Source organism: Vipera berus (assembly GCF_964194415.1).
Source record: "Vipera berus genome assembly, chromosome: 1".
Lineage (NCBI taxonomy): Eukaryota > Metazoa > Chordata > Lepidosauria > Squamata > Viperidae > Vipera > Vipera berus.
The window spans coordinates 119,562,841-119,623,788 of record NC_138202.1 but is presented as its reverse complement, the minus strand read 5'-3'; the positions used below and the strand labels follow the sequence as shown (position 1 = coordinate 119,623,788).

General features: G+C 42.8%; 2 protein-coding genes across 4 annotated transcripts; both read right to left on the bottom strand.

Moving 5' to 3' along the window:
* Positions 1 to 504: 504 nt before the first annotated feature.
* SSH3 (slingshot protein phosphatase 3) lies at positions 505 to 25,887 on the bottom strand. Of its 3 annotated transcripts, none has more exons than XM_081336584.1 (14): positions 25,321 to 25,865; positions 21,710 to 21,747; positions 18,917 to 19,106; positions 14,490 to 14,608; positions 12,510 to 12,581; positions 9,545 to 9,610; positions 8,931 to 9,125; positions 8,416 to 8,509; positions 8,033 to 8,161; positions 5,274 to 5,320; positions 4,841 to 4,987; positions 3,997 to 4,197; positions 3,106 to 3,538; positions 505 to 1,567 (listed from the first exon to the last, which is right to left on the bottom strand). In XM_081336584.1, the coding sequence occupies exons 1-14, from the start codon at positions 25,384 to 25,386 to the stop codon at positions 1,118 to 1,120; spliced, it is 2,247 nt and encodes a 748-aa protein (XP_081192710.1). In that variant the 5' UTR covers positions 25,387 to 25,865; the 3' UTR covers positions 505 to 1,117. The 3 variants fall into 3 exon arrangements, with proteins under 3 accessions (XP_081192710.1, XP_081192711.1, XP_081192712.1); XM_081336585.1 differs by having other exon boundaries at positions 505 to 1,564; positions 25,321 to 25,821; XM_081336586.1 differs by lacking the exon at positions 3,997 to 4,197 and having other exon boundaries at positions 25,321 to 25,887.
* A 719-nt stretch (positions 25,888 to 26,606) lies between these two features.
* ANKRD13D (ankyrin repeat domain 13D) lies at positions 26,607 to 56,249 on the bottom strand. The gene is made up of 15 exons (XM_081315123.1): positions 55,919 to 56,249; positions 52,695 to 52,830; positions 51,488 to 51,612; positions 48,581 to 48,626; positions 47,725 to 47,868; positions 47,320 to 47,509; positions 45,660 to 45,726; positions 45,478 to 45,559; positions 42,833 to 42,894; positions 42,484 to 42,614; positions 42,138 to 42,295; positions 41,537 to 41,695; positions 39,652 to 39,815; positions 36,883 to 36,962; positions 26,607 to 30,133 (listed from the first exon to the last, which is right to left on the bottom strand). The coding sequence occupies exons 1-15, from the start codon at positions 56,006 to 56,008 to the stop codon at positions 29,857 to 29,859; spliced, it is 1,911 nt and encodes a 636-aa protein (XP_081171249.1). The 5' UTR covers positions 56,009 to 56,249; the 3' UTR covers positions 26,607 to 29,856.
* Positions 56,250 to 60,948: the final 4,699 nt, after the last annotated feature.

Genomic DNA, 60,948 nt, shown 5'->3' with positions numbered 1-60,948 from the left:
ATTAACAGGTCCAGTTATTGTTAACTTGGATCACATAGCAAACCAGGCCTGAACAACTTTGCTTCACTAATAAGCCTGGGCAAACTTAATCTCATTAACTGTTGTGAAGAACCCAATACTTGCTTCGTGGTTTGTTAGTTGTGGGTTGCTTTTGTTGCTGTTTGTCCCATGGGTTGTGTTTTCACTTACAGGCTGAATTCTTGTAACATGCTCACCTATGGTTTGTTATAACCATGTTTTCTTGAACAAACCTACATTGTGAGATTGGAGATCACATATCAGGTGAAGCCAAACTAGACAAAGCATGGTCTAGCATGAAGTACGAACACAGCCCCAGCAGAAAAAAATGAGAGCAACCCAGCTAGTTTTTGTCAATTCGCAAAGCCTCAGGAGTGGATAGCATTAACTTGAGGAAGAAAAGTTATTCTCTTTCCCTGTTACTTTGGTTAGGATTAGGAACAGAGATATGCTCCAAAAGAAGACATACAACCTGAGATTACCAAGTGGAAAATGACTGAATTTTATTTTCAGGCTGTGTGAAGTTGGCAATGGCACAGTAACTGTAAGTACACAAAAGTAAAAAGAGTAGTTCATTCCCCACTTGGATCACAGTGAGAGGATTCAGTCTTAAACCTTCTCTGCAAAACAACTTTGGCCCATTTGGAGGCCTCATATCTGACTACAATTTCCACTATTGTGCTGGGTGAGGATGACCAGAATTCCAGTCCGTAAATCTGAAAAATATCAGATTGGAGAAGAACAGAATATGAAGGCAGTCAAAGCAAATTAAAGGACCAAACAGCCCTGCCATTTGAAACTTAAAACCGAGACACCTTCAGGGCTCTTAGAACCTCTGTAACACCTAAAAATGGAGTAAACCCAAAAGCAACACTGGTGGTCTCCACACCGATGCTACCATTTCCTATAGAAAGGAGAAGAAATGCACTTGGAAAGCAGCTGTGGTCTCTTGAAGAGTAGAGAACTTCTCTCCCCTTAGGCAGTGTACAAAAAACGTATTTCCTCAGGCCGAATATCACAAATGTATCTTCAATCCTGGGATTCCATGAAAACCTTTGCTTACTGAGAGTAGAAAGGGGGAAAGGCAGAGAAAAGGTCTTCAGACTGAACTGGGGTCCATGTCAACACTGGCCTGGCGCACCACCTGTCGAGACCTGGAACATGGCAAGGAAGATGGCAACTGGAGCTTCTTGGAAATTTCAGGATTCATCTGTCCCTCAAACTCCTTGGTCCGACTCACCACCAGGGCAGCATCAGCCAGCTGAGCCACTGAGAGGCGGTGCTGCAAGGGGGGCCTGCGCCCACATGAGCCAGACCCTTCCATGTGCCGAACAGCTTTATGCACCTTGCCTGGTGCCGGGTGGTATGAGAGCTGTTTGCAAGGCTGAGCGTGGACTTTGGAGCCTCTGCTACGGCCCCTTCGCCCTGGCCTCTGTCCATGTGCCCGCTGGTCCCCTGGCAGAGACAATTTTGCTGTTACTGGCTTTTCATTTTCCTTACTTTGGGATGATGGATCACAGATCTTCCTTTCAGCATGAAGAAACACCTGCTGAGAGAGGAAGAGATCAACAATCGGCACATTGGATTCTCTTTTATTTACCTTGGCTTTACTTTGGCCATGTCAGGCATGCAAATTCACTGGAAAAGTCAATGCTAGGAATGGTTAGTGGATCAAGAAGAAGGGGCAAGCAAAGAACTCACTGGCTTGATACCATCAAAGCTGATACAAAGATGAACATCCAACAACTGAAAGAAGCTGTGCTTGACAGGATAGGATGGAGAGGACTTCCCTATGAAGTCACCAAGAGTAGGACACGATTGAATGGTTAAAACTGCTACTTCCTCCATCACATAACTTCCACTTTCCATTGTGCTTGCTTAACATATCTATGTAACTAGATTGGAAGAGTTATATTTTAGGGACAAAACATTGGGCAGCCACAGCTAAGGCTTGCATGCTTTTATTCTGTCTTAAAAGCATCTAGCTAAATAATTTTACACTTAAGCTTTTTTAAGTCTGGCTGCCCCATCTCCATTCCTTTTGCTCTAATCCTTTTCCTGACCTGCCTTATTAGACTAATGCAGGGGTAGGCAACCTCGGCTCTTTTATGACTCATGGACTTCAACTCCCAGAATTCCTGAGTCAGCTTCTGGGAGTTGAAGTCCATGAGTCATAAAAGAGCCGAGGTTGCCTACTCCTGGACTGATGCAACTCTCTGCCCCAGAAATGTCACCTACCTTCATTTATGCAATGATTTGGGACTTTCAGGAATCTGGCATAGCAAATTATCATACACAACCCTTAGTAAGAGAGGGTCTTTCATTAACTTAATTCTAGTTCTGACAGTCCAATCTGTAGCAGAACCTAGGTCCTGTATTTCAGATTTTGGAAGATGAATTTAAATTTAATTCCTGACAAGGTGCTTGCTCAGCTGAGGTCATAGTCAGGTTTGCTTTGAATTATGTCTCCCATCTTAGTACAAAAGATATTATACATTCCCCTTTTAGGAGGACATTACCCTTGAAAAAAAATGGACCCAGAAGATTTATATTTTAATATCAGTATCAACATTACAAGAAGTCCCTGGTTAATGATAATAATTAGGAATGGAAAGTTAGTTGCCATGGTTGTTAGGCACAAGGTCATGTGATTGCCATTTGAAATCTCCAGCCAGCTTCCCCATTAACTTTTGTTTGTTGGAAGCCAGCAGCGAAGGTTGTAAATCGCAATCACAGGATTGTAGGGATGCTGTGATGGCCACAACTTTGAGGATCAGCTGTAAGTCTCCTGATTCAGTGTTGTAACTTAAAAATGGTTGCTGAACCATCGGTCATTAACTGAGGACCACCTGTCGTGAACATCATCTTCTTAATAGTATGTTTTCATTTATTGTTTTACCCTGTTTTTCAATGTAATTGTACTTCCTATTGTGAAGCACTTCAAAGATTTCTTTTATTGGAAACCATTGTTTTAAATAAATAAATATCCAAAGTCAGTTTTACTCCTTTCTTGTATTCTAGGTTGTAAACAGTCTCTTTTCTGCTCTCCATTCACTCCTGCTCAGGTACCTTTTCACGATTCCATACCTCTTCCTCAGGCGTGCCTTCTGTCACAGAGGTGTGTTCTGGGCTATCCATCTCACTGATGCTGCGCATAATTGCATAAAGGTTAATGCGTTCCCGTCGGAGTATGGCTGGCTTCTCAGGTACTTTCATGGAAGCCAGGTGTCTCCGTACCTCCTCAGCTCCTGAATCATCTGATGCCCCAGGTTCTTCTATTGCCTGAGGAATGAGCTGGGGGCTGACTGTGGGGGGCAGGGGCTGACTGGGATTCTGAGAAGGCTCATGCAAAGGACGAAAATAATACTGGGGAGTTGTTACTGGCACTTCTGGTTCTTCATCTGAGCTCAGAGTCTCGTACTCGAGGCTTCCAGAATGATCACTGCTGGCATCGCTTATATCAGAAGAACCTTCTGAGGGGGTATCTCCTGCCTTTTGTTCCCACAGGCTGCTGTGACGGCTGCATAGAGACATAAGAGGGGTATGACATTCTGGGATGTAAAGAGTAACAGGGTTCCTTCTTGTGTGTAGCAGATTGACAATGGCAGGTGTCCCTTACTATCTTTCATAAGGAGCTAAATAACATATCAACCTATAATGAAATCACAGAAGATAACTGTAAAATAAATTTGCCACTGCTTAATTGCTCCTTCCAAAAGTACCTTTTTTTAGCTGCTCCCCACTGAAATTTCCACAAAATCCATACAAATGGGTGGGAACAGAATAACTAGCACCCTATTTGTAAAGTCCTATTCAGGCAAATTTTTCATTTCCAAAGGCCATCATTATGCAGATTTGCCTTTAAAATGGTACAAGACAAGAGAACTGATTTTACTAGAAAGACTGGATCAGGCAACTGGATATCGTTCCACATCCTTTGTCCTTTACATCAATAATGTCCTCTTCCCTTCCAATTACCTGGCATCCAGCATGCCCTGGTAAAGTTCCAGCTGTCTCATGAAGCCTGGATTGGGGTGAACAATTGGTCGACGTTCTCGCACATGAGCAAGAGCCCGTTCCAATGACCAACCATATTCCTTCATGGCATAGGCAACCACAGTGGAGCCAGACCGGCTCACTCCCATTTTGCAATGCACCAATACTCGAGAGCCTTGGGTCCTGTGAAGGAGAGTCATGACCATAAGCAGAGCTGCCACAACATCCAGAACAGAAAAGGACTTTCAGGATCTTGGTTGACTCCCTTAGGCACAGATAATTATATTATGATAATGACCTCAGAAATAAGTAATGCTTAGTATAGCTTTGGAAAGAAATCTGGTTATTCCAGAGATTGTTCCCACCAAGGATGGTGATCCTGAGTCAGGAATCCTTCTTGGTTTTTTTTAAACTAGTGGCTCTGGCAAATTAGGCAAGTATTATCTATCTCTTGATCTCATACATAATTCTTTGTGGTTTGTGTCAAAAACTATTTCTTTGCCCATGTCAGTTCTGAATAAAACACGATGTGCTCAGCCTCTGTCAAAGGGAAGAGTGAATAAAGAGGCAAAAGGAGAAATTCTTTCCAGTTTTGCAGATCCTCTTAAATAGTTACTGAAATGCAATATATGCATACATAGCATTTCACAGGAGATGATGTTTCTTATGAAACTCTTTCTTAATTGAATCATTCCATACAAACACTAAAGCCTGCTTCTGTGTACGGAGTGATATTAACTGGATTAGGACAAAATCAAACTCTTTACAATACATGCTAGTTCAATCATGTTTGTGTATGACAATTATCTTGATGCTCAATTCTCACCGAACATCTGAAATGAAACTGTGGGTCTCCTTCCAGTAGGGCAGTAGTTGTGAGGCCTCTTCATCATAGATACGCACATTCATGTAAGTGAAATGCTCTGGGAAGAAGTTGTCAATCTCACGAGTCACATTGAGGATATGGCTGACTCTAAAGATAGGCAAGAAATCAAGTGAGTTTTCCCAATCCACTCTCATAAAGAGACTGTTAATTCTACCTAATTTTTTTTGCAGTGTTTTCTATCCCAATTTACCCAGCCTTATCCTGTGTCCTAAATTTTCCTCCATCCTGGTGCCTCAGGATGGAACTTAAACCAAGAGTTGAAAGTACTTCCAACAAGTCTGACCTGAGAGGCATGGTAAATAGCTATCTCTCAAAGTCCATGGATGAACTTCTAGCATTGTTCTCTGAGCAACAACTTAAAAAGATTACAAACCTGTTTTTTTGGAGTTCCTCAAGGTTGGCTGCATTCCATTCAGAGCCCTGGAGGAACAATACAAGGCACACAACTCACTCTCATTTTCTGTAAACTGTTAACAAATTTATGTGCATTATGGACTTCTTGTAGCAGTACATTCAGAACCTAACTATACATTAAGTCAGTGGTACAAGCCTTCCTGCTCTGTACATTTCAGGATAGAAGTACACTTTTTCATGCTATTCTATATGAGAAAATATAGGTTAAAAAGGATCACAAAGTTCTATTTAAATGTGCAGCAAGTAATTTGCTAACCAGTATAAACACTGTATTTTGGAGATCACTTATTCACCAATCATCCACCTAAAATGTATGAATGCCATTTGCAATTGCCATTTTGTTGTGTGTGTGTGTGCACATATATGTGTGTGCACATTTGAAAATGATTCAGAAAGCACCTTTTTAAAACAGAGGTATCTTTTTTCAGATTCCATACAAGCCTGAAAACTTATTTCTTTAAAAAACACACCCTAAAGGTGCAGTTGTTTTAATGCATCAATTTTTACATGTATTTTGCATTTCTTTCAGATTAATGTAGAAATCTGAAAGACACAACTGCTTTAAAATGATTATGCGCTCTACTCCCACATGTTCCAAAGTAACTCTACTGGTCATTTCTGAAGCATGCACAGGCCTCATCCATATGTTATGTGACTTCTTGAAATAATTATAGCATCTACCAAAGCAATTCTAAGTATATATTCTCAGAAGAGAGTCCCATTAAGTTCATTGGGGTATATACCCTGGGTATACAGAGTAAGGTAATCATACCCAGGTTTTTCCTAAATGAAGCAGTTTCCAATTTCCCTAGAGGCAACTCCATTGTAGATCAAACAGGTCCCAATTTTTCCCTTTTCCTGTCAAACCTTTGGCAGCCCACTCAACAGAATACAGTATTATATCTGAGCTTCATTTAATGACATTAAAGAGAATAGGACATAGTGTCAGAAATGGGATATCTTTCATTTTTAGAACCCAGCTAATCCCTCAGCTAATTAAGGTAGAGATCTCTTCAGACTTTTGTTAAGTCTGTGTGGATTTGTTGAGGACACTATTCGGGGGCGAGGATCTGAATCTCCTTCAAGATCAGAATCTAACATAACATTCTCATTATTAAAGAAACTGTATTATCCTATTTCCCTACTTATTAGTCTTCAGTTCTGCTACAGCGAATAGCAGAGGACAGATCATGTAGAATTCAGCTGCTCATGTTGGGGGCAGAGGGAAGCTTGTTATTTCAAGGCTCAGGGCAGACATAAGATTTGCTTCAATTTCACCCCCAAAGGACACTAATCTTCAGCAGGAAGAAACTGTGCCATTTATACTATCGTAAATGTCTACATAGCCACTGGACTAAATGTTAGTAATAGCAAGTACTGACTTTCCCCCAAAATAAGCCCTATCCCAAAAATAAGCCCTAGCTTTTTACAAGTGTGCCTAATATAAGCCCTTCCCCCACAATAAGCCCTAGTAAGACCCCCGCCCACTCCATCCCACTGTCTGGTTGCATGAGCTGAGGCGAGGCAGGTGGGGAAGGGGATGGAGCTGCTCCATGTGCCCCCGCCTGCTTATCTCAGGGTGCCCGCAATCAGGCCTCCCACACCCTGACACCTGCCTCAACTCTTAGAAATCCAGGCCTAAACAGTACAGAGATAGAGGGACAGATGGGGCAAAGGTGTTTCAACAGATTTATTTTTTTAAAAAAAGCCAGGCAGTAATTCCCTTTCTTCCACACAGGAAATCGCAGAGTTGCGGCCCAGGTTTCGTCAGCGGGCTGAGTGTGGTGCTCCAGCCCTTTCTATAGAGACTACACCCACAGGCAGCCTCCTGAAGTGGCCCCTGCTTCTTCCCACTTTATAGCCGGCGACTGGGTGGGTTTTCCTCCATCCTTCTTGCTGGCTTGGGTGAAGGAGGGGCAGCTTCAGGAGGCTGCCTGTGAGTGTGGTTTGAAAACCGGCTGGGTTTTTTTTCCTTCCTTCGCATTTTTTATGTGACAAACTCTCCAATGAGGCCCATTCCAAAATTACTAGATTTTCACTTTCAGAATTCCAAATCAAACATTAGCCATGTTAACTGGAGTTCTGGGAACTGGAATTCAGTTAGGATGGCTGATTTCTATGATACTACTTCTAACAGAGGCCTGTGGGATAGAACAGGGGTCCCCAACTCCCAGGCCGCTGACTGGCACTGCCCTGTGGTGTGCCAGAAACTGGGCCATGCAAATGGGCAAAGCCCTATAACCACGCACCCTCTAGTCCGTAGAAAACCTCTCTCCATGGAACCAGTCCCTGGAGCAAAAAAGGTTGGGGGCCACTAGAAGATACTACTTCCTTGGGGAGTAAGGCTTTTAGGTGGCAGTAAGATACCTATCAGTCCTGTATGGTAGAACAGAGTAAGAAACCAATGTCATATATGTCTAAGACTACTTTTATTGGAATAGCTATAGAATCTTGAAAGTCTGAATGTGTTCCTGTCCTCCCTCACTTTATCTTCATGTAAATTAGAGAGGGGCCTGAGACATTTACTTAGATTAGTTTCTCAGAATGGAGTTAATCTGTGCTTGTCTGGTCATTACCCTGGTAGCTGATTTTTCTCCAGTCCTTCAAGGCTGTTCCTTATGCCCTATACATCACCAATCGAGAGGCCCCAATTGTAATCCTTGGGATCCTTGACCACTGGAAGGCTGACAACAGGGTACCCCTCTCGTATTTTCTTACCAAATAGAGGTAGTCAAAGATCTTAGAAGGCCAATCCATCTGTGCCATGATAAGTAACATTTCGTTGTCAATAAACTCCTTGTAATTTTTCAGACTACAGCCAAACCGCTGCTCCAGTTCTGTACGAATCTGTGGAAGAAGGTGACTGATGTTATCTTCCACTTGTGCTTTTTCCTAATCACATCCCCCTACTCACTATCCTGTCATACAGACTCTGACTTCCCAGATGCTCCCCAATCCTCCCCAATCCTTTTTCTTCCTATTAAACATTGTCATGTTTCTTGTGCTTATAGTCCCATCTATTCACATACTTTTGTCATTCCTGTTTTCCCCCACACCCCCATCACCTCCTATTCCAAGGTCCTCTGGTCCCAACATCCCACCTCCTTGGAGGTGATGCTCTCCAGGTCAGTGGTGCCCATCACCTCACGCAGCTTGGCCCGGATCATCCGCTCTGTCACGTCCTGTGCTGTCGGCCTGAGGCACAGAGATGGAGGGTCGGCAAAGCTCTCGGCCCACCAGACTCTGTTCCCAACACCATCACCTCAGGTTTCCCACACAGATACCTGTTCCCCCACCTCTCGGCTGCAGGGGTATAAGTCTAATATTTCCTTATAGCAATTTATTCCTTTAGGCCTAAAAAAAATGCCACAGGATTTATAATGGGATTTGAATAACATCTCCCACCCCCATTGGAATCTTCCAGTCTAGGTTATTGGGCTGGACTTCAGAGGCAAGACTCAAGAATGGGGCATGGTATGCACTAGGCCGACTAGGATGGTTGTCCAAAAATTGCCTGGGCTTGGGATTAGTGTACTGTGTAAAATCCTTCTAGGAACCCTCACAAGTCCACTGAAAGCCTACAATTAGCTCCAGGGGGAAAGGGGGCATCACTGACTGGTCTGAGAAGATGGAGGGAGACGTGGGCCGCACAGATTCCAGGTCAGACATGGCTAGCCACTCATTAATGCAGCTCTGGTCAGAATTCACAGCCTTCTGATACCACTCGGTCCAGTTCAATGCACCCCCTCCAGGAAAATAGTTGTTGGAGACTGCTTCGCTGCATGCTTTGTGCAGCACTTGCAGTGCTGACCTGAGAGCAGAGAGAGCAATTAGACCCTGAGAATATTAAGTCATATTTAAAAGTGTTCAGAGAAGGAGAGATCACATCCAAGAGCTACCATAACTTGTAGCAGTTAGCCCCATCCTTTCATTTTTCAGATACAGTTATTGACTATAGGGCAACTGAATATATTTGCAATACTGTATAAGCACCATAAAATAACCTTAATTTTTTAAAATTTAAATAAATACGATTGACAGCTAATAGATCTCCTAATTTTGCTTTCACATTTTAAACCCCTTGGCAGCTACTGCTGCCATTAGAAAAATGCAACAGATTTTTGTTTTCTTCACAGCAGCAATAATAGTTTCAGTATCTTTCCCGATATTCATTTATTGCCTTCTATGAATATCTTAAACATTATTCATCCAATCAAGAGCCTTGCTCACCACATTGTCTGGACAGAGATAGGCTTAAAGATCCGTGTTTGTCCCCCAGATGTCACGCTGAAGCCCCTAAGAAAGAATGGGAGAGTCAACTTTTAAGTAACTTTGTACTCCAGGAAGAAGGCAGATATCTGGAATGTGGTAAAGAAGAATGCAAGAGTTTGGACAGTTGCGTAACTGGCTTGAACTATCCCACAATATTAGACTCCATTTTTAGCTGGGGAAAAATGGACATTCTCCCCAACACAAGAGAAAATTATACTGGGCTGTGTCTGCCTTTTGGAATGGCAACAGTATTAATCCATGATTTCTAAAAATAGATTCTACCTATTAAAGTTATTATGTCTCTCCTACCTCCCCTGCTCTCTAAATTGCATAGTTGTTCTATAGGCCAGTCTGGAAAATCTGGTTTTGAAGAGTGGCACATGAATGCTAAGGATAAAGGTTCCCCCACACATGCGTGCTAGTCGTTTCCGACTCTAGGGGCCGGTGCTCATCTCTGTTTCAAAGCCGAAGAGCCAGCGCTTGTCCGAGGACGTCTCCGTGGTCATGTGGCCGGCATGACTAGACGCCAAAGGCACACGGAACGCTGTTACCTTCCCACCGTAGTGGTCCCTATTTTTCTACTTGCATTTCTACGTGCTTTCGAACTGCTAGGTTGACAGAAGCTGGGACGAGTAACAGGCGCTCACTCTGTTACGTGGCACTCGGGATTTGACCCGCCAAATCTGATCGACAAGCTCAGCGTCCTAACCCACTGAGCCACCGCATCCCTTTCATGCTAAGGATAACTAACTCAATAATAATCCTAGAGAATCTTGGTTTATATATATAAAATCATTTTAACTATAAAGGATTTTATAGAAGCAAGCAACCAAGATTAAATTAATGGAATTATATTGGCAAGAAGAGGTGAGCACACAACTTTGTATTGGGGCACAAAATGCACATTCACAAAGCAACTCCAATGGGGGAGGAAAATATTGAAAGCACTGTCTCCACGAGGTTCCTTTACTGTGTCTTAGCAGTAAGGCTGCTTCCTGGACACAGCTGAATGTGGGAAAGTTTTAGGAAAGCAACTGATGGGTTCCCTGCTGTTCTGTTCTCTCCCCCTTCTTTGCATTGCCACCAATCACTTCTCTGAATGTGAGAGAGAGGGATGGCTTTCTAAAGAGTTCTGAACAGATCGATATTTCTGGACCTAGAATTTTGAAAAGGACATTCTATGATTTCAAGCTCTCCTACCTATTGCATGAGTGGTGGGACCATTTCTCCCAGTAGTATCAACTTGTCCCATTAGATCTGGCAAGAGAAGTATGCCCCATCCATTAGACAGTGCTATCTAGCTGGACCCTGGAAGTGTAATAGTATGAGGGATTGACCTTGGGAGACAGGAGAGACAGCAACCAGCATGTAAAAGATATCTCAGTTCACAGGAGAAGAGGAAGGGCCAGAGGAAACCTTTGATGAGGGACCCTCCCTAGTTTTCTGGAGAGTAAAAGAAAAGGAGGAAATACTTTCAGTTTTGCAAGCTTCTATTAAACCTTACAATGAAGCTAGAGTTAGTAGTACTGATGGTATTTCTTGTCTGGACTGCCTTGCAAGACTTATAGAACAAGAGCCTTTTCTGTAGTGGGGCCTGACTGCTAGAACAACATCCCCCCAGAAATCAGACTCACACAATCCTGCTAGCCTTTTGCAAGGATGTAAAGCAGGGCTCTTCAAACTTGGCCCTTTTTATGACTTGTGGACTTCAACTCCCAGAATTCCTCAGCCAGGCACGCTGGCTGAAGAATTCTGGGAGTTGAAGTCCACAAGTCATAAAAAGGCCAACAAGTTTGAAGACCCCCCTGGCTTAAAGGCTTGATTTTGTCATTGAACCTGGAACCCTGACAGTGGGTAAGTCATTTCTTGGTTGTGTTAACTATTATAATTAGTGCTGGTGTGGGTTGTTGCTTTTTTTCTTGATTGCTCTTTATGTTATTTCATTATATCATTTTTATTGGTTTAGATATTGTTAGCTGCCCAGAATCATGCATTTGAGATGAGTGGCCATGTAAAACAATTAAAGAAATCTGCTGCTTTTAATCCCGCCACACACATGTTCTTCCTCCATTTATGCTTATTGTGGTTGATATATTCTCATGGCTACTACAGTATTAAATTTTAAGCTGTAAATCTATTTGGGCAGGAGCTTTTTTAAATTTTATTTTTTAAAAGGGCCATGCATAATGATTGTGATATGTTGCCGTTTTGAGAATGGTAACAAATGTAATAAAATGCAGGTACAGCAGAAGTAGCTTCTGGAAAGATACAGTTGGGGGGCAGAGAAAATGAGATAACTGGCTCTGTAATATTAAAATACAAGCTAGTTAACTTTTATACTTGCTTCCGGTGGTTCATGATGTAAGAACAAAAGGCCATTGCATTATAACATCACATTTCATCAGTTTTTTGGGAGGGGATGTTATAGTGACTTGCAGCAGAAGGGAAGGATCTTTAAAAAAGGAGCAGATAGAAGAGAATACAGTACAGAAAAGGTTAGTTCCATAAGATAAAAAGTGAAGGATCTAACCTAGAAACAAATGAAATCTCCTAGTGGTTTAGAATATACTTTATGCCACTTCTATTTGTAAAAGTAGAGAGGACATCACCTGTTTATTCCATGTGAACACTTGTGACATAAAAATAAAACCAGACACATTTATTATGATTTTTCATTATACTAATCTATTTATGTATGCAAAGCAAGCTCCTGACAGGACAGGGATGTCAAACTTGCAAGGTCACATGACGTGTCACGACGCATCGCGGGTTTTTCCCCATTGCCGGAGCTGGGGTGGGCGCGGTTTCGGCATGACCCATCCGGCCCAGAGGCCGGCAGTTTGACACCCCTGTGATAGAATCTTAAAATAAACCAAAAACTGCAAAGATATGGAACAGTAAAAAGGAATATGAGTGATCTTACCCATCGCCATCAAGGAAAACCTGTGTGTCACTCCAAAGTGGAAGCACCATACCCAGTGTGCAGGTAGCCAAGCTGATTGAGAAAGAGAGAAAGAAGGAATTAGACAGCCTCTAAAACAGGGGTGTCAAACGTGCAACGTCACATGATGTGTCGTGACGTATCACGACTTTTTCCCCATTGCCGATAATGGGGTGGGTGCGGTTTCGGCATGACGCATCTGCCCTGCAGGTCGGCAGTTTGACACCCCTTCTCTAAACAAGCATTATAGGGCATGTTTGCTTTGGAGACTAGTTTCTTTGGCCCTTATCTGTGTCCTTTCCTAAACTTGCAATCATTTGATAAATACTGTAAAAATAAATATATTATCAACAATTTTTCAGTCAAACAGATGTTTCATAGCAGAGAGACTACTATATTTTATTATGCAGGCAGGAAATATTTGTGGTGGCTAAGAAGGAAACACAAAACATTTTTATTTTGCTTCTTGATTTTAAATTCTGCTGTGGCAAACTTTGCTTGCTTCCAGCTGAACTCATAAATGAAAGTTCTGGGAGAACTCACTTTGGAAAAACAGTAGAGAGAAAGAGAGAGAGAGAGAGAGAGAAATCTCTACGAACTGCCAAACTGGTTTGACCAGGGAATGATATATATATAGCTGGCTACAAATGCATGAGGTAAGGAACAACTGCAAAACTTAAGATAGTTTTAATGAAGGTTTTTACTTTTATGAAGACAACAAGGGGCTTATGAACAGGACCACAGATGCATTTGTTTACTTCTAATAATAGCACCAAATTCCAAGAATGACTCCTAGCTATTTACCCAAAATAATAAAATACAAGCTCAATAAAAGAATTAAACTGCATTACAATAATTGCCCTCTGGCACACCTTCACAATGGTGATAATTACAATGACCTATTCAAGTCTCTGTGGAATGATAATGTTCCTAAATTACACCAGGTGGCTGCCAATTGAACCTCCCCCGGGAGGGTACTGAAGAAAATAGGGTCTGCAACAGAGAAACTTTACCTCCAGCTTTCCCCTCAACAACCTCCTGTACTTAGAGGGTTTTGTATATCCATCCTTGGAATGTGCAGTCAGGCTAGATTGTAGACTGAAGACCTGATTCTAGAGATATCTAGAAGTTATGTAGTCCTTTAGAAAAATACCATGGTGTTCAATGGCTACAATGGTTTCACTTCCCAGCATACAGGCCACTGCATTTTATATCAATTGCATTTTGTTTCTGCATAGGTTTCAGAGGCAGCCCAAGCAAAGTACTTTGCAGCCATTTAGTTTAGGTTCCATTTATCAATCCACATCGTTAAATTTGGCTTTTGAATATGATTTAAAGTAAACCACTCAAGAACTAATACTCTCTCTTCTTCCATTTTTCCACAAATTTAATTTTAATTTAATTTAATAATATTTCTATACCGCCCTTCTCCCTGAGGACTCAGGGCGGTTCACAGGGCAAGAATAAAATACAATAAAAATCATTATTCAGAAAGTGGTACTATGTGGCATGACAGGATGACAGGCTAAATTGGAATCAATGGGTTGATTGGAAGTAGACAGGCAAGAACATCCGACTCCCAGTTAATTTGCAGGGTAGTTTAGGTATGCAGGTATGGTTAATAGGGTCAAATACATTTTGCTTTCCAGAACATTTTCTGTCATTACCAATCATTACTGAAAAATTGATAAAGAGGACCTCAGATTAGTGAGAGCTCAGCCAATGGATTCCCAGGGCAGATAAAACTGCAGCCTCAGTTGTAGGTGGAGCTGAGTTAATCCATTGCATTAGCCAAATTTCACTGAGAAAACCAGAATTAAGGTTTATAAATCATGGTTTATCCACATGCTGAGACGAAACTAAAGTATGGTGTGTGTTATTGGGATGTGTGAACCTAGCCATTCTATTTCTCAGTACAATCCCTCATATTTTCCTGGTACCACCACACCCTTGCCACCTCACCTTTCATCAGGGAAGTCCACCCCTAAAAGCACCATCTCGTTCTTGCTCTCCCTCTCCGTTGCTGAGACCACCAACAAGTATCGGATTCTATGAACTCGCGCTGACTCCAGTCTCACAGCCTGCAAGGAAGAAAACACACTAGTCTTGCATGTTTACCTTCTGGTGTCACTTACATACGTACATCAATATAATCTCCACCATGAAAATATGTGGTGCTGCCCATAGATCCAGGAGAAGGATTTTGTTCAGAAGCAAATGGAAGCTACTAGGAGCCCTGAGTCTTGACCACACTTCATGTTAACGCTTACAACTAATGTGGTTTATGCTAAATCATAGTTAGCAACACATACGTACTGAATCTAGCTAGTCCTAGAAGAAAAGAAGAACCTCACTCTCTCTTGACAGCTATTGGCTCAATTTCCAGTCAGAAAAGAAGCAGTTGTTTTGAGAACTTAAAAAAAATATCTAAAAGAGAAGCATGTTTGCAAGTAACCTGAAGTGAGCTTTGTATTGCATTTGGTGTTTATAAACTCATTTCCAAAAAGTATAAGTCTTACCTGTAAAATCATACTATATCAAGATTTAAATTTAAAAAGTCAGATTATGGTACAGAACTGAATTTTGCAATTGACCTCTGCTGGCCGGCCTTCTGACTCTCAGCCACTCACCCTGTGTGAACACCAAGTGAGAGCTGTATTGAAGGCTGTGAATCCCAGCAAAGCCGCAGGTCCAGATGGGGTGCTGGGGATAGTGGTCAGGAATTGTGCCAACCAATTAGCAGGGGTCCTGACAAGGATTTTTAACATCTCCTTGCAAGCCGACCAATTAGCAGGGGTCCTGACAAGGATTTTTAACATCTCCTTGCAAACGGCATGTGTACCATCGTGGTTGAAAGCAGCTACCATTGTCCCAGTCCCCAAGAAAACTGCAGTTGAGTGCCTGAATGACTACAGACCTATTGCATTAACGTCTGTAGTCATGAAATGCTTCGAAAGATTGGTTCTCCAACATCTTAGGACATGCCTCCCACTGGACTTTGATAAACATCAATTTGCTTACAGGGGAAATAGGTTGACAGACGATGCCATAGCTACTGCTTTACACTCTGTAGCAAGTCATCTCGAGAAACCTGGAAGTTATGTCAGGATGCTTTTTGTTGACTACAGCTCGGCTTTCAACACCATTTTGCCGAGCATTCTCATCGAGAAGCTGACTGACTTGAAATTCTCCCTCGCCATCTGCGATTGGATTCAAGACTTTCTTAGGGACTGGTTACAAACAGTGAGGGTTGGGTCTGCTTTGTCCACCTCCCTGAAGCTTTGCACCGGCACGCCACAGGGCTGTGTGCTTAGCCCCTACCTGTACTCTTTATACACATATGATTGTGTATCATCTGACTGTCATAATCAAGTTCGCAGATGATACAACTGTGGTGGACCTTATTACAGGTGGGGATGAGACAGCATACAGGGCAGAGGTACAAAAACTATCCATATGGTGTAGTAACAACAACTTGCACCTAAACATTGGCAAGACGAAAGAGATGGTTAGACTTCCGGAGAAAAAAGGAGGAACCTGCCCCACTTTACATCGGGGAGGACTGTGTGGAGAGAGTTTCCTCCTTTAAATTTCTGGGAGTCTACCTCTGTGAAGATCTGACCTGGAAAGTTAACACAACCCAGGTGGCTAGAAAGGCCCAACAGAGGCTTCACTTTCTTAGGGTCTTGCGGAAGAACAGGGTAGAGCAACGGCTAATGACCCTCTTTTACCGGTCTACTATAGAGAGCGTCCTCTCGTATGGTATTGTGGTTTGGTATGCTGGTCTGACAGCCGTGGACAGGAAAGTATTACAGAGGGTAGTGAGCACAGCACAAGACATTGTGGACTGTCCCCTGACACCACTGGATGACATTGCCAGGGCTCACTGCCATGGAAGAGTGAGGAAAATTCTCAGGGACGACTCACACCCTGGACGGTATCTCTTTACTCTCCTACCATCGGGTAGGAGATATAGGAGTATAGCCAGCCGTACCAACAGGCTGAAAAACAGCTTTTATCCGTGGGCTGTTAGGCTTTTGAATGGGATATAATCTCTGTGAACTTATGCAGAATTGACTTGGGAGGCTGGTGTGTGGTGTAGTTGGTTCACATGGTGTGGTAGGATGGAGGGTTTGTTGTCACTGTGTTGGGGGGAGGGAGCACGGGGAGAGGCTCAGCTAATCTCAATGTACACATGTTGTACTTTGACAATAAAGGTTGTTTATTATTATTATTATTATTATTATTATTATTATTATTATTATTATTTATTCATCCTAAGAAATTTTGTTTCTTTTTTAAGTTAAGAGGCTTCGAATTTTAAAGTACATTCACACAATACATTATTTATTTATTAGTTAGTTTATACTGATTAATGTGTGTGAACAAGCTAGTTTTAACATTTTACCCCCATTTTGAGTGATTCCTTAATAGCCTTCTGTGGCTAATCTTCTAAAATGCTGAATATCTGCAAGACATTTAATATGATTAGTATGGTAATGGCTTGTTTTAATTATTAATCTCATACAGACAAGGAAAGGTGAATTCTATCAATTCCTTAGAAATATTATTTAACTTTTAAATAATATTTACTACTGTATTTTATATTTTTCTCTCCAGTCTGGCTATTGATATCTTGTGCGAATATTGATAATCAGGTGACAATCACACTCTGCAGTTGCTCCTAGTCACACATCAAAAATGGATAGTGCCAAGGTCTATTTGGGGATAGTGTCAGAAATCTTAGAGGGTGAAATGGGCCCCTTAAATATCTGCATCTTCAGAAAGCAAATACGAAATTAATGTTTTTAAGTCTCCTTTGAGGAATCAGTATCAAGTTAGTATGGAGTGTGATTCCAGCCTAGATTTTACAAACCCTTTGGTCACAGGGTCCACACTATCAGATGACATGGGAAACCAGCAGCTTGGCAAAGATTCTTAAGCTAGATGTGGAAGCACTGGACAAAAGCCTTGGAGCTCTTGAACTGAGAGGACCCCCAACAGATGTTCGTTCATTCATATTTTGACTCATTTTTCACTTGGCAAGAGGAAATCCACAATACAGAATCAACCGATGTTCAGAGTAATGTGTCCACTATAACTTTTTTTCTAACTGAACAACCCCTAGTAAGCTTCCAAAAGGAGTCGGGGTCTATCAGAACACAACTTGATAGCCATTGCCTGAAATTGTTCCTGATGCTTGGAGGCTGCTATGACTCACTCTCTAAGAAGAAGGAAAAAAAAGGAAAACAAAAGTTATTTAAACCCATCTGGAAATCTCCCAGCAGAGGCCTCAGAGACAAAACTTGGATCAGGCTCAGCAGAGACGCCAGGTCTGGCTGCCCGCCCGAGAGACGAGACGAAGAGCCCCACAGGCCATAAATGGGGAAGTGGCTGAGCTCCTGGCTGAATGTCTGAAATCTAAATTCCTAAAGGGGAGGAATTCTTCCGCACCCCACCCAAAGGACAATGAGGGCCCGAAGAGAGAGTCCCAGAAGGTGGACAGGGCTGAGTTCATTTCTCACAAGACTGCCAAGCAGCATCAGTTCTGGTTTTGTATCACAACAGGAGATAGGAAAAAGCAGGCTATTTCAGGTCATGAACAAGTAGTAATATGAAGGAAGCAACTTGGAAAATCTGAATCAGCCTGGGAAACAATCTGGATTCTCCAGAATTTCTCTTGAGGGAATAAACTTGTGTGTCCTGCAATTTGCAGGAGGCAACTTGCATGATTGAATGTGTGGGGGGGGGAGGGGGGGGAGAGCAAAACAGAACATGAGGACAAAATTCTTCTGCATTTTTCAAAATGGAGTTAATTCCCTGGAGGTGCATTTAGGTACACTATATGAAATCTCACCTGCAATTTGAGTGATATGGTTCAGACGCAGGTTTTATTGCATTACGGAAAAGCAGACCAGTGGTAAACCACTAGTCTTTTATAAAAAACAAAAAATGCTTCTGCAGAACAAAGCCGCTTCTTCCATTACTAATTGCTATATTAGCTATCATGTTAAAAATCGGGGAAATGTTCCTTGCTATGTCACAGAGAAAAGCTGAGCATCCTGGGTATTGAAGGATGCTCAGCAGGGAAAAAAACCCTCTTTGTTCCTTAAACAAGATAGGTCAGGGAAGACCTTATTGGCTTTCTAGTTTAGACTGATTGGCAAAGTGATCTGGTCTGACAGGAATGCCAGATCTTTACTAATCAGACAGCAAAATGCAGAATTGGAATCAGAAATGTCGCTGGAGTATGAAGTCGTAGAAAGAAATGTGGGGAGACATTACTGCCTAGACTTCTGGCTTCTTGAGACTCAAGTAGCAATGCCTTTCCTGTCTCTACCTTTTGTCTAGTTGTTTGTATCCCTTCTTCCAGTTATTAGCAATCTTACCAGCTGGATAGTGTCTTCTGGCCGCAGCAGCCCCACCATTTGCTGTAAGTGCAGTTCTTGCTGCCCAGGTATAGCATCTTCACTTTTAGGTGTTTGGTCTAGAGGGGTTGCTGGACCCTCCTGGACCGCCTCCAATTTGTCTTCTTCTGGCAGGAGTAGAGCAGCTCCCTTGACCATGACAAAGCTGTGGCTGAAGAAGAAAAGGTGGGAAAAAAGAGACTCATGTTGAAAGACCTGCTTAGGCCGTGCCCTAGTTGGAGAATGGGGAGAGTGGGGCTTTCAGGGAGAAGGGAAGTTTAGAACTCTGAAAAATAAGTAAGTAAGTAAGTAAGGCAGGCAGGCCTGGCACAGCCAATAGCATATCACAAAGGACCAAGCTGAACATGTCTTGTCAGCAGGGGGACAAACAAAATAGTGAAGGTTGGCTGGCATGGCAGAGTGCAGGGCAGTGAGGGCGGCTGAACTGGGGCTTTCTGAGACTTCCGGGGGGGGGGGGGGCAGCTGCCTCGTACCATCTTATTAGAACTTCTTGGGTGTTTGTGCTCCCCTGGCATAGTACCATTTTGCTGCACTGTGGAGGCTTCCCAGGCATTTGGTGCTGGAGTGGGTGGGAGGCTGCTTCTCAGGTGTTTAACACTTCCTGGGGTGTGGCACCTTTTCACTATCCTGCTGGGCCAGGCTGCAGCAGCTAAGGCTCCCAGGGGTGGCTGTGGTTTCTTTCCCTGTCTTCCCTGCACTTGCACCATGGCACAGCACCCCCAATTCATGCTTGACCTCCCCGAGACACCCTGGCACTCCTTGCCTTGGACTCCATCTGCTTAACAACCTGCCATCCTCACTTAACAATGGCTGCCAGGAATGCCAGGATTTTGGTCACCAAGCAGTTACTTGATGCCTCATTTAATGGCTGCTTCATTTAGCAACCAAAATGCTTGTGCCAATTGTAATCATGAGTCAAAGGCTGCCTGTAATCAGTCAGCTATTTTGTACAGAAAAAAATGAATGTACAGAGGAAAATGAATAAAAACTCTGCTGGCTTGAAGCATTAACCTCCATGACTGAGAATTTAAAACAACACTTGGTTTTGACATTAAAATAAAGCCAAAACAAAAACAGTTTTCCCTCTAAGGAATATATTAAAAAGTCCAAACATAATGAAGACTGAAGGAGCCATATTAAATACCTATGTATTGTTTAGTTTTAGATGGTATTGTTTGACATTTCTTAAAGTTATCCAAGGGGTTATGGTACAAACCACCCTCACTTTTTGAGCATTTATATTTCTATAAAAGTGTGTGGGGAAAGACAAATAAGGGAAAAAGATTAAAGGGCTTTCTACAGTGACACACAGGAACGTGGGCAACTATACCTCTACATCGTTTTAAAAGCACAGCTATATGGAAATGTCGATTTAAAATAAAGAAGCAACATTAGTCTAAATGGTTCATTTTTTCACTGATCAACTCCTACAAGAAAAATAGTCTATCTGAAAAATAGTAAATATTGCTTCAGAGGGGGAGGGATAATTTCATTCTATTTTCATAAGGGACCTTTCTCTGACACTGTTAGAAATTGAATATAAATATATTTCCATATATATAAATTGGGAGGATATTTTATCCTATTTTCTATACTTGTCTCTAAGAGTTTTTTTTCATAGTATATGTTTTAGTAATCAATATGCAACTATCACACTTCTGCAGCACAAAATGAAGTATTTTCCCTATGAGAGAAATCTTCAGCATGGATCTTATGAGAAACAACCTTCCTATAAAACCCTTTCTTCACCACACCTTGTATAAAAATCTTTTAAAACCTATTTAAAACCTATTACAAAGAAGAAAGGCAAGGGAGCAAGCATACTACATTCAAGGCATTAGTCTCCAGCATTATTTTTATATCCAAAAGCTTCTTGGCTTCATAAATATTTTAGAAAAAATGTGGGTGATTGGTACTGAGTCTCTCTTTGGCAGTGTGTTATCTACCTTGAAAAAGAGATACAGCTAGCGTGGGAAGGTACATAGTATTAGAGGAGTAAGAAGTAGAGATGCCCGATAGAGTTCTGATAAATGAGTATTTTGTACATTTAATCAACCAACCAACTAATAGATACCTGGTTATGTACTCCATGGCAGCCATTTAATGAATAGGCAAGCATGTCCCTAGCAACCATTTTGTCACAGTGTCCATTATATGCTCTCAAATATACAACTGATCATCAGTCCAAAAAAGAATGGGGAGGCCTGTTATAATGTTGCATTCCTGATTAGAAAAAATATGATTCTGGCTCCAATATGCTTATGATCAGAATTTGGACTTTTAATTCCATGAATGGTATTTGTCTTTAGCAAATTGGATATACCCTTTCCACAACAATTTGAAACAATCTGTTCTATTTTTAAAAAAATCTCAGATGGTTGCACATTCTTCCAATCTTTCTTTTTTTAGTGCTGGTTTACTCCTGACAAAGAATAGCAAATTACTCAGCTCCTAAACAAGCATTTCAGGAACATTCATACAGTATATGGTTATTTCTCCATTTCTTCACCATACAGTTAACAACTGAAACCATTTCTTTAAAGTTTCAAAAAGAACCTGTCTAGGAGTATGTGTGTGTTTTGTTTTTTTCTAGTATGTTCAACTGTTGCACGTGGAGGCAGCAGTTAAATTTGTATGATTAAAAAAAGTGTGAAAATTTTCAAGGGCAGGGCCTGGAAGACCTACAGTTAATCTATAACCTTTTAAAAAAATGATTATATAAAGAATATTAGGAACAATGACTACAGTACTTACCGTCGCTGCAATTGTCTTCTCCTGGGAACATCTTCATCCTGCAAGGGATTTCCATGTTGATTAGTATTTCTCTCCAGATTACAATGCTTGCTGTTAAAAGAAGTGCTGGCTTTTCACATCTAACATCAATAGCCTTCGCTTGGTCCCTTCTCCCAAAACTTTTCAGAAGCTGTGGCAGATCCTCCCATTTAAACAGAAGCTCTGAATTCTAATTCAATAACCACAGGAAGCACAAGAAGTTGCCTTTCACTTAAATCTTTAATAAGTCTCTTGATCTAGAATGCGGGACATGACAAAATCCTAACATAAACTAACATATAAACAGACATGGCTCATTAAATGATTAACTATGTCAGGGGTCAGCAACCTGAAACAGTGAAAGAGCCACTCGGAACCGGTTCCCTCACAAAAGGAAAAACTGGGAGCCGCAAAAAAATGTGTGCGCATGCGCGTACATGTGTGCATGTGCAGAACAGGGTTTGACTGAAGAGTGGAGCCAAGGCGAGATATGCACCTACCCTGCATATTTGAATTGATTGGTTGAACTTTTGTAGTCCCACTTTTTTTTTTTTTTGGACTGCACATGGCAGAGGACTGGGAGCCGCAGGAGACGGCTGAAAGAGCCGCATGTGGCTCTGGAGCCGCGGGTTGCACACCTGTGAACTATGTAATCTCATAACTTAAACAAGCCATTCCTTGTACATAATTGGAATGGTAAGCTCACATTTGCTACCATCAAAGGCTATTTAACACCATTGTTAGGTGCTTAAATGAAGGGTCAACCCTGAATAGCCCATGACTGATAGGACCCATCCCTAGTAGTGATCTGAGAGAATTTCCTTTGTACTAAGAAAACAATGTCCAAGCCAAATATGTGGAGTCATCAAGCAACTATTTCTGCCATTGGCTTTGGCATGGGAAAACTTGGCATGACATAATGTTTCAATTCCTAATACCTCTGTGGTCGAAGCAGATATTTTTGGGGACTTCGTTGTAGAATCCTGAACATTCACAGGACTTCCATTACAGAACTCTGGTCCCCCAATCTATGGCCTGTCTCTAAGATCATTTGTTCTGCTTGTTCAGCTAGACATGAGGAAAGGAGGGAGGGAGGAAAGCATGTTGGCAGTGGCAGCAACAAATGCCACCCTTTGGGAAATCTTGCTAAGCATTTCTCTCTATTATTTCACAGTAAAACTAGTATGTTCCCAATTTATGCTGACATGAAAAGAGTTTGAAACTTACTTTAAAAAAGAACAAACCTCAAACGCAAATGTCTCTCTTTCCAATCAGTTCTACACTTTCATGATAAAGGTCCATGGAATATTTCCAAGCTTTCTTAATTAAAGAAATATTGAGCATTAGAAGTAGCTATTTGTATATGGGATGCTTCAAATCCAGATCATTTTATGGTGAATCAATATGGAAAAACAACTATGCATCGGAAGTAAGAAACCATTTCTTTGAAGGACAGCACACATTTTTAACTAAATATAATAAGACATTTCAAAAGATTGTTTTCCTATCTTGAAACTCTGTCTCCATCATTAAAAGGAAGTAAGGAGGATGATTAAATTTCAGTTCAGAGCACAAAACTGCTATATTAATTTTTGCTTTGGGTCCAAATAAGGGTTCGTTTTACAGAAAAGATAATGTCTTATAATTGTGGCTTTCATAGCTTTGCTAATTCTTAATCTATCAATGGCTGGAACACACGCTCTTTCATAAAACTGCAGGCCAAGGTGCCCCCATTCCAGTAATGAGACCTATTTGTTAAGTTGCATGATGTAACAGATAGAAGTTATTCTTTAGAATTCTAGTAAAACTTTCTTTAAATCGAGACTATTGCATATGTATTATTTTTGCAATGTCTACAACAGCCCTATATACGACTATTGCACATAGTGAGGCTGAGGCTGAATAGCTTGCCCAAGGCTAGGCAATAAGATTCCAGTTATGTGACATTACTCTTACAAAAAAACTTTCTGGCTCATGCTCCTAGATACTATACTATTCTAGTTCTCATTATTCTCTACCAACCAAATATGTTATTGCTCCTGTGAAGTCAAATGCTTCCAATTAGACAATGTTAGACTAGCATTTAACAACCTTCCTGGTTTTGTAAGTAGCAAAAGCAAATCAAGCACCAGGTAACCTCCAATATCTGGCTAATGCCCCAAGTTGTATACTCTTTCTTTCTGTGCCATAGCTTCACAACAGCAGAGATTCTTCCGAAGGTTTGGAAATAGATAGGCAGAGATGAGTTGGGCAGTCTTCTCTTATCTCTCATTTCCTTTTCAGGATGCCTAGATTGGCCTTGAATTCGAGCTCTTGCATAATCTTATCTATGTGCTTCCCATTTGGTTGGCAATTTCCTGTGATATTTCTAAGCATCAAGGAAAAACAGCAAACAAACAGCATTTGTGCCACTTCTTAATTGCCAGTTCTTTGCACAATGTCTAATTACACTTGAAACTCAAGATCATCCCACAGACTGCCAGGCTTGAGATGTAAGCTTAGGCACAGATGCTCTGGTGCAAGAAGCCTAAGGCTCTATCCCACTGGTATAATGGACTGGAAAGTCTTTCTCTTTGAGGCCATTATGCAAGAGATAATTCTGCAGTACTCCTTGGTCTCATGAGTTGCAGTCTGCCAGGAGCTGACAGGAAGTAGTATGTTGTGAAACTTACTGACAAGCAACTCTTAGTGCCTACTTCTCCCACAGAAACTTGGGCTGTTGAAAACTGATTAGAGAGAATAGTATATTAATGGCAATGAGAGGAAAGAATGGCCACAATTTGACAGGTTTCCTAAACTGCTTCCATACAAGGGGAGGATAGAAATGCAGCAGTCTAGGAAGAAGAGAAGGGAAGCACCTTTCAACAAACCACTACAATCTATTGGAAAAGAGATCTATGGACATGTTATAAATTGTACTGTTGCAGCTAAATCACTTCCTTGTTTTTGTTTTTTTAAAAAAACCCACCCTCTTGCCACTTTTTGGCTATTGTAAAGCAAAATGGATGCTAGTACAGCAATGCTGTTAAGGGGATGATTGCATCTACCTTCCATACTGCAAGTGGGAGAGTGGATCCATGGGGAGCCGGGAGGAAAGACTTTGCCTAGAGTGTGGCAAAGCTCCCCCTCTCCCAGATCCACTAGTGCGCTTCTCTACATGCACGGTATGGGGGGGGGGGGAAGAGAGGCCTGCTAAAATCGGATAATCTCTCCCCTGACTCTTTCCCTTCGGATTTTGTTTTCCCTGCCCTTCTTCCGAGAACTACCCTTAAGGGAACTTCAAGTACACGTTTTATTTTTTTCACGAGCAAGATGGTGAACTCCGAGGCCACTCTCTGCAAAACCCTGCTCACAGTTTGCAGTGATCTATAAGACAGATGGAAGCCAAATACATTCGGGGAAGGGGCCCAGGTAGGACAGGCGCCCAAACATCCTCGGTCGCCCAACCCAGAAAGGAGGGACGGGGACAAGTCCTCAGAGGAAAGCGTGTCTGAAAGGAGGGTCGGCCGCAGGATCGGAACAGAATGCAGGACTGTACCATCTTCAAGAGTCCTGTCCAGCGTGAAAGGCACGGGTCGTTTGGGGGGGCTCACCTTGCAGCCGGTGGGGGTCGAGTGGCCACTCCCCGATGGGGATCGACATACAGTAACCAGCGCCATGCGCGGACGAACTCCTGCGCCTTTCCTCCGCTCCGGGGGAGACTGAGACGGTGCCACTCGGAGCCAGCGCAACGCCGCCGCAAGCCGTCTGCAGGGGGCGGGAGTAGCGGGGGCCACTCATTCACTCATCCCGGGGTGGGAGCCTGCCAACCGTAAACTTTCTGCTCCTTCGTCCAGCCACTCCGACGAACGGGCGCACGGATATCGTCTGCAAAGCGATACCGAGTACGTCCTTTCGGGGGCGGCTCTTAAAGGAACAGGCCCGAGTGGCGAAAGACCAGCGGCGGGGGAGGAGGAGGAGGAGGAGGAGGTGCCAACCCGTGGCAACTACGGGAACTCCCTTCCCAAGGCAATCCTCTCTCTCCGCCGTCCCGTTCTCCTAATCTTGGGCCAGGGCTCAGCCTCGCCACGTTTACAGAAAGCCGAACTCTACATACTCTTAACTGAAAGGGGAGGATCTTTCAGGCTGCCCTGTGCCTGGAATAGGGGTCTTCAAACTTGGCCCTTCGATGACTTGTGGACTTCAACTCCCAGAATTCCTCAGCCAGCTTGCCTGGCTGAGGAATTCTGGGAGTTGAAGTCCACAAGTCATCGAAGGGCCAAGTTTGAAGACCCCTGGCCTGGAATATCTAACGATTACCTTTCCCCTATATACCTGGCGTTAGCCACAGGGCTCACTTGACGCGATCTCCCGCGGGTGGGTGGGTGGCTTTTTTTTTTCTTATAAGCTCACCAGAACCACTACAGTATTAGCAAAAATTTGCAGCTGAAAAGGAGCAATCTTGTAACAGGCTCTAGCTGTTACCGGGCTGTCTTTCAGGGGAGTTCTCCCTCCCCCTCCCTCCGCCGCGGAATTACTAAGGCTTATCTAACCCGATACCGAGGAAGAAACTATACTGTTCCTTTAATATGAAAAAAGGAAAAGTTCCCTATCTAAACTTGAAGTGGTGGTGGTGTGAGCATTTATCCTGCTCCTGGATTTTGAAATTTTACTACTGGCACATATCCCAGACTTAAAATAGAGAAATCTCTGGAGTCTGGCTTGTTATAACTATAGCCATCTATGTCTTGCTGCATTGTTCGTTACTACTACAGTGATTCAGCAGGTAATTTTTTTTTAAAAAGTCTGAGAAGTACCGGTAGTTTGGGAAAAAAAACACAGCATAAATCTCTTTTTTTCCAGCCAGCAAGACCACTGAATTCAGCTGCTGAAATTCAGCAGAAAGGCTCAAACTTTCTCACAAGATCCTAGTGAGCTGTAAAGAATGATGCCATGAAGCAGAACTCAGAGCATCAGGAAAATTTAAGTAAAAGCATCTTCAAAGGCAGTAGGGCTGGTTTACCAAATTGATATAAAAGAGCGTAAATTATTATTAAGAGACTTCCTCTATATGATATGATGAGAGTTGAAAATCATCTAATTGCATCATTGACCACAAACACCAGTGAGACGCCAGCAAATACTGTGATCAAAGAACAAGTCAAATGCTGGAATTCACAAGCCTCTTGGCAGTCTTCTTGTCTGTCCCTTTACAACAGGCCCACGTTTCATTCTACAATATTTACCACAACAAATAATTTTAAGGCTCCAAGAGTTAGTTTATTGTGATAAGCATATCACGAGCTGATCATCACATCTCATTATTGGGAGTACAGTATTGGGTGTTTTTTTTGTATAATGTAACGCATCGATTCTTGAACATTTTGAAATAACTTGGCTTGCATTCTGACTTGATTTGGGCATTCGGGGCAAATACTGTACCTGATGATAATGCCTAGCCAACCATAGCTGATCTCAAAAACTAAAGAAGGTTGAACTTGATTACTACTACTCGGACAAAAATGTAGCTAAAATGCTGGAAATTGAAAAACATCCCAGAAGATGGAAGTAGGAAAGTCCCTTTATATTGTGGCCCAAAAACCTACATAATCCATAGAATTATTGGGAATTGAGTTTACTTGAAGGACACTGTAACAATATTGCATTTTCTCTATTTCTCTGGACATAGCTTACTTGAACATGTGGGGAATGAGGGCAGAAAGTTTCATACAGTGCATGACATACTAGCTGCATCTGCAAACGGTTTTCAGTCAAAACAGATAGGATCTCCAAGTTCAGGTAAGTCTTAATGTTGGAACTCTGTTCAGAATCATTCCTTGGTCCTCCAATCCAGTCAGTTATAAACAGTGACAACACACCTCACAACACAGTATTAACTTCCTAAAATTACTGAGGCAAAATAAAGCTACCTTCCATTTAATGTACCAAGTGAGCATTATGACTAGCATTAGTGTTCTAATGTTTCAGAGAAGAACTTGGATTGTCCGGGGATTGTCCAAAATATGCACTTCACATATCTGAACAAAATCAGATGCCGTGGAACCTCTTCCAAACCTTCCTAAATGAAGGAATATTAAGTAGAAAGGCTATACAAAATGAACACAATTAATGGTTATTGCAATTTCAGTAATATTAGAAGTATTTTAAAAACTATTTGACAGGCTTTTATCACACGGCCTCATAATAGCCACCAAGGTTTTGTCACACAAATTACGTTTTTGTGAATGACCACTAGGGGGGACATGTAAGGCAGGAAATTAGAATAACAATCTTGTTCTGTATTACTATAGTAGTAATGATGCCGAGAGTTGACCACTGGTCAGATAAAAAGATTTCAGAATTCCAATTATTCACAGAACGAAGTAATTTGAACAAACTTCAAATTCTGTGGGTCAATAAATCATACATGCCAGCCAAGAAGAGGATAGGGGAAAGGCTTCAGGAAATACAGAAGCAGACCAAGACAAGAGCAAAGAAGCAAAAAAGAAAAATGCAGAGTAAGCAAATATCCAGAGAAAGAGGAACCTGACAAAAGAATTACGGGGGATGGAGGTTTAAGAGGGAGAAAACACGGGGAATTAAGGCAAAGAAATGTTTAACCCAAATATGAACCATATTCTAGGGCAGCCTTCAACCTATTGCTCCCTAAATGTGACTACTGTCCTTCAGTGAAGGCAGAGCACAATTGTGGCAGTCTGAATTAAGGGGACAGGGAAACAAAAATGCAAGGAAGCTGCTCAATAAACAGCGTGGCTAAAGTAAATGTAATAAACTAAGGTGTGTCCTGAAAAGCAACGTCCCAAGATAAGTGACTGCTTAAATGGAAGAAAATGCAATTTTGGGGGGGGAGGAGTTTGGTAAAACTCCTTTCAATCTCAGTGGTGTGTTGCTAATCCTTGATCAGGAAATTCTGCTATTTATTGCTTCTACTATCACCATAGCCTTGTAAGTAAAAGGAAGATGGGAAACTAAGAAGGCACATATGCTAAGCATTTTATAATAAATTAAAATAAATATATTATTGACTGCAAGTTTTGATTCTATAGGAAATAGGATCATTTCCTGTTGAGCTCATAAAAATGAAAGGTTATCAAACATGCGGAATCTAGCATTTGGCTTGCTAGAAATGTTGCACAGACCTTAATTCTTTGTGAACAATCTACTAATTCCTTCTTAAGACATGCTACCACACAGCATGATCATTCAAACCACAAAAAGGGGTTTTTTGAGCAAACAAATCAGCTTGTTCAGTAATCACAAGTACCAAGAATGGAGCCTCACTTTGCCTTTGTATGAGAGCCACACAAACTGTGTCCAAGATAGTTGAAACTGAAGAACGCTACCAAAAGCAGATGCTGGTTTCATGTTTTTTATTTAGTATTCCTGCTGCCCAGAGCTCCCTGTGCCTGGTCCCCAGACAGCAGGAGAAAACTGCTCAAGAGTGGACCCAGCTCTTCCCTTTAGACCCACTGGGTTCAGATTTTAAAAAAGCACACACCTCCGCTCCCTTTCTGGTATATATCTTCAAAGATATAAATTAAATAAATTAAACACAGGAGGAGGGGAGAGCAGCAGCTCATGATGAGGAAGGGGGGGGGGGGAAAGAAAGGAATGAATATTATTCATCAAGCTGCAGCCTAATTTCAATCTTACTGCAGATATCAATGCATTGAGCTCCTGGTTCCCACCCTCTCCATTGCCCGAATCCCCAAGAGGCCAAAACCATGCAAAGACAGAAGCTGCAACAGCACACTTCTAGCAACCTCAGTAAAACCTACAAGCTCATCTGAAAAAGAGAAACATCTTCTTTGATTATTTTCCATTCTTTTCCTATCAGTTGCTGCCCCTTTTGTCTTACTCTCCTTCTCTGTGCTGTAGAAAACAATTCCTCCATGAAGGATAAAGCGATTAAAAAAATTATAAGAAATAATATTAAAGGACGGAACCAGGTGAACCACAGGAAATGCAGAAGGTTCTGTCTTCTCATCTCCAGCCTGACCCCAACAGGAAAGGGGGCAAAGCATGGAAACCCAACCCAACCCAAAATACAGTGGCAGCAAGGAGAATTAGGCTGGGTGGGTGTGAGGCTTGAGCAAGGCTGAGGGACCCCTTGCTAGCAGGCTGGGATGCTACTTCTCTGTCAGAGAGAGCTGGAGGATGCGTTGCAGCTCCTCATCTTCTTCACGGCGTTGGCGCTCCCGTTCTTCCTGCTCCCTGGATGACAGCTCCATGGCCAAACGCAGCTGCTCATCAAAGCTGGGGTAAGGTGGAGGCAAGGCTGAGGAACCGCTTCCATTGGTGCTGAGTGCTGGGTTGCCCTCAGGAGCAGGCACATCATTGCCACCTCCAGACTCCATAGGGCCTAGGCCTGGCCCTGACTGAAGGAACATGCTTTCTTGGATGGCCCTAAGAAGGAAGAGAGAATTTGTTGCAAGAAGAGAGAGAGAGAGAGAGAGAGAGAGAGAGAGAGAGAGAGAGAGAGAGAGAGAGAGAGAGAGAGAGAGAGAGAGAGAGAGAGAGAGAGAGAGAGAGAGAGAGAGAGAGAGAGAGAGAGAGAGATCAGTTACTCTTCTGCTTGTTCAACAGGTGTACTTCAGCCCCCCTTACTTAAAGGCCTTCAAACATATATTTGTCCATATTCTCGTCTTAGCCTTCTGATTGTCTGGCCCAATCTAGAGTTTCTCCTTGCTCATACAACAATTACAAAAGAGCCTCTGGCTGCCAGTACAAACAAAGCAGTAGGTCAGCTTTTGGTTCAAGCTGTTTGCACCGATAATATACTCTCTATGCTGACAACAACCTTCTGAATTTCCTATATTTCCTAGGTAATGGTGGAGCAACATTTTTGTCCGTGTAATAAAGTTGTGTTCACACTATGGATCACTGCCTGAGGACAGATACTCTTTATTGCCTCCCATTACACAAGGCTCTTATTCCACTACTTCCAAATCAGAATGTGATTCATTTAATCAAGCACTTAAAACACAATAGTTAATGGGACATGTCACACTGAATTGGTTCTGTTGAATCACAGAAAACGGAAGAAGAAGCAGCAGAGTGCAAAAGTTGGCTTAAAACTTAACATTAAGAAAACCAAGATCATGGCATCCGGCCCTCTCAATTCCTGGCAAATAGATGGGGAAGAAATGGAGGTAGTGACAGATTTTATTTTCCTGGGCTCCAAGATCACCGCAGATGGGAACTGCAGCCAAGAAATTAAAAGACACTTGCTCCTGGGGAGGAAAGCCATGGCAAATCTAGACAGCAGACTAAAAAGCAGAGACATCACACCGCCAACAAAAGTGTGTATAGTCAAGGCTATGGTCTTCCCAGTTGCAATGTATGCCAGTGAAAGCTGGACCATAAAAAAGGCTGAGTGCCAAAGAATGGAGGCTTTTGAACTATGGTGCTGGAGAAGACTCCTGCGAGTCCCTTGGACTGCAAGGCGATCAAACCGGTCAGTCCTAGAGGAGATCAACCCTGACTGCTCCTTAGAAGGCCAGATCCTCAAGTTGAAACTCAAATATTTGGCCACCTAATGAGAAGGAAGGACTCATTGGAGAAGAGCCTAATGCTGGGAAAGGTTGAGGGCAAGAGAAGAAGGGGACGACAGAGAATGAGGTGGCTGGATGGAATCACTGAAGCAGTAGGTGTGAGCTTAAATGGACTCCAGAAGATGGTAGAGGACAGAAAGGCCTGGAGGAACGTTGTCTGTAGGGTCGCGATGGGTCGGACACAACTTCACAACTAACAACAATCACAGAATAGTTGTAACTTAAACAGTCATAGCAACATCTGGATATACAGAGACAGCTGTGGACTGGGAAGTAGTTTATTATCTGTCTGCATTTGCTTATCTGTATTATCTATTCAGATACTAATGTTGAGACTGCAGCTGCTTTCTCAAATATCTTGCTTTGCAAATATGTTGCAACTACATTTTTCAGAATTCTTATCTTAGGTGAAAGACAGTAGACGAAATACTGTACAGATAGTCCTCAACTTACAACAGTCCATTTAGTAACCATTCAGTTACAACAGCACTGAAAAGTGACTCATGACTGTTTTTTACACTTAAGACCATTGCACCATCCCCATGATCAGGCAATCAAAATTCAGATGCTTGGCAACTGACTCATATTTATGACAGTTGCAGTGTCCTGGGGTCGTGATCACCTTTTGCAACCTTCTGACAAGCAAAGTCAATGGGGCAGCCAGATTTACTTAACAACTGTGTTAGTAACTTAACAACTGCAGCTATTCTCACTTAACAACTGTGGCAAGAAAGGTCGTAAAATGGAGCAAACGTCACTTAACTGTCTCCCTTAGCAACAGAAATTTTGGGCTCAACTGTGGGCATTAGTCAAGCACTTCCTATATAGGAGCAAAAGAAGTGGGACTTGTAAAATAACTTGTGGACATTAACAATTTTGTACAAAGGCTTTTTTATAAAATATACTATTTGTTTCCATGTGTGGATCAAAACACATGAAACCTGGAAGTTTCAGTTCAAGCACAGGCTACTCCAAATTAGTGGAACTGTTGTTGCACAGAATTTTTGTGCAACACCAGAAAGGAGCAGCTGATAAAAATAGAGATAATATAGCGCAATAAAAATAAACATTCTGAGGAAATTAAAAATTCTCTGGCCTTGAAACGACACAAACTAATTCAATATGTAAATCTTCCAGGGAGATCTGATGGCACCATCATTACCAACAAGGCTTTTCCCCAGGTACTACCCACCTTATTTTGGATGGTATAGCAACCAGAAAATGGCTTTAATCCACGGGCACGCCCATGCTAGAACAGGCACAAAAGCTTTACAGATCTTTGCTTTATGTTCAGAAATAAACTGGAAGCCACTGAAGTTTTTAATCATTGACACAATATATGCCAGAACCTGGGTCCATTCTGCAGCTGAGCAGGCATTATTTGGAAAGAATGGCAGTTTGTGAAGCCATGCCTTGTGTAATACATAAAGTACTTATGTTTTACCCCCCCTAGGTTGGGGAATTTCCATAAATATACAATGGAAACCATATAGGCCTCCCACAACAGTCTGAACTATAGGGGCAATTGCAAATTGAATAATTTGATTCGAAATACCGTATTTTCCGGCGTATAAGACGACTTTTTAACCCATGAAAATCATCTCAAAAGTTGGGGGGTCATCTTATACGCCCAGTCGTCTTATACGCCGGAAAATACGGTAGGCTAAATACTATCTCTGGGCATATAAAAGTAGATGTATCTGTAGTAGATGAGATAAAGTGGAGCATTTAAATCATCAAATAGCTTTTCATGGGGTTGCTGCAAAACTGTAAGATTCACAGCTCTTGGGCTTGCCTAAATTGCTATTTACTGCATTTTTTCCAAAGCACTCCTGATGCCTTTGGGAGTGTTCATGTCTATTTTCTTAAGCTGCAGTAGTTTGCTGAAGTAATTCCCAGCTTTTTCTTTGCCATAAACTTTCATCAGTCATTTAGAGGTCACTGAATGGCATGCAATAATGGTAGAGAAAGCCTACCATTTCCTATTAAGTGCACTTAAACTCAAACAATTTGGAAGACAACAATAGGCTTGTGACACTGCTGTGCCGAAACTGCTGCAAAATGAATACTGGACACATCCAGGGTAGATATGCATTTTTTCCCCACAAGTAAAATGATGAACTAGCAAACCAACTGGACTAATGCAAATACTTTTTTATTAACAAACCATCTGTTTTGCATTTAAATTCACTGTGTCAAATCTGCTGATGAATTTACAAGTCAGTGATCTCATACAAGATTCTTTTAAATTGGCTTGCTGAAAAATGGTAAAGATCTCTTAGCTTAACGAGTGGGCTATGCAGTGCATTAAAGCACAGTTTAAGTTATGATTTACTGAACAAATCGTAACTGTGTCATTTGTAAATTAAGCTAAACACTAAACGAAACCAGAACTTATTCAAAAGTTAATCAGTGGCCTATAACAAGCACCTGCTGTTTATATTTGTTATTTTTTGAAATATTTGTGTTTTATAATCTTTGATTATATTGTGATGTATTTTATTAATCTTTTTGTAATTTACCTCAGCTACTTTAAGAATAGAAGGTGCAAGCAATGGCTCAGTTGTTAAAAGATGCTGAACTTATCAGCTGGGGTGCTGACAGATCAGGTTCAAGACCTGAGCGCCACACAAGGGGGTGAGCTCCTGTTCTGGCCCCAGTTCCTGCCCACCAAGCAGTTCGAAAGCATTATTTATTTTATTTTATTACATTTATATAAAATCAAATAAATAATTTTTTTTTATTTTTTTTTATTACATTTATATACCGCCCTTTCCCGAAGGACTCATGCGAGTAGATTAATAGGTGCTGTTTCAGTGGGAAGGTAACAGCATTTCTGTGTGCCTTTGGCGTATAGCCATGCTGGCCACGTGACCAAGAAATCGTCTTCGGACAACGCTGGGTCCCTTGGCAAAAAAAATGGAGATGAGCACTGTGCTCTATAGTTGGAGGGAAATCTTTTCCCTTACTTTAAGAATAAGCATATTCTTAAAATTCATATAATTTTGATTATATTTTAATGTATTTTATTATTGTTATAATTTACTTCACTAGCTTAGTTAAGAACATGCATGGGGAAACCTACAGTACTCATGAATGAAAGAGCACAATTTTCTGGGTGTATTTTACCACATGAAATTCTTAGCTTATCCGCACATATTCTGAATATAGTAAATGAGCCACAAATTCAACAAATTAAAAACAATGCAAATCAGAAAAATCAGAAGCGGACATTCAGTCAATGGAGTCCTTTGTTGGTAACTACAACAGGACCCCACTGTCACCTCTTACTGTATTTGCTTTCAATAAAATGAGACAAATTTTAAGGGTTAAATAAAGGGGAGACCTTCTAAGACCATGATCAGTTCTGCAGTACATAAACATAATTTTAAGAAGTATTCCAGGGAAAAAGCAAGCTCTTCTCCTGTAGAATATTTCTGTACTAACCACAAAAAAGATACAGTAGAAGATTTCATTCTCAACAGACAAGATGACATACCTCCTTGTTTAAATCTGCCAGAAACAGGTGTAAAATACTAAAATAATGATTAGATTCACACATTCCAATATATTATATTATTATTTATTAAATTTGTTTACTGCCCATCTCATTGCAAGTTGGCTTAGTTGTAATTTTATGGGAACCCAATTATTACAGTGTGATCTGTAGTTTATAAACATAGAAGCCAGAAATATGTTTCAAAATGATATTAATATTGAAGATTTTAAAAAGTTGAGGGTATCCTGTGTTAAAAATACAAAACTTTTTAAGTTTTTTTTTAAAAAAAACCTGAAACAATGTTTCTTATCTCTTTTTCCTAACAGCGTTTATTCTCTTTCCATTGCCATTTTGCAATTGCTTCTCTATCTACAAAATTTCAAGCCTGTGACGCCAGGTTAAATGTTACCTAAATGTCGGAAATACAGCTTGATGGTGATATAGTAAAAGAATGAAGCAACCTTTACTGTTTCTTGGATCTAAATGTCAACCCATGTACAGCAGTTTCTTAAAAAAGAAAAAAAACTATAAGGCTATAAGAATTTGGTTATATACACATGATTGTAATATAACCTTTTCTAATTTAAAATATACTGTTTATTCATGTCATGAATTCAGGCTGCATTGGGCACAAAAAAATGTTCTATTGTCAGCAACTGCTGCATTGGAAAGGATAGACACTGAGTAATCAATGTTAAAACTTTCTAATAAATTAAAATATATTCCTAGAAAGCAGGTAAAAGGAGGTATTTTTCAAGATCTTGGTTTTCTTAATGTTAATGTTAAGAAAACCAAGATCATGGCATCCGGCCCTCTCAATTTCTGGCAAATAGATGGGAAAGAAATGGAGGTAGTGACAGATTTTATTTTCCTGGGCTCCAAGATCACTGCAGATGGGGACTACAGCCAAGAAATTAAAAGACGCTTGCTCCTGGGGAGGAAAGCCATGGCAAATCTAGACAGCAGACTAAAAAGCAGAGACATCACCCTGCCAACAAAAGTGCGTATAGTCAAGGCTATGGTCTTCCCAGTTGCAATGTACGGCTGTGAAAGCTGGACCATAAGAAAGGCTGAGCACCAAAGAATGGAGGCCTTTGAACTATGGTGCTGGAGAAGACTCCTGCGAGTCCCTTGGACTGCAAGGCGATCAAACCGGTCAGTCCTAGAGGAGATCAACCCTGACTGCTCCTTAGAAGGCCAGATCCTGAAGCTAAAACTCAAATACTTTGGCCACCTAATGAGAAGGAAGGACTCACTGGAGAAGAGCCTAATGCTGGGAAAGATTGAGGGCAATAGAAGAAGGGTACAACAGAGAATGAGGTGGCTGAATGGAGTCACTGAAGGAGTAGGCATGAGCTTAAATGGACTCCAGAAGATGGTAGAGGACAGGAAGGCCTGGAGGAACGTTGTCTGTAGGGTCGCGATGGGTTGGACACGACTTCACAACTAACAACAACAAAAATTTCAAGGAGTCTTTTTAAAGTGTTTTTTTATATAGCCTGACCATGGCAAAGACAGCATGCCCTTTTCTCCCATTTACAGACTAAATGTATTTTTAAGACTCACTCCTAAAATATGTGTAATAATTAAAAAGAAAGTGTGATTCTTATTTTAGGCCTAAGTATTTTATCTGTAAGCAAATATATGAAATTATTTAGGGTACAAACTTTCATTTAAGAAAAAAAACAGTCACAGTTCTACTGTCAATATTAGATTTCTCTTGAAACCAAACCAAATTACATAGTCGTGCTAGTGGCATCCCAGAAGCCAGAAATGAGCTGATGAACAAAATCTCAAATAGCTGGGAAAGACGTTTCCACACCCTGTATAGTTCTTGTCCCCCTTCCCATAACTGGCAAAATAAACTAAATATATGGAATTTTTTTTTTGCTTTAAACTAATAATTATGCAGCAAAGGTGGAGAACTTAAACTAGGAGGGTAGCATGCAACTTAATTTATGCAGTTCCTGGCACTTTCTCACCACCAACTCCTGTTCTTCTAGTAGCAGCCACTGCTTACATCACAATAAAAAAGAAACAGTCTGGCAGGATAGCTAGATATGTATGTGAATGGATGGTGTGTATTTTACACAAATACTCACCGTTCCAATTGTAGTTCCTCATCATAGGTTGGTGGATTGGATGTTGGTCGTGTGTTGGTCAGAGCTTCCCAGATGGTAACCTAATAAAAAATATGGAATGAAGAAGTAAAAATAAAAAGGAGATTCAGCAGGTATCACCCAGGAGTAGATAACAATTGGAAACTTGTTAGGTAATTAATTAATTAACTAATTGATCCTGCGACTTGTTGAATAGTCTGAGATCATGTTTAGCTTTAGGTCCCCCATCCCTGATTCCTAATAAGGGTGAAAAGCACCAATAAGACTAAATTTAAGCCCCCAAAGCTATATCTAAAGTTGTCAACAAAGAATGATCTCCAGTAAGTGACAACACCTGGGGTTTTATTTGCTATGTTGTCCTCCTACTTTTGTTTTGTACCCAGTGGTGGGATTCAGCCAGTTCGGACCGGTTTGGTAGAACCGGTAGCTACCTTCTTTTGAGTTCAGAGAACCGGTTGAAGGGTGGCAGAAACGCCACCCCCTCCTGCCCCCGATCGCACCCATGAGACACCTTTTTCCCAGCTCCGACCATCACTTCCTCCACCGTCGTGAGCAGTCCCACAAACAAAAGAAGTTTATGGGACTAGAAAAAAAGTTCAACCAGTCAATTCCAACTGTGAGACATTAGTTTTTTTCACGATAAGTTGGATTTGATTGATTGAACTTTTTTGGTTTTTTTTTTAGTCCCACAAACTTTTGTTTCTGGGACTGCACATGGCGGCAGAGGAAGTGACGGAGGAGCTGGAAAGAAGGTTAGAAAAGAAATGGTTTGGGAAGCGAGGGCGTCTGGGCGGTGGTGAGTAGGGCAAGATCTCCAACTCTGCAGTGGCAGAGAAATGCTTTCCAGCTCCGGCGCGCTAACTGCCGCTTCGGTGGCTGGGTGGGCAGAGCTGTGAAGAGGGCTCGGAAGGGGAATGAAAAGAAAGAGGATGGGTGGGCAGGTGAGGGCGGATCTGCCGAAGAGAAGACGAAAAGCAGCCCCTGCCTCGCCCGCCGCCAGCAGTTCAGAGAAGCCGCCTCTGAGCTGGCTGGTCAGCCGGCCAACAGCTGAGGAGGTGCTGCAGTGAGTCGTGCTTGGGAAAAGGAGAGCATGTGAGGCTGAGAAAGGGGGCGCGGGGGGGGGGAGGAAACCAGCCGTGCTAAGACGTATTTGGCCACGTGGGACTTCGGCGAGTTAGTGGGTGGCTGGTTGAAGAGAAGGACGGTTGCTATTAACAGGCTATTAACAGGCAGCCCGCTCCATCTCATTATTTTTTTAAAAAAATAGGGATTTTTTTTAATGAAATGGAGCAGGCTGCCTGTTAATAGCCTGCCCCATAATAAAGCAGGCACAACCCCAACTGTCCCTCTCTTTAGCCACCCGCCCTCTAACTTTGGTTCCATGGGAAGAAGACGGGTATCAAACGGCGACATATTATTTTTTCTCCAACCACCTGTGTCTGGTGTTAGAACTGATAGCTTTCAGGGAGACCGTGTGGTCGTGGAAGGTACCACTTGTAATCAAAAACATAAGAGTTGCTGCCCTGCATCATGGCGAACCAGCCACCGAGCCCCATCGGCCTGGGTGGAGACAGGCCTGGGAAGGCCAGAAGGGAGCCCTCTGTCTGCTCGGCAGCTCTGATGGGGGCGGCTGCTGCTGCAGTTGCTGCTCTGAGCCTCTTGCCCCGCCGGCCACAGCAAAGAAGCAGGAGGCAGCGGCGGCGATCCCTGCATCGCCTGGCCTGGCTGGCAGCAGCTCTGGAAGCAAAGCTGTGCCGCCTGTCCTTGCGCTGGTGGGGGCAGTGGCTGGTGGGTCCCAGCAGATGCTGTGCTGCGGAAGGGAGACGGCATGCTGCCGGCCGGGCCTGGCGATGCAGGGATCGCCGCCGCCTCCTCCTCCTGCTTCTCTGTGTGGCCGGCAGATGGTGCGCTGCGATGCCTAGGCAACGCATGGGGCTGGGAAGGAGGAGGTGGCAGCGGTGATCCCTGCATCACCAGGCCCGGCCAGCAACATGATGTCTGCCTGCCGCAGCGCAGCATCTGCTGGGATGGCGATGGTGAGGGGCTGTGGGATGATGTGGAGTGGAAGCAGCCCCGCCTCCTGCGTGGCCGGCTGGTTGAGCAGCAGCTGCCGCCATCAGAGCTGCCGAGTGGATGGGGCCCAGGCTGGGTGAGGACCCACTTCCAGCTGTCCTGGGGCTGTCTCCGCCTACGTAATGGGGCTGCGCTAAGGGAGATGTCGGCTGCTCTGATTCCCCCCTGCTGGCAGCTCCCCCTCCAGCCCCCTGCCCGGCGCCTTCTATGCAATCCTACCTGACCGCAGTGTGGATCACAGGCTTGGCCAGTGGGGGTGCAGTTTTCCCTGGCGGAGGCGTCCCAGCCCTCCCACTCGCCCTAGCTGCACCCCCTCACCTTCCCCAGCCGGGATCTGCTGACCCCCTCACCCTCCTACACCCACCCCATTCTGAGACTCCTGCAGCCCCCCCTACCCTCCTGCCCTCCCCAGCTGGGACCTCCAGCAATTCCGTAACCGGGAGCTCCTACACCCCCCCCCCACTGGGATCTCCTGACCCCATCCCAGCCGACCCCTCGAGCAGCCCACCGCGACCAAGGTGGAGGGAAGGCTAGGCAGAGAACTGGTTGTTAAATTATTTGAAACCCACCACTACTTGTACCACACAACCTTCTTAGACCTGTTTTGAAGAACCAAGTTTTCTACTAAATGAATGCAAGCCTTTCCCACCATAGTCCAGTTGCTGCCCTCCCAATCACCTGATCTGTCTCTGTGCCAGCATCCAGGAGACTCTGTTGAATGGCAAATTGGAGTAGGTCATCGTCCTCATCCCTCATGGGCTCTGTACGGCCCGCACCCAGCATTGTGTAGCCTTGGGGCACCTCAAATACAGATGGATCCACCTCACAGGGGAAAGGGTACACTAGGGGCAAGGAGAATAACATAACAATAATTACAACAGAGACTGGGAAAATAGCAACAGCAATAGCAACAGCTATGCCACATAAAACCAAAGGCATATCTAGACAGCATATCTGTTTTGACCATCGTCAGTTAGAAGCAATTGGAAGACCTACAAATAGAATGTAAGTACAATGGCTCTGTCTGTTTACTGCCTGGAATGAAAGGCATATTAATATAGAGTCAATGTGACTCCATAGTAGTATCATATCCACCATTAAATTGTCTATATTGTGTGGACGTTGTCTAAAATTGTGCTCAAATATCATATAGTTTGAACGGGCTTAACTATGTCCTGTGTTAATTAATCAACCAAACATCTAATCTCTGCTTACTTCCCTATAATTACAATAAAGTTCTTTTTTTTGATCAAACCACACACTCTCAAGCGTTGAAGCAAATACACTAAATCTTCCCAGGTGAACCAAGATATAACAGGTTGGAAAAAAGCTGGCAGAAATTTCTCAAAACAATGGATAGGGAAACCGCAAGACTAAATTAGTGTGATCTATTATTATGTCAGAGTAATAACAACAGTAAAAGGGATGCGGTGGCTCAGTGGGTTAGGACGCTGAGCTTGTTGATCAGAAGGTCGGCAGTTTGGCAGGTGGAATCCCGAGTGCTGCGTAACAGAGTGAGCGCCTGTTACTTGTCCCAGCTTCTGCCAACCTAGCAGTTCGAAAGCACGTAAAAATGCAAGTAGAAAAATAGGGACCACTACAGTGGGAAGGTAACAGCGTTCTGTGCGCCTCTGGCATCTAGTCATGCCGGCCACATGACCACGGAGACGTCCTCGGACAAGCAATGGCTCTTTGGCTTTGAAACGGAGATGAGCACCGGCCCCTAGAGTTGGAAACGACTAGCATGCATGTGCGGGGGAACCTTTACCTTTACCTTAATAACAACAGCAAAATCTAAAATGAAAGCAAAAACCAGAAATTGTTTCACAAGCTCCATGCATCAGTCCTGGGTAGGCAAGTAGAGCTTCACACTGCATAGATTGTGAAACGTTTGGACAAATTCTGTGCAGAAACCTTCTAGATAGCATTTTCTGAGGTAAAATCAAGTGAGAATTCATGATTCCAGTTGCTGCTGTTAGGGCCTGTATTGATCTCTGCTAGGAATACTCTGCTAGAGTAAGTAACTGGATGATGGACAAGAACAACACAGTCTTAAGTGTCATTCTTTTAACTAGTCTTTTCCAGGCCAAGCAATTTTTTTATAGCTATTCCATGATATATTTTTCGATACTTTTGGGGAGCAATGGTGACACAATATTACAACACAAGTGGGCAAGGCGTAGATTTTCGGGAGGTTCCTTTGGGGCTCGAGTTGTATTTTAGACAAATAAAAAAAATTTGGAAATTGAGAGGAATGTTCACCCTTTCGTTTGATGAAAAATATTGGCATAATTTCTGAGGTGATATGGGAGTTACAGAAGCAGGGCCTAGGATCCATTGGCTGTTTATAGGATGCAGATTGCACAGCCTGTTTTATCCTTTCCTCTAACTATTACTTCTTCAAATAACTCAGTATGGACTGTTGGACCTACTTCTTCCAGCTCCAAAAGCTGCTTTCCTCTTTCTCTTTATCCAGTCTTACCAGAGTTTACATCACTGAAGCCACAGAAGCACTAGGCATAATTTTGATAGAGCTGTGCCTATCTTTGGCCTTTGATCTTACCTTTAGCATTGCTGGTTGCCTCTGCCCCAGCACTTGGTTCCTCACTGCTGCCAGGAGACTGGGTAGGAGTACAGATCCGCACTGAGCTTAGCGGCTCATCACTGCCACACAAATTACTGAAAGTGATCCGGGCATTGAGCACATGGAAGAGAGGGATCTCTGAAAATGACAGGGAAAACTTACAGAAAAGGGAAAGAAAAGAATGAAAGGATGGGAACTATTTATTTTCAGGTCTCTTGCTGTTTTCATACAGAACCCATCAAAACATTATTAATAAGAATATAATGATATAAAAAAGTCCTGAACCTGGACTGGACTAAAAGCCATCTAGAGTAACTAGCATTCTACTCCTACAATGATTAACTAAATGCTTCTCTAGATCGGGTATGCAATAGTGCCCTCCATTTCTGTTTCTCAGTACCTAAATATCAGCAACCACTGATCTACTGTTACATCCAAGTCTGCCATACATCATTCCTGCCATACTCCTGTTGCTACCTGCTCTCTCTGCCACATTTTCTCTACTAGTTCCACGTTACAATGACTAGCACCATCACTTGCCACTCCCATTTTCAGCCAGTTTGTTTTGCATCTCTCTCACCGATTTTAACTGGGAAGCCAGGAGGTAACTTGAGGGTGATGAAATCACGTAACTTGGCAAAATGAGCATTGCTGATCGCCATCAGATCAATGATAGGTGTCACCTGCTCCACCAGGGAGAGGGGATGGTCCTCACAGAGCCACAGAGTGGCCTTGAACCTAGCAAATAAGAAACAAGTCAGTTTCCAGAACTTCCCTTTCCTCCATCTTAGCACATCAAAAAAACTAGCCCTCGTGCTCACCCTTATGGATTTTCATTTTCAAACCCCAAAAGCATCAATGCTAGCCTTCATGTCCTGAGCCTCCCATTGTATCAGTGCTGCACTATCTTCCCCACCTGCACTCACCTTTGAACTTTGTTGGACATCTCAATTGGGCGGCCAATATTACGGGATTCCAAGTTGAAGTTGGGATCAAAGTATTCCTCAGGGGTAATAGATGTTGGGTTTGTGAAACTGGCTGACTGCAGCACAGGGGCCTGAAAAATGGGGAGCAGGATCTATTCTAAGTAAAGGATTCTAGCAATAATTGTAAATGCCATATAAATACCAAGTCTCACTCCCCACCAGTCCCACCACACTGGTCCAGCATAAGTCTCTTGTTGCTGCCCTCCTTCCCCTTTAGTTCCTCATGCTGATGCCTCAGCTAGCGCCCTTTTCCTTGTGCAGGAAAAAGAACCTGACCTCGCTTACATACCCCATTCTGGGCGGCATGCTGCTGGGCAATTCCCAGGAAGGACTGGAATGGAGTCTTGGAGCCTGCATAGCAAGGAAAGGACATCCGAAAGAGTAAGTCCTATGTTTATCCTCAAAGAAGCACTTCAGCTACAAAGGCCTATTTTTACCAGATGCTTAATATTGTTTCTTTAAAACATTTCTGTCTTATCTGTTTGTTACAGCATTGAAGGTGGCACGCAGCATGGAACTGTGCTTTTGATATTAAAACAAACATCCTGATGAACTAAACATTTGTGGAAAAAAACATTTAGCAGCAGCAGCAGCAGTAGCAGCCCTTGAAGAGAGGACAAACAGAAAATGTCTCTTTCATTTCTACTAAAATGAGCACCGTCTCCCTAAGCGAACACTTTTTAACCTTACAGTGCAAGAGTTACATGGGCCTGCAAATGAAATGTGAAACGAGGCTCTTCCAACCTCCAAATATTAGCCTGGCTCCCAGCCACCCTTTCTTTAGACCCTTAGCAGCAGCAGACCACTGTGGAAAGAAACATAACCAAAAAAGTTTTCATTGGCCTGCCTGGTCTCCAGCTAAGCTGTCCCCTTATGCAAATCTTAAAACTATTCCATTATGTGGAACAACTATTTGCCTTGATTTGTATTTCCCTACTGAAAAAAGAGACGAGAGATATAAACATCATTCAAAATAATAATAATTGCGTAGTACATTGAAGCTTGGTGCCTTTTCTTCATTGCTGCAGGAGTGTCATGGGAAAAGCTTCATGTCACAAAATGCTTATGTGTGTCCCAGTAATGTATCTGATTGTAATTTGCCCTTCTTCTCTTTTTTTTTTTACCACAGCCCCTACTACTACCGTACAGGATATAAGAGTAAATATTCACTGCTCCCCTGGTGGTTTTTTTTGAAGTTATTTAATAAATTTAAAAGCTTCCCCATGGACCCAAAAATGATTCTTAGCTATTTACACTTAAAATAAGAAAGCAGTACAGAAGAATTCAAGCATCTGGATAGATTAAGTAACAACCAATCACCCAGGGCTCTTCAAACAAGGCCTAGAACAGGGGTAGGCAACCTCGGCTCAGGAATTCTGGGAGTTGAAGTCCATGAGTCATAAAAGAGCCGAGGTTGCCTACCCCTGGCCTAGGAGAATAGTCAGGCTTTTAACAACTTGTGGAACGACATCAGAGAGGGAGGTAAACAAACCACTGGGGAGGTATAATTCCAGAAAGCAGACGCTGCGATACAGAAGGCATGCCTCTGCCAGATGGCATTGCTTGATCAAGAATTCCTGAAGTAGACCAACTCTACCAGATCTTACCAAATGGGGAAAACAATGGGAGATAACTGGTCTTTATATAATATGGACCTATGCCATGAAAGGCTTTGAAAGGTTATCAGTAATCAATACAGCTCATGACACAATAGTATCACTTGGGCATTTCAAAGCATGCCCAACACTGTTTCCTCCCACTACTTGTTCAGGACCATTAGTAGCTTCCGAGTGCTGTTTGGGGCAGCCCCAAGTAGAGTGCATGGCAATAGTTCAATATTGCCTGGCCTTGCTAACTATACTCTTTCTTTACAGCAACCACTATCTTATAAAATGTCAAAAGAACTTGTCCCATACTGTCCACTCCTAGTAGTGGGCAAGACTATTTGCTTATCTATCTTACCTTTCCTCCCAGAAGTTAAATGTCCTTGCCCATTTATTTTACAGTAATAAGAACTTGGTTGCAAGGACTGCTAAGATAGGGAATAGGACAGGTGAGTGCAGGAAATACCATACATAATTGTGGATAAACCTATCTGCAGATAAGTCAATCCCAGAAATTTCAACCAAAATACCATGAAAAATGTGCCACCCGCAAATAAGCCACTCCTCCAATTTTTAACTGCAATGACAAGACAGGAAACTGCAAACTGATATGTCATCTTTTATAAAACCATGTGATTTTAAGGCTGTGACAGTCTTTAAAAACTCGTTCTGGTCTGCAGAGAAGCCAGATCTAATTTTTGGGTATATTTTGGAACCTAACTTTCTCAGCTTATCCATGAATATATATTATATACTTTCTTCAGAGCTGGTTGGTATTTTCCCTGAGCATAGAAAAGAATGATGAAGTTTAGAGTGTGCAATTTACTCATCTCTTTTTACTGGTATAATCATTTACATTTTGTTTTAAAAGATGCTACATTTAGGTTTTCAAGTAGGTTTTTCTTCTTATTCTAATGCCACAAAGACCAGCGCCTATAATCTTGTAATTCAGAAATCTTTTTTCCTATTGCCTTTTCTAGTTTTCCCCTCCATCCTCACCCCTTTTATAAACTATCACAAGTAACTCAGAAATATTTACTATCTCTCAGTTCAATCTATCTCACAGGGATGGAGATACATAACACAGGTCATAACAGTGCTTTATTCAGTTTCTGGGATGTAAAGAAAAATATACACATAATAAGTAAGTAAATGAAATATAAATATTCCATGCTGAATCTGCTGAGGACAAAACAACAGAGATCAATGAATAATTACTACAAAAAGAGAATGACCAACTGGAACTACCATGAGGACAAATTATTTACAGCATATAGATTGGTTAAGTCAACATGGGTCCAAAACTGGAAATAGTTCATGTGTGCTATACCTTTGTTGCGTGTTTTGTCCTGGTCAGACAGGTGCTCAGTACGTGTTTTGGTAATAAGCTCCACATTGCTGGCACTGTAAACCTGGGGAAGCACAAGGTTTTTGCTAATTACAAATACAGATGATAAGCTAAATCTTGACATTTATATAGGATAATTATGCAAAGAAGGTAGAGAATTGTACCTTGGCTTCGTAACCACTGATTACTTCCATTTTCTCCGAGCGCCATCCCCAGATGCCAGACTTGTTCCTGAACAAAAAGATACTCCTGAGTCAAATATGACAATGGCCCAAATTTGCACATAGAATGGGTTCCTATTTCAGTCTAAATTCTAAACTCTGTGGGGCTGAAATGATAAATAAATTTGTGTGATCTCACAAAGGAATAAAATTGTCATTCTGTGTTCTGATAGGGCTCAGTGTCAGACCCCCTCCTTTATATGGGCAAACCAGAGTCAGCTTTGTTAGGAGAGCAGAAGTGCATGTTAGTACTCCAGCTGTTTGTGTGCAAGCCCAGACTTGCACATCAAAAGCTGGATCACTGTCAGAACTCATTTGCAAACATCTGGGGTTCTGACTGGGTACAAATCACCTTAACTGTGCACCCAAAGCCACAGCCTTGTCAGACCATGTTCCTGCTCTGCCTTTTGGTATAAACCTAGCAAAGCTGGATTGCTAGTTTCTTCAAGGGGTTTGAGGTTATACAGAACCTTTATTTGAACTTCACTTCTCTTCCTGTTTCTGGAGGATCTATGCTACCAGGACGAACTTCTTCGCGGGCATTCTTTTTCATGACATTTGGATAGGGATGGCTCACTGCCTTCCTTTGCATACGGGAATGTACTGCTCTCCTGGCCAAGTTTTCCAGAACTGCTGAGACATCATTGCTGCTGCATCTCAGCTCTGCCCACTTTTCTCAAAGTGACCACTGTCTCACACCCTGAACAGTGGCTGCGCAGTGCAAGGAAATTGCAAGTGACCTTGGCTTTCTCTTCCACCTTGTTCTTCCCCCTTCCCAATCCAGCCAGGATGGATGCATGGAAGCTGCTGGGCAGCAGACAGAAATCAAAAGGCCAGACTAGAAAACATGTTGAGAGTTCAGCAAGGATGCCTTACAGCTGGCCAATGAAGACTCAGAGGTGGCTCTGGAGCAGGGAGATATGGAGGTAGCAAATCCTGAGGTCACCCTTGATAGCACGCGTTCTATCGGTTATATTATTTTTGTTGTACAAGTTTGGATTGCAAATAAAGCTGGATCACTGCTAATCCATGCATTACTACCAGGGTGGGACCAAGTAACTCAGGAATGATGTGACCCATAGTTTGAGAATCCCTTACCTAAAAGTATTAATTTCATTAAATGCTGTTCATGCACAAACAGATAGGCAAACATGCTTATATTTTTGCCCTTAAAAGCTTTAACTAAGGAGACTATGGTAAGTGGTGGTTTCCAGAGCAAGTATTTTCTGGTGTGAGGAAACCTGATCTTCCAGTAACCAGACCAAAGGAAAAAGAAGGGTGTCGAACTGTATTTTGTCGTAATAAACTTCAAGCCATTTCAATTGCAAGGCTTCCTGGAAACACTAGTGCTCAAAGAATCAGAGAAACCCTTTCCAATTTGGGTCTCACTTCAATTTTGATCTCTTTAGCTCCCTCACATGGTATAAGAACATCAAGCAGCTTACAGGATCAAAGCAAAAGCTTCTGTAGTCTCTCCTGCTTCTGCTCCCCAACAATTGCCATGCAGGGTCAGTATGTTCCTGCTCCTCCCGCACAATCCCCCATATAAAGGCACTGATGGTACCAGTGAACAATACATTCCCTTTCATTTGCCAAAGCTCACCGCTCGAAGGCAATATTCTTGGTATCAAGGTGGGTGGAGACAACAGGAGACGTGAGGCGGCTGGCAACATGTTCCTCCGAAGGCTGCATGGCAGCCAGCATCAGCTCGGGCTCATGCAAGGCTAGTGACAATGTCTCAGTGTACACAACCTGCTTGTCATGGTCAACTTCCATCACCACAGCATTCTCATCTAAATAACAGGAGAAAGAGGAGGAAAATGCAAAAACCGGAAGAAAAATTTCCAAAGGTGCTTTTTCACAAGGTAACTGGACTTCCTTGTTTTTCTTTGAAGACGTTTCACTTCTCATCCAAGCTTTTTCAGCTCTGTTGGAAGAAAAACACTTTCTGCCAAAAACCACACATCACTGAGCGCACACCCATCTCCCGAGAAATGGATATTCTGACCTTCGCCTTTAAAGATGTAGCTGCGCCGGCCCCGCTGCCAGGTCATGTGCTCAAAGCCCAGTAAGGTAGTGTCCACCCGCAGATTTTCACCCCGCTTCCATACACGATACACATCGCTTGGACATATCTTGGAGACAAGAGGCACTGCAGAGAGAGAGAGGAAGAGAATAAACAGAGGCATAAGGATCATTACCTGGAACTATTAAATAATGAGTCACATTTGTACAAGACTGTTCTTCCATGAAGGAATCATAGCCTCTGTAAAGTAGGGTAAGATGAGACAGCAACATGCCTAAGAGTAAACAACAAATTTAATAGGTCCCTGAGGTATCTGTATGGGACCTTCCCAACCTTCCAAATTATCACTTAAAAAATCTGGAGCACTAGTTGTGTTATCACATGTTAAAACCGCCTGGATAGACTGGCCACAGAAGAAACCACTAAACCAGGGGTAGGCAACTTTGGCTCTTTTATGACTCATGGACTTCAACTCCCAGAATTCCTGAGCCAGCCATGCTGAGGGGAAAGGGAGAGGTTTCCATTCTGAGCCATGCTGGCTCAGGAATTCTGGGAGTTGAAGTCCATGAGTCATAAAAGATCCAAGGTTGCCTACGCCTGCACTAAACTGACTGTAGAACAAGAGGCAGAATTCCTTTTCGTGTTCTGCCAATGACGCACTTTTAGAAAGTTAGTGGCCAAATCTATTCTGAAAAGTAATGATAATGATTAAACACAGAAACCTCATTCCTTAGTTCAAATATTTCTCTGCAACACCATCTTCTCCTGCCATCTTTTCTATCTTGTATTCATATTTTCTCTTTACTCACTGAATTGGACATCTGAAGTACTGACTTACCCCAGCTGGTAAACTCCCACTTCATTTCCACATAGAAGTCAGGGGCCTGAGGAAATGGAAAACTAGTTCACTACAAACCAGAAGTAAGATCAGTACAAACAAGACAAGGGGCAGGAAGATACAACCTCTATATGTTTTTCCTCTGAAATACTCAGGGCTTTAACACTATATGACAAATCTTTTGTCAGTGGGAGTATAATATGCAATTAGGTTTAGCAATTAGCAAGGCCAAGGGTGTTTCAAAAGACATTGAAAAGAAAGCATTAAAAAGATCAGTGCTGATGTTTTCAGGATTCCCAGCAATTCTGAAATCCTGAAAGTGTGCTGTTCAAACGTATTTCCTACAAATTAATATGGCAAAGAAACAGTTATATTATATTACTGCACTTACTTTGGACAGAAAAAAAAGGACGTTAATGATACTAACTGCAAGTAGTCCTCGACTTACAAGGGGTTACTTAACAACTGTTCAGTTATTTATTTATTTATTTATTTATTAATTTATTGGGACTTATATGCTGCCCTATCTCCCGAAGGACTCAGGGCGGCTAACAACAATAAAATACAAATAGGATACAAATATTAAGAAGAAATTAAACTAAACCTAGCCCCAACTAAAACCAATAAAATGTTAAAACCATGTTAAACCCCCTTATCATCAGTCCAGGTCGGCCTGTTGGAAAAGAAGTGTCTTAAGGAGCTCCAAGGGGAGCTGATTCCACAGGGCTGGCGCTCCCACAGAGAAGGCCCTCCCCCTGGGGGTCGCCAGCCGACATTGTCTGGCCGATGGCACCCTGAGGAGCCCCTCTCTGTGTGAGTGCACAGGGCAATGGGAAGTCGTTCCTGGCAGCAGACGGTCCTGCAGGTATCCCGGGCCTAAGCCATGAAGGGCTTTATAGGTAAGAACCAGCACCTTAAATCTCACCCGGAGAGCAACCGGTAACCAATGCAGCTCACGCAGGAGGGGTGTAATATGGGAGTATCGGGATGCTCCCATCACAACCCGCGCGGCCGCATTCTGCATCAACTGAAGTCTTCGGGTGGTCTTCAAGGGCAGCCCCATGTAGAGAGCATTGCAGTAATCAACATGGGAGGTAACGAGCGCATGAGTGACCATACGTAAAGCATTTCTGTCCAGATAGGGGTGCAACTGGCGCACCAGGCGAACCTGGGCAAATGCCCCCCTAGCCACGACTCCTATATGATCTTCTAAACTGAGTCGTGCATCCAGGAGGATGCCTAGGTTGCGCGCCCTATCAACGGGAGGTAACACCTCTCCCCCCATAGCCAAAGGTGGAATATCCTGAACTGTACGAGATGCCGGTACGTAAAGCCACTCGGTCTTGGCCAGGTTGAGTTGGAGCCTGTTCTTCCCCATCCAGATTCGTACCGCTTCCAGGCAACGGGACATCATGTCGAGGGCATCACTGGGTTGGTTTGGGGTGGAGATGAAAAGCTGGGTATCATCAGCATATTGATGATACCTCACCCTGAAACCATGGATGATCTCACCCAGTGGCTTCATATAGATGTTGAAGAAGAGGGGAGAGAGGACCGACCCCTGGGGCACCCCACAATTGAGGGGCCTCGGGATTGACCTCTGCCCTCCTGCCAACACCATCTGCGAACAGCCCGAGAGGTAGGAGGAGAACCACCGTAAAATGGTGCCTCCCACTCCCAACCCCCGGAGACGTCGCAGCAAGATACCATGGTCGATGGTATCAAAAGCCGCTGAGAGATCTAATAGGACCAGGACAGAGGAATAACCCCTATCCCGAGCCCGCCAGAGATCATCCACCAGCGCGACCAATGCCGTCTCCGTGCTGTACCCGGGCCTGAAACCCGATTGGTACGGATCCAGATACTCAGTTTCCTCCAGGACCAACGGGAGCTGCCGTGCCACCATGATCTCAACAACCTTCGCAAGAAAGCGAAGGTTGGAGACAGGACGAAAATTATTCAAAATAGCTGGATCCAAGGCAGGTTTCTGGAGGAGGGGCCTCACCACCGCCTCCTTCAAGGCGGCAGGGAAGCATCCCTCACTCAGCCTCGTGTGACCTCCCAAGCCACATAAACCAGCCAGGAGGGACACGGGTCCAACAAACACATGGCGGCACTCAATCTACCCATGATCCTGTCCACTTCATCCGGAGTCACAGGGTCAAACTCCTCCCAAATAATGTCGGCCAGTTATGATGGACTTGAAAAAGGTTAGTTACAACTTGTCCTCAACATTACAACTGTCACATCACCCCTGCAGTCACACAACTGCATTTTGTGCACTTGGCAACTGGCTCATGTTTATGACCAGATGCAGCATCCCAGGATCATGTGGTTGTGTATTGTAATATTTTTTGCCATTTTCCAGCAAAAAGCAACAAACAGTGTCTATCGAATAAGCTAGATTCAGACTTACAACTATATTTTGCTTAATGACTGCAATGACTTACTTAACAGCCATCATAAAAACAAGTCCGGTCATATGGTGACTCAACTTACAACTGCAACAACTTACAACCAAAATCGCAGGCTCAATTGTAGTCATAGATCGAGGACTACTTGTATCTAGACTATTATTTTTTTAAACCAAATGTAACCAGATCTTTGGAATAACAGAAGAACAATCCACAAAAACTTCTCTTCATTTAGACTTCTCTAAATGTATGCTCTTCCAAAGTGCAAGATTACATCTCTCATAATACATGTCAACAAGTTTCCCTAAGAGGCACCAAACTGAGGAAAGCTGCATGAGAAATTGTTTGACATGGTTTAATTTCTTCCTCTTCACAACTTTTGTCAAGATATTTGACAAAGCCAGAAGATGGATATCTCAAAATAAATATCTGCAGACCCCAAAAGAGAATGGAAAATACTCCAATTCAACTGGAAGATTATATTAATACATACTCTACGTAGTTTGTTGAGTAATTCTGGAATGCCAGCCAGTCGCCGTGTGGCACGCTGGTAATCACGATATTGGAGTATCAACTGTACCATCTCTGGATCTCCGGTGCTTACAGCCTCTTGAAGGACTAGATGCCAGGGAAAGAGTGTAAGGAAACAGTAAATATCTAGCTTCTTGGATCCTCCTTCTGTTTTATCATGCCATACCTTATCTCTAACCCGGATGAATTTTACCTCTATTCTCACATCCAATTAGCAGAATGAGATTCCAACCTCTTGAACTATCTGTATCTGTATTCTGTATCTATCAAAAGGAAATGTCTAACTGCCAGAAGAACTAGAATTGTGCTCATTTATGTCGATAATGCAAGGTTCTCGGAACGTGAGCAGAAAGAATGGGAAAGGTAATACCAAGAAAATTGCATAAAGTTGCAAGCCTACTCTTTTATCTGCAACTTAAAATATTCCATCAGTAGAAGGCAACAACTAAGCTGACACAAAACACAGGCAATTATGAGGAAACGCCTTTTTGGTAAATTTCACAAAGAAATCTGCTGAAGTATGAAGATGTCCTTGCTAAATAACCGTTGTTAAAGATGTAAATCAGCATTAGATGGCTTGGCAAGAATGTTTCACCAAGTGTATTTGGTTAAGTCATTTTTCTTCTTAAAAGAGAAGTCTAAATTTTCTCAGGAGGTTTCAATATGAATGTAATTCCATCTAATGCTGATCTATATCATGGTGTTCCTAACAAGCAAAAAACCTAATAGTTTTTCACACTGTTAAGCAGGCTTTTTAAAAATTCATGCAAACTAACAATCTTTTGCCACAGAAGCCAGGAAGTAAAGGAGGGATGCCTCTAGTTCACAGGTCTGCAACCCGCGGCTCCAGAGCCGAATGCGGCTCTTTCAGCCATCTCCTGCGGCTCCCAGTCCTCTGCCATGTGCAGTCCAAAAAAAAAAAGTGGGACTAAAAAAGTTCAACCAATCAATTCAAATATGCAGGGTAGGTGCATATCTTGCCTTGGCTCCACTCTTCAGTCAAACCCTGTTCTGCGCATGCATGCATGTATGCGCATGTGCACACATTTTTTTGCGGCTCCGTTTTTCCTTTTGTGAGGGAACCGGTTCCGAGTGGCTCTTTCACTGTTTCAGGTTGCTGACCCCTGCTCTAGTTCCTCTAGCAATACAGGCTTTCATCTATGTCCTACCTGTCCAGCCATTGGCATTCTCCTGAGCCACACTGGCGTTGTGTCGCAGCAGCACACGGACAGATTCCAAGTTTCCGAGGGACACTGCCAATTCCAGAGGTGTCCGGCCACGTGGGTCAAGCATTTCAATATCATGCTGTAAGAGAATCAGAGGATTAATGATCTGGATAAGAAATATTTTCCAGGGAAAACAAGCATGGTGTTTAACATCAACTGCAAGCTTAATTAATTTTCAGTGCTGGGATTCAATCTTGAGAATGACCTTGTCCAAGTATCTTCTGTTAAAGAATGTAATTCAGCCAGCACTTGTTCTTAGATACTGTTCTTCTTTATCTCTAAGGCCATCCAGGATTAGATATAATTCATATAGTTAACTGAACTGACACAAAGGTCAATAATAGGAATTCTAATACAGTTTTATTCACTAGCTGCAGGACTGAAGAACCAACATTGCTGTTTAATGTAAATTAGAGCATAGAGTGGTATTTCAGTCCATGAATTGGTTTGTAATCCAGTGCTGGTAGTAAATTCTGACTTCCTGATGAAAGAGACTTGCAATGTTATCTTCCAGAGTTTCATTATTGTAAAGGTAGCCATTCACATCAACAATCTTTCTTTCCTTCTGATAAACGGGGCTAAGATCAGCCCAATTGGATTTGCTTTTTAATGGCAGAAGGTATACACTACAATGCGCACTTACTCAGTAAATAAAAAAATAAGAAAAATGAAAGAAAACCATGTTTTTGAGCAATGTAGTTAAGATTATTTAGAGGAAGCTAATTTAATAAGCATCCACCCTACATAATCTAACAGCTACCAGCACTGCAGAAATGAATTAGTTTTTTTTAAAACCAATTGATTTGTAATTCACTAGTGGGAAAATATGATGGGGAGAAAGCATAGAATTATAGAGGTGGAAGATACTTGAGAAATAATCTATTCCAGACTTGTTTCAATGAAGTTGCAACTACTGCAACTCTGAGAATCTGTCATCAAGAGCAGCTTAAAAATGAACATTAAGGGGGTAGAAACTGTTGTTCCCTGGTATAAATTTTTCAGAGATATTTGACTCACTGATAGATGAACCTCAGATTACCAATTAAATTCAAAAGGAATATGCATGTTGAACAACCACTAAATACCTCACATCCATTTTACATAGGATGGATGGAAGAAAGCAAGAAAGGAACGCAGGAACTAAGAAACAAAGGAAAAGAAAGGAGACTTGCTCAAAAGGCCTCATCAGTTTTACCCCAAATCATTTGCCATTTATAAACTTGTTATTCAATCCTGACCTAGTATTCCCAATATGGTATGTTATGCTCTCTTACAAGCTCTTCTTCAGAATTTCCACATTTGTAGAGATAGGAAGATAAAAAAACCAGGGATAAACAGCATACAGTAATTGCGTTTAGCACCCTATTTGTAAACTTCCAAAATATCTGGATGGCTAAATGATTCAAAATCTTTATTATTTTTCCAAGATTCACTTTCCAGATGCTCCAAATAATTTCCTCTTTTTCTTTCAGAAAAACAATGAGTAGGATTTTTTTTTACTTTCTGAAGTTATCATCACTTCATAGCTCAGACCTTTTAAAACTCAAATGAACTGATCCCCATTTTGCCTCAGTTCCAAAACAATTATCAGGCACGAGGGCCCAGGTGTTCTGGTGGCACTGTTCTCGTTTTAACCTCCAGGTAGAAAAGCAAACATATAAAATCCGCTGAAATCCAATAAACTACCAATCTGAGATTGTCTCTATCCTTTTTTTGTAACACAAGTGCCTATCCAATGCATGATGATAATCTGCAGGACAAGTGAAATCTGCAAAGCATTTTTGATAATGTTAAACAGTGCACTGGAGAAAGCACAAATAGGCACAGGCTCAAATAGCCTATACTAAAAAAAGTAGTAAAAGGAAGATTTTCAACAGTATGAAATCTTTTAGTATGAAATCTAAAACAGTATGAAATCTTATAGAATCTTTTAGAGTCATCCATCCATCCCTGGGTAGTGTACATATGATAGTAATAATGACCATAATGGCAACTATGGTTGAATATCACTGTAAATCCTAGAATGAAGTCTTCATTTTTTTAAAATCCCATTTATATCCCACCCTTCTCCGAAGACTCAGGGCGTCTTACAATCTAAAGCACAAATCAATGTGCTTAGCAATAGCCTTCATTCTATGTATATGCCTGCTTATTAGTCAGCTTATTGCCCCCAACAATCTGGGTCCTCATTTTACCTACCTCGGAAGGATGGAAGGCTGAGTCAACCTGGAGCCTGGTGGGATGCGAACCTGCACTAATTGCAGGCAGCTGGTGTTACTTAAGGAGGCATTAGCCCACTGCTCCACCAAGGAGTGTAAGTGTTTAAGTGTAGAAATGGCCAAAGAAAGAATCAGGGTCAGCTGAGTTCACATATGCTTAAGTTTAATAATACTTTATCTTTTCCCAAAATGGTGGCCACTTGCACATTATGTGTCCTGAATAAGAAGCAGAAATGGGAAGGAGAATAGGAAAAGCTTGCCCTCCATACCAGAGAACATTATAATCATGGCAGAGGCATGTACGCCAACTACACGTGATCCTTAGCAAGATTTGCCCTCATATCCTGTCTGGGGGAAGCTGCAGAGTAAATATGACTGAAGGCATACTAGATTGTGGGATTTCAAGCAGAGTGCCAAAAAGGAGGAATACTCTATTCTTCGAAGTGTCTATCCGTTAAGATAGGTCTTGAATGTGGGGATTTCCAAATGAAATGTGGCTTGATCTATGTATCCTCAAACTACTACTTGGGCTGTAATGGAGAGGAAGGAAATAGAGTTCTGAGACAGGAGAGAAATAATGGAGATGCAGCACCAGGGGTTACCCCGAGACTGAGGAAAAGAGGGATTCCCAACGACCGTGGTATCTGGAAATATTCGTGGGACATTTTTCCATGCCGGGAAGGGGGAGAGGGAAATTCACTAGAAGCAGGTTCCAAGGGATGCAAGTGAAATCTAGATTAGAAGTAGCCATCTCGGGATTAGGGCCAGAGCACAGGCCTCGTTCATTGCCCCTTCCCCTGACAGCCAGAGGATGAAATGGGAAAGCAGAAGCTCGGGACTCTCTCCATCACGTTCCCACTCCCTGCGCCCCTCAGCTCGGGGCTGAGAGGGAAGGCAGGCTGGACTGGGCGACAGGACAGGAAAACTGGGGAGGGGGCTCCGCGTTACCTGTCCCTTGCGCAGCTCGCTGTCCAGCGCCTGGTGCCGGTTGTGCCAGACGAGCAGGTGCAGAGGGAAGGCGTCTGCGATGCGGGCCATCCCGTCACCATGTCCCCGCGCCTGGCCGGGTCTCCGCTCCGGTCCCTCTCTGCCCGAGGCCTTCCCAAGTGACGGCTACCCAAGCCAGCACCAGAGCTCCCGTCCTGCTCGCCTCTGCGTTGGGCCCGCTGCGGTGGCGGAGGCGCTGCCGAGAGGCGAGACGAGGCGAGGCGAGGGAGGGGCGCCGCGCGGCCTGTGCCGGGGTGCGCTGCGGCTCCCGAGGTCGAAGCCAGAGCCAGAGAGCGACGGGTTGGGAAGAAGGGGCGGGCCTCCGAGGCGCAGGGAGGAGACAGCGGTCGGGGTGCGGAAACCTGGCCCAGCCTGGGCACTTTTCCGGCCTGGCTCTCAAGGCCAGCCCACGCGAGAGGAAGGCGCTCGGAGGGTTTGGGCGGCAGCGGCACCCCGTGCGTCACCGCCGCCTGCAACCGGAGGGACCGGGCAGCGCAGCAGGCGCACACGGCTTAGAGGCTGCTAATGCCCGGGGGTGTCCCCGCCTCCCGGTTCGCCTCCCTTCGCGGGAGAATGAAAAAGAAACGGCGGTGCACTGGTGGGTTCGCTTGCTGCGGGGCGGGTGGGCGGCGAGTCCTTTTCCTTCCTGACTGCAAATGCATGGCTTTTGCAGGAGAAAGAAGCATTTCTCAGGGTCGTTTTTATTTCCCGCAGCGTTTCATTCTGTGCCACGTTTAGCTCCAGAGGGGAACAGCTTCGTCAAGGCTCACGGGGATCCAGAAAAGGAGGCTTTTGAGCATGGGCAGAATGCCTTTCCTTTGGCAGAGATTACACTACGGTTTGCAGAGTGTGAGCTCTAACCTGCTGTGCAACTAATAGTCATATTTATATATTCCAACAATGCTAAGTAGATATTTCATTATTATTATTTTTTTTAAAAAATAACGTTGGTATTGTTCAAATATCTGGGATGGGGATTCCTCTTACCATGTAATCCTGTCCTTGTTTATTAGATTTGAACAACCTTGCCCTAGTTTAGGGTCATACCTAGGCAAAATGAGCTTGACTGACCTTAGTTAAACTTACCCCTCCTGAGTAGACACTGCTAGGATTTCAGGGCAGTCTTCCAAAAATGAATTGCAAAAGTTCTTTCATTTTACTTCCAAATGGCTTTTCAAGGATCAGGTTGTCTTATCCATCTTATCACTCTCTCAGTCTCCCAGATACTACAGGCCTGTCTGAAGGGCTGTCCTGATCCAACTTCATCAAACAGTTGTGTTTATTGATTGAAGGGACAGGAAAATTGGCACCAAGTAAACTTGAAAAAGGGACGCGGTGGCTCAGTGGGTTAGGACGCTGAGCTTGTCGATCAGAAGGTCGGCAGTTTGGCGGGTCGAATCCCGAGTGCCGCGTAACAGAGTGAGCGCCTGTTACTCGTCCCAGCTTCTGCTCACCTAGCAGTTCGAAAGCACGTAAAAATGCAAGTAGAAAAATAGGGACCACTCCGGTGGGAAGGTAACAGCGTTCCGTGCGCCTTTGGCGTCTAGTCATGCCGGCCACATGACCACGGAGATGTCCTCGGACAAGCGCTGGCTCTTCGGCTTTGAAACGGAGATGAGCACCGGCCCCTAGAGTCGGAAACGACTAGCACGCATGTGCGGGGGAACCTTTACCTTTACCTTTTAAACTTGAAAAGAATTGACTTCTTCCTTTGGGAAAGGCCTCCCATGACTAGGCCTCAAAAAATGTAGCAAAGGAAGTGACGAGGCGGTACTGTAAAATAGCAAGGAGAAAATACAATAGGCTAAGAAAGCCTTTTTTTTTAGCAAGATCACCAGGAATCTTCATTTAAGCAGGGTGCTCTTCAACTAATAAAAAATATACCTCAGGCTTTTTTGAGAACCAAATTTATTTTTTTCATTTTTTGCAAGGAGTCGTTTGTGTTCATTTTAATAGGCACTTGTGTTGACTTTCAACTGTACTTTTACACTGCAGTACATTTCTGCCTAATTCATACCTGTATTTATCTCCAGTAAGACCTCTTCTGAAGAGAAAACTCTTTTAAGTCTGACCCAGCCTGAATTCTGTTGTTTATTTTTGCCAATTTATGGGATATGGCTGTTTTTAGGAAAAGCAACAACAAAAATCTTGGGGTACCTTTACACTTTACTGATTACAGCCGATGTTTTCATGAAATGAATTCAATTACATCAGATGCTTGGTGTTGTCTTCTATTATATATATATATATATATATATATATATATATATATATATATATATATATATATATATATATATATATATATATATATATATATATAATGTATGTATATGTATATATGTATGTATGTATCCACAGACTAGAAAAACGCCAGAAGCCCAACCCCACTCCGCAGCAACTCATGAAACAAACAGTACATAACATATCAGACAGGACCTTCACCATAGCAGAAACCAATGTCCTTTTCAAAGGATTCAACTTTGCAGTCGCCCCCAAATGCATCCCCACTGAAAACATCATATGCGAAGTTGAAGCCTCCCTAACCAAAATCAACCCAGATGAAGCCAATAAAATCAGACTTGAAGTCACCAACGTCCTCAGCTCCAGCAATCCACCTAAAAGCAACTTACATAAAGAAGAACAAAAAGCACTCACCAACCTGAGGAAAGACAACAACATAATCATTCTCCCAGCAGACAAAGGTAATGCCACTGTGGTGATGAACACATCTGACTACCAAGCCAAACTAGCCAACCTACTCCAAGATCCCGCTTACAAACCTCTAAACACAGACCCCACCACCTACCTGGAAAACACCACCAAATCCAAAATAAAAGCCTCTCCCATCAGTGAAGAGATCCAGCAAAGAATCATCCCCAGAGAAAATCATCCAGATGCTCCAAGCTCTATGGCCTCCCCAAGATACACAAAGAAGGAACACCACTCAGACCCATAGTCATCTCCATAGGCTCACCTCTACAGAATCTTGCCAAATTCCTTGCCAAACAACTTCAGCCCTACACTAAATCCATCACCTCACATGTACAAAACTCACTCCACTTCATAGAAACAATAAAGAAACAAAACCTGCAACCCAGCGACCTACTCGTGAGCTTCGATGTCAAATCCCTCTTCACCCAAGTGCCTATTAAAGAAGCCTTGACAGCTATCCAAAACAAATACAACCCCGCTAAGCACATCCTAGATCTGACCAACCACTGCCTAACCAACACATACTTCAGCCACAATGGACAAAGATACAAACAGATAGAAGGAGCACCTGTGGGATCACCTCTCTCACCCGTCATCGCAAACCTATACATGGAACACTTTGAAACCAACGCCTTAGATAAATCTGAACACAAACCCAAACTCTGGCTTAGATATGTAGATGACACTTTCGTAATTTGGCCACATGGGAAAGAAAAACTGGACAACTTCCTCACACATCTCAACAGCCTACACCCCAAAATACAATTTACTATGGAAATGGAAGCTAACAACCAACTCCCCTTTCTGGACGTCCTAATCTACAAAAAACCCAATGGTTCCCTAGGACACACCATCTACCGGGAAAAAAAACACACACCAACCGCTACTTAAACACACAATCCCACCACCACCCAGCACAGATCAACTCCGTAGCCAAGACCCTCATCTCCAGAACCAAACGCCTAGCCGACAAAGACCACCTGGAAACCGAATTACACACTCTCACAAACGTATTAATTTCCAACGGATTCCAAAGAAACACAATTACCAACCTAATCCAAAGGGAGACACCCCCCCAAGAACCAAGACACAGAACAGGACAACGGCATCGCCTTCCTCCCCTACATTAAAGGCACCACAGATAAAATCAGCAAAATTCTCCACAAACACAATATCAAGAGAGCCTTCAGCACCGACCAAAAAATAGCCAACATCTTAAGAAACCCCAAAGACAAGATCCAGCTTGAAAACCAAGGAGTCTATGAAATACCCTGCAAAATCTGCCCAGCCACATACATTGGACAAACTAATAGAATAAATGCACACATCACAGAACACAAGAACGCAGTCAGAAAAGAAGAAAAAACTTCCTCCCTTTTCCAGCACCTTAAAGCAACAGGACATGAAATTGACTTTGAAGGAACGAAATTAATCTCCAAAACTGAACACTACAACAAGAGAATAATTATGGAAGCCATCGGAATAGAGAAACACCCCCACAACATGAACAAACGTGACAATACCTCCCACCTACCAGACATCTGGAAACTAGCCCTAGTCAACAAACGAGTCCCAGCCACGAAAACCAACACCGGACCCACAACAACACAGGACACCACCACCAATCATCCTCACCAGACTCAAAACCAAACCCACCTCATAGACGAAATGCAACCACCATCCAGAAGCCAAACCACGGCGGCATCTCCAGCTGCTGCACACACCCCCTGACCCCCACACAAAGCAAACTGACACACGCCATGAACACAAGGCCAGACCACAAACTCGAAGCCAAATCAAAGCCTGGGATGTTACACCACAGCCTTCTGCTCAGGACATTACATCACAGAACTCAGGAGGTTACAATGCTAAAGCTCGGGATGTCACAACACAGCCAACCACCCAGGATGTTGCAGCACAGAACTCAGGATACCACTATACTAGAGCTCAAGATATCATCACACAGCCCATTATCCAGGTCATTACAACACAAAAGACTAATGGGCACACAGCCAACACCTCAGCCACACAGGATGTTACAAAACAGCTGACTAATCCACAAACAATAACCCCATCAACCAATCAACATGTAACACAGCCAACCAACCCACTTACAGCAACAAAGGCAGCACCCCACACAACCCCACCAATACTTATAGACGGCAGCTCCAATCATGCTTTGCTCGCAGAAGCACGAAGACACCAGCCTGAAGATGACGACTGGGACCTCATCGAAACATCGCCAAGACACCCTCAATCTTACACGGGATAAGACC

What these genes read in the sequence shown, in the direction of transcription:
- SSH3 (XM_081336584.1), bottom strand. Translation starts at nt 25,386, where the DNA reads ATGGCGCTGGTTACTGTATGTCGATCCCCATCGGGGAGTGGCCACTCG. An exon ending in GTGGACTTCCCTGATGAAAG is followed by an intron (nt 12,582 to 14,489) that starts GTGAGGTGGCAA and finishes TTTCTCAATCAG; the next exon opens with CTTGGCTACCTGCACACTGG. An exon ending in TCTTTGACTACCTCTATTTG is followed by an intron (nt 5,321 to 8,032) that starts GTAAGAAAATAC and finishes TTGTTCCTCCAG; the next exon opens with GGCTCTGAATGGAATGCAGC.
- ANKRD13D (XM_081315123.1), bottom strand. Translation starts at nt 56,008, where the DNA reads ATGGCCCGCATCGCAGACGCCTTCCCTCTGCACCTGCTCGTCTGGCAC. An exon ending in CTACATCTTTAAAGGCGAAG is followed by an intron (nt 47,510 to 47,724) that starts GTCAGAATATCC and finishes CCTGTTATTTAG; the next exon opens with ATGAGAATGCTGTGGTGATG. An exon ending in GGCAACCAGCAATGCTAAAG is followed by an intron (nt 39,816 to 41,536) that starts GTAAGATCAAAG and finishes CCTTGCCCCTAG; the next exon opens with TGTACCCTTTCCCCTGTGAG.